Consider the following 71,691-nt stretch of genomic DNA (forward strand, 5'->3'; position numbering starts at 1 on the left):
CCCCAGTATTATGACCTGAGCCGAAGGCAGGTGCCCAACCAACTGAGCTACCCAGGTGCCGCATAAATTCTGTTTGCTAGTAGGGGAAATGGTCCCTGTATTAAAATCTAGCTCAGTCTTTGAGATTCTTCTGTAAAAGAAGACCTTAGGGAAACAATATCTTAATAATGCTAATGAACCACAACTTTATTGAACAAACATTGGTGAGTTGTATTTGAGTTGCCGATGTCTGTTTGGTAACTAGATTCTGAGCACTACTTGTATGGCAAAGAGCCAAGTGTTCTTCAGCTTTTATTCCCCATGGCACTTAGTACATGGCAGGAATTCAACAAAATAGAACAAGAAAGATGTGTATCAGAATAATAATAATACAAGGCAGAAAGTAGTGCTGAGAAAGGTATGAATGATCTGTAGGATCCTGGCGGAGAGGTGACTGTCAGCTAGGGGAACTCTAAAGGCTTCAAGGAGTGGTGTTTCTTGATGTTAGATGGACCTCAATAGATTGAAATACCAGCTGTTATCTATTGGATGTTTATTATGTGCCAGGCGCTGTGTTAAGCATTTTGCCTGCTTAATCCAACCAAATCTTGCCAGGAGCTTCATAGGAAAGGTACTTTCATCATTCCCATTTCAGGCTTGAAGAAACTTGTGGCTCATGCAGATTAACTGATTTTTATCAGTCACACAGCTGGTTGGTGACAGAGCTGAGATCCGAACCAGTCTGACATGAAGGTTATGCTCTCGAACACTGGTCTATACTGTCCTTTATTTTAAGAAGTGAATTCAGTGTTTCATTGTTTGATAAAACATAGCCTATGTTCCAAAAACATTTACTGGTTGATGTGGCTAGAGAATAAGACATGTGGAGATTAGAGAGCCGTGAGAACAAGGTTCTAGTAAGTCAGGGACAAACCTCAGAACTCGCAATGCTATCCTAGAGAATTAGGGATTTTTGAAAGGTGATGGAAGCATTAAATGCCTGTAAGTGAAGTGGCAGAACTAGCTAAGTGCTTTAGGAAGACAACTCGGGGAGGAGGAAGAGGAGAGGCATACAAACCAGTTAGGTGGCTATTGGCGGTAGTGGTGCAGGAGCAAAGGCATGTGCAGCCCTAAGAATATGTGATTTCCTTCTGCAAGCCTCACTGGAATTGTTGCATGTTAAGAAAATAAAACATTAAAAAAAAAAAGAAAAGGAAAGCAAAAAGAAAAAACATTCAGTATCGGGGCGCCTGAGTAGCTCAGCCAGTTAAGTGTCTGCTTTTGGCTCAGGTCATGATCCCAGGGTCCTGGGATTGAGCCCTGTGTAGGTCTCCCTGCTCAACTGGGGAGCCTGCTCTTTCCTCTCCCTTTGCCTCTCCTCCCCACTCATGCCCTCTCTCCCTCTCTCCCTCAAATAAATAAAATCTTCAAGAAAAAAATCTAGTTTCACAAACAACATGAATTAGAGAACATGAATTAGCTTACAATTAGCTTTTCTATTTGAAAACTTTAAAAATAGGATTTGAGGGGCGCCTGGGTGGCTCGGTGGGTTGGGCCGCTGCCTTCGGCTCAGGTCATGATCTCGGGTCCGTGGGATCGAGTCCCGCATCGGGCTCTCTGTTCGGCGGGGAGCCTGCTTCCCTCTCTCTCTCTCTCTCTGCCTGCCTCTCCATCTACTTGTGATCTCTTTCTGTCAAATAAATGGATGAAATCTTTAAAAAAAAAAATAGGATTTGATTTAGAGAATATTTTACACATAAATCTTTGGGAACCGCATAAACTAACCTCTGTGTTCATGTAACATTTTTTTTTTTTTAATTTTATTCATTTGACAGAGAGAAAGCCAGAGGGAACACAAGCAGGGGGAGTGGGAGAGGGAGAAGCAGGCTTCCCGCAGAGCAGGGAGCCTGATGCGGGGCTCGATCCCACGACCCTGGGATCATGACCTGAGCCAAAGGAAGACGTGTAACTGCTGAGCCACCCAGGTGCCCCTCATGTAACATTCTTAAAAGAGCATTTGTTGGTCAGTACAAAGGAATACAGGGAATATGTATATATCCTTTGCACCGCCCCCTTTGTTACGTGATTACTTTCTCTTCTAACCCTTGTGAATGAAACTAAATGTTATCACAGGTCCAATAAACTCCTAAAATATTTCCAAAGAAACAGAAACCAGTAGAATTAGGCATTGGAAAACTCTCATAGACTGTTGCTTCTGGTCTGGCTCTGGATCTACAAGTAATTCCCTCCCCCACAGAACCAGCTCACATTCCTGAGTTGTGTGTATAGCTGAGGCAACATGTGACACCATGACATGGACTAATTACATGGACTCCCCTCTTGTCCTAAGAAAATTGCTCATTAGGAGGCAGGCTCTCTAATTTTCCTTTTGGGGGGATTCCATCCCCTGATTCCCCACTCTGAAATGCAGAATAGACAAATAATAAATATTAGATTGATTATGAGATCTCATCACCCAATTTCTGATGTTTTATTGGCAAAGCTAGGAATATGTCCCATTTCATCATGCAGTCTGTGGCAATGGCAGTATTTCACACCTCTCAACACTGGTCAACACTTTTTATATGCTGACCAAAACGTGATCACCTGATTATTACAGAATTATTAATTTCAAGTGTGAGAGTGATTCAATTTAAAGTGAATTTTTATCTTTTAGATATACATGTTGAATATTTATACATGAAATGATATGATGCCTAGGATTTGCCTCAAACAACACTGGATGGAGGAAGTTGGTGGGAGTGCAGATAAAATGATAATGGATGGGTACAATGGGTAGGAGTTGGTGATTGTTGAAGCTGGATAATGAGTGCATGGGAGACCATTATAATACTACATGAATTAGTGAATAATTATTAGCTTTAAAAAAGCTTTTAAATTTTAAATTAAAAGCTTTAAAAAATACTTATGTATATGTTTGAAATTATACATAATTTTTAGATGACCACTTTTTAGATTTTGGGCCAAGTACTGCAATGAAAAAGAAATATTAATGAATTGTTTCTAGAAAAACATGCATGCCCAGTCATTTCTCTTCTCAGTACATAGTATACTAGTCAGTCTGTTCCCCATCTCCAAGCCTTCACTAACTCTGTAGAGCTGTGATTATTTTCCTATGCATTTGCCTGTGCTTTTTCCTCCTCTGGCTTGTATCTTCAATTTGACTAGTAATCTCTTCATGGCAGGACTTTCCACATAATCAGCTCTTCATCCACATGGTACTATGATTTCTCAAGGGTGATAAAGTGTTAAAGATAGTAGATCAAACAGTGTAAGCCAGTATTTTTCAAAAGGCATGCAAAAAGGGTGGTGATTATCTAAATATCAGTTTATGTTGTCAGGAACATCTGAATTCAATTCCATCCCAAGAGTGATTCTCCCTAAAACTAGGGGGAATACATCATACTTTTTCTTCTTGTAAATCAGAAATAATCTGGCCTCTGGGTAGGTAGAGAAGAGAAAGGAGGGAAAAAGGAAGGAAACAGATGAGAATGGCAGGCATGTTCTCCAGTGAGCTAGTGGTTATTCCAGAATTCATCCCCAAGGGGTGGATACCACATACCTGTTCTTGGCATGGCTCTACAGGACTCTAATTCTTCTAGGTAGGTGAAATTACCATCAGAAGTCTTCTGCAGTAACTGTAGCCCCTTTTCCTCTTCTGATCTAGAGTTGTGGAAAATCTTATTGCTGGAAAAGGTCAAAGCATCGCTTTATTTTTTTTTAAGATTTCATTTATTTATTTGTCAGAGAGAGAGGGAGAGAGAGTGATAGTGAGAGAGGCAGGCAGAGGGAGAAGCACTCCCCACCCAGCAAGGAGCCCAAAGTGGGACTGGATCCCAGGACCCCGGGATTGTGACCTAAGCCAAAGGCACCCAACCAAGCATCGCCTTAAAGGTTATCCAAAGGCCCTGAATGTGCATAGATTTCCTTCAAGCCATACACTTATGCAGCTGGGTCCATAGTAGTCACCAAGTCTCCGTACTATTGGCCAACTCCCCACGTTCTGGAGGTTTGTTTTGAAAATTGTAGTCTGCCAGGAATCAAGAGATGTGTTGAGTGCCCTGTTTAAGGACTGTAATCTCTAGCTTTGGCTTTCAAAAGAAGTGTAGGGAAGGTGGCTTACCTGCTGAGATGATGGAATGAACCGCTGTGGGGAAGTGGTGACATCGTCAGCCCTTTCTGGCCTCCACACTGAAACCGGACTACACTCTTGGTTAGGAAACAAAGGAGGAAGTGAAGCAGATTTGTCATTGCTTAAGCAGCCTGGTATGCCGACTTAGAATTCTTGATTCTCTAGCTGTTGGTTGAGGCAGCAGAGGGAAAGTTTCTCAGGCACATGCTGGACTCCCACTGAGAAAGGCCAGGAAACTGCCAGTCATTGGAATGGACCCACACACCTCTGTGCTCTGAGGAGCTCACTGGGAACTGCAGTGATGTCGTGTCTTCCCTGTCTGGCCTTGTTCAAATCCTCCAGGAAGTTTTCTTTAGGAGAAACCTTGTATACTGCTTCTGCATGGATAGCTGCCAAATGTAGCTTTGATACAACAAGTAAGATTTATTTGATTCTTTGAAACTTGTGGCCACTAAATGGACAATAACATTTACGATTCCCCTTCCCTTGGCCTCTAAAAAGTGGTTAGGAAAATCAATAGTGAACATATCCATTCTCTAGGGGCTCGGGAGGGCAGACATAGAAGGTTATGTGAGCTCTTGGAATCCTAGACAGGCTCCCAGGACTCCTTTTTCTTCTAGGAATAGGTTCTTGTTCAGTGGTTAGGAATAAAAAATTTCAGCTGGCTAGAGCAACTAGCAACTAGAGCAACACTTCTTCTGAAGTATTACCAGATGTATAAGGAGCCTTGGCCTTTCCCTGCCTGCAGGCAAGCATGCCTTGAGTCTAGACTATGCAGGTCTCCTGCTCTGTCTGTTCCTTGAAGCGCTATGGAATGAGATGAACTTCCCATCCTTCTGCCCATGGCCTAATCCAGCCTGAATTTTTCTCTTTCACCAAATACTTCAGGAGCCAACTCAAATCTCCTTTGCCTTAATTTGGGCTCATTTCTTCTTAATTAGTCATCTGGTGACACCATAATTTCTTGATAGTTATTAAGTAGATATTCCTTAAAATTGTTTTAAAAAGTTATTTGTTATTTATTTTTTATTAAGTAATCTTTATGCCCAGTGTGGAGCTCAAACTTTTGCCCCAAGATCAAGATTCACCTGCTCCACCAACTGAGCCAACCAGGCACCCTTCTTAAAAATTTTTTATGAGTTGAGCTTCTCAGAAGAAAGATATTTTTATTTATTTTTAAAAAGTTTTTATTTAAATTCCAGTTAGTTGACATACAGTGTTGTATTAGTTTCAGGTGTACGATATACCCTTCAGCCTTTAACAATTCCTCATATTACCTGGAGCTTATCACGACAAATGCACTGCTTAATCTTGATGGCCTGTTTCACCCATTCCCTCACCTAGAAGGAAGATACTTTTAAATTCAATAAACAAGCATGTAAATAAACAAATATGACATACCTTAGACTAGGAATCAAATAGGAGAGAGGGTGGAAAAGGTAGCCTCAGAATCCAAATTCAATCTGAGATCTTGCAGTGAGCTACAGGAGCCAATTCTGGTCTCTGTCATTTCTTTCCTCACTTCCTTCTTCCTTCCTTTCCTCCCTCCCTCCCTCTCTTCCTTCCTCCCCTCCCCTCCCTTCTTCCCCTCTCCTCTTTCCTTCTTTCCTTTCCTTTCCCTACCTTCCTTCCTTTTTCAGCATTACTGGGATATAATTGAAATAGAAAATTGTGTAAGTTTTAGGTGTACAATGTGTTATTTGATACACTTCTGTATTGTAAAATGATTACCACCATAGCTTTAGCTAATACCTACATCATAGCACATATTTACCATTTTTCTTTTTTGTGTGAGAACATTTGAAATCTACTTGTGGTCTCCATCATTCTTAATGAAAAAAAGCAGGGGCCTGGGCTGACAAAGCAGGGAGAAATGCTGACTTTTGATTCACATGGTGTAGAGGGCTCCCGAGACTCTTTAAACATCAAGCCAGTGATGTGAGTTAGTGACTCCAGGATTTCGGGATGGGGATCTAACCAAGAGACACAATGGGAACAGGTAAGCTCCAGGACCCTGATGGGCCATGTATTTCTGGTGTGAGGGATGGAAAAGGATGAAGTAATGCTGGAACCATCTGAGAAGGATAAGTCAGGTCTCCGTGATGGTGGATGCTTTGTCCTACGTGAAGCAGCCAGGCCATTTGTGAATCTCTGGATCTTTCTTGTCACATGGCAGCATCTCCAAGTGTTAACCTGTGCTCCTCTTTCTGAATGTGAAACTTATGTTTTTTTTCCTGTCATAGGCCCACTTAGTGGTCAATATTTTCCAGTCCCTGGTGTTAATGCATGCAACTGATTTGTACTTCTGTTCTTGGGCATTGTTTCAAAGCCTACCACTTGCTTATTCACAACTGCACACAATTACAGTAATGTCTGTGGTATTCAGTGTGACTCACATCCTTGCACGACTGACTGTTATCCAGGCTTCTTCTGAATACTTAAGTGTAGTTCTAAACTGACAAGCATAATCCAGAAATGTAGTGATTCCTTTCTGAAAAATTATAAATTAAGACTTCTGTCTTCTTCTAGAAGTTCTCATTTTGTTTATCCTCATTTGACAGCTGAGAAAATGTCAGCATGAAAAAAAAAACAGCTTTCTATATAACTTAGGTGTTTCATTGACCTCCACACACAGTTATTTTAAGAGGGTTTAGATATATCTCAATGGCCACTAAGAATTTCTGATGGATTTGAAATCTGACCTGTTTAAAGGAGTTGTCCCTGTCCTGTCCAGGTGACCTTGAGTAAGGACCTAAGGACCATCAATTCTTAGTTCTTTAGGCCACAGAATGTTCCCCAAGGGCCAAGAGCAGGATGGCTCAGGGCCAGATATCCACCATTTGTGGCAAAGCCAGTCAGAGCTGCTTCCTTGTGAATATAAGCCTGACCACTTTGCCTGTGTCCTGTGACAACAACATCAAGAGAGAAGATGTTTCTCTGCCATCTCCAAGACAAAATGAGGGAGTGAAGTACTTGGGCCCTTTGCCTTGGCCTCAGGCAGGTATATCTGCACTACCCTCTGTGTACTGTCAGATCGTGTCTGACTCCCTGATTCCTGTGGAGCTCGTACACTAGCCATGGTGCTCCCACAAACTGCGTCAAACCACATATAAAGTGCCCAAGGAATGCAGCCCTGCATGAGCAAATGAAGTAGACACAGATTCCATGAGGAGATTTCTGTGCTCGTTGGCACCTTTCCCTTTCGTATACCAACCAGGAGTGATGTTGCAAACAGTTGAAACCTGCTGGAAGAAACGAGGAATGCTTGTTGTTAGGGCCACCACCTATAGTTGTGCCCTGAACAAGACTCCAACTGAGGGGGTGACGTGGGGCTGAAACCCAGACTGAGCTCTAGCGTGCCAAGCCTTGCATTTTGCTCTGGGGCACTTTTCTCCAAGAGGAAGGAGGTGTCTTTTCTAATGCACTAAGAACACCTATGGGTGAGATGTTGTCTCACATGTCCCAAATTGGTCACATATGAGGCTGCTCATGGCAGCATTGTTTTGGATGGTGGAAAGTCAGAGGCCCTAGGGGTGCCCGTTACTGGAGTACTCTGCAGCAGCCAGGAAGGATGGACTGGATGTGCACAAAGCAATGTGAGAGGTCTTAAAAACAAAGTGTGGAGTGGAAACAGTAAGACACGGAGGAAGATCTGTAACACACTTCTATCGTGTAAATTAAAATACACGCAGAGCAGACAATAACACACATCCACATGAATGCATAGAAGCCAAAAAATATAAGTAAATGGATTAGAATGTTTGGGAGGAAGGATAGGAGTGAGGAGTGGGAATAGGAGAAAATACAGGCATACGTACTTAAAAGAGAGGCCCTGTATGGACTGACCAAGAGAATGTGTCCTGAACTGAAAAGTGCTGTTAATTTAACACTCCACTCCTGAGGCCTAATAAGTTTTTAAAAAGGTGCCTTGGACCTTGCCATTTGAGGCTTTCCTCAACCCCCCTGTTGACCAGCAGTATGATAAGATCAACTTGATCATAGCTTTTTAATAATCTCATCATTGGAGAGACTTCTATCTGGACTTGTGTGAGCTTCCTTGTAACATACCTGTCCTTGTCAAACTCAGGTTGATCTGGTGCTCTCCTGGTCCTCAAAATCCTTGAAAATTAGCTGGCCTTATCTACATTATTTTATTTTCCTGATAGTCATAAACAGAAATGAAAGCATTTACTTCCCTGGGGCTTTAGCCAAACTATAAAAGCTATGTTAATGAAGAATAGGGACTGCAAAGAAGAGCAGAAAGCCCTGGGTTCTGTTTGGCCTGGTTTCCTGTGCATCCTGTGTTGACTTTTTGCTTTCACTCAAGGCTTTCAGCAGATGGGTCAGATTGGGACACAGTGTCTAAGCTTCTTGCAAGATACATCTGGAACATTCTAGACCAATGTGATCAAAAAGTGCCTGATGGCTAAAAACTTGCACCATTTAACAAATATATGAATAAATCCAGCACCGTTTTTGAGATGTTTCTAAGTCAACTTGGTGCTGCTTAAACAAAACAAAACAAAACAAAACAAAACAAAACAAAAAAGACATAATATTCTTTAAAGTGGCGTGTGTTCAATAGGTATCTGAGATCTGAGAAGTGTAAGGTAGATGGAATGACCTTTTACTACCCAGGGAAACCTCCTGTCCCTGCAGTATCTTACGTGTATTAGAGTAGGCGCCTCTTCTTCCCGGTGACACAGCCCCAGAGTCAGTCACAGTTACAGCAAGTGGAGTTGGCTCTCAGCCCAGTCACCCCCTTGGTTATTAAGGGTATAATCTACCCAGCTGTAGGACGTGACCCTGCAAACAAATAAGCTCCCCCAACTTTCTCTCTTCCACAGGGGTTCCATGATTTGCAACGTTTCTCTGGTTGATGTTGGAAAGGCAGGCTTGACAGGCCATCTGTGCCCAAGTAGAGCAACAATAGCTGTCATCCTTCCAGGCTCTTTTGCAGCTTTGCCCCTTTCTTGGTACAGGTGGAGTCTGGTTCTACTCTTTTGGAGTCTTTCTGAGCTTTGGACTGGCTTGCCACCAGCAGAACACAGCAAAAGCAAGAATGTAATTCCTGAGGTTAGGTGATAAAAAATGATGATCTGGCATCCACCTGCTAGCTGGAATGCTTGGAGTTGGAGCCCTAAGGTGACTATCCTGAGACTCCCAAGCTGGGAGGAAGCCATGCCACATGGTGAGGCTGTGTGTAGGTGCTCTGGTCAGCAGTCCAAGTTTTTGAGTGCTCCAGGCTCAGACACCAGACATGTGAGTAAACAAACCGGAGATGCTTCTAGCTCCCAGTTATGAATTCATCACCAGACTTTGAATCTCCACAGCTGGGGCCCCAGGTAGTTCTGGGGCCCCAGATAGCAGAGAGAAGCTATCCCAACTGTGCATGGAGTTTCTGACACCTGGAATCCATAAGCACAATAAATTGGTGTTTATGTTACACAGCAATAGTAACTAAAAGACCCACTATCTTCAGTAACACCAAAAGAAGAGCAGTAAAAAGAAAGAGAGGAAACTGCTATAAATAAAAATTAAAAAATTAAAAACTAAAGAATTATAAGCTGTTTAATTTAAAAATTAAAAAATAGATATACAGATGAGATATATCAACAAATACAAATGACAGCATTTGACTCCTAATTAGAATAAACCATTAAAGAAAGACATTTAAGAAAACCAGGGTAATTTGACCTCTGACTGGATACTAGATGGTATTAAAGAATTACTGTTAAAGATGTGATAAAAGGTTATTGAAAAAAGAGCCCTTATTTGTTACAGATACATACAGAAGTATTTAAGTATGAAAATATCTGATTTACTTTAAATTGGATTTAAAATGGAGATGAGGGAGGATGGGGTACAGATAAAATAAGATTGCCGAAGTAATTGCTGAAGCCTGGTGATAGGTACGTGGAGGTTTATTATGTCTACTTTTGTGCGTATTTGAAGCTTCCATAAGATAAAGTTTGCCAAAACAAAGATGGAGAGAACTTACTTGTCATCTGTCCTGTTTTAGGCTGTGGTTCTGTGCTAAGCAGTGCCAATGGTTTAAACAGATTGCTCCTCCTATAAGCACAACTTCTGTGTACTCCTGAAGGTTTCTTGACACCCGGGACACTGCAGCAATGTGAGATTTCAGGCAGGGAAAAGGCCTAAGGGGGAAAGCATATTCTTAGGTAAATGTTTTAGGCACTCCTCAAATCAGTATATTTTGGGGTGGCTAGAATTCCCCTTGAAGACAGAATTCTCTCCTCTGACAATACCTAGCCCAGCCCTAGGTACACGATTGGATATCCATGAATTCCTGGCAAAATGATATAAGAAATTGTTCAGGATTTACTCATCAGCTTACCCTGAAGATTAGGGATTGTTCAATTTCGAATTTTGAAATAGATCTGTCAGCAGAAAGAAAAGCAAATAGGCTGCCTGTTGATATGCAGATGATGTACTTTAGAAGGTCCTTCTGTTTGCTTGTAGGTTCCTTCCTTTGGAGAAAGACTATTAACTCAGGCTACAGCTTGCTGCTCTCTGGTTGGTTTGGGCTATGTCACTAAGCCCAAAATAGAAAGTTCTTTTACTGCAGAGCTGGGAAAGAGGTTTAAATTTATCAATTCAAGTAACAAAGGGTAGTATTATACTGGCTTTTCTCGGGTGGGGGGTAGGGAAGAGATAATGGCTGCTTCATCAAGGAGAAGGAGTGATCTGACACTGGCAGGGGCTGGGACTAGGAGACAAGCCTCCACTGTGGTGAGTTGGGCTTGTTTCCCATCCTGGCCCCCCTCAGTCCCTCCTTCCAACCATGTCACCTCTTTTAGGACATGGGAAAGCAGCTGAGCTACTGGGGAATCAGTCCCAGAAATGTCACTGAAGTTACCAGACTGGAAACAATGCTCTGAGCCAAACCCCTTCCCTCTTGGCTTTTAGAGGAGTCAGAACCTTACCACAAAGTTACATAGAAGGGGGAGGTATCTTTTCCTTGTCAAATGGTCAAAAATTTTTAATGATCCATAGAGTTGGAAAGAGTTTGCAGAAATTGCCATTCTTATATATTGCTGGAGGGAAGTAGACTGAGCCAGCCCCTTGAACAACAGAGAATGTGGATCCAGAGGCTCTCTCGTTTATAGCTGGTGGGAGTGCAAACTGGTTCCCTCGACAAACTCTTGTACGTATACAATGGGGGACATTTACAGTATAATGTTCATAGCAGCAGTGGGAGCAAGAGCTAAATCTTAAAAACAATGTACTTGCCTATCATTGGGAGACTGGATGATATACCTTGTTTCGTCTACACATTTGGTATTTAATACAAGGCAAAATGACTACAGCGGATTACAATGATACTGATGAATTTTAGCAAAGTAAGTGGAAAAAGCAAGTCCCCAAAGATTACATACAGCTTGATGTCATTTTTATAAAGCCAAGGACAGTTCTAAAAAAATTACTCTTTAGGAAGATATACAGATCCAGCAAAATCATATATAAAGAAAAGGAAATAAACATACAATTTGGAATGGGTTCCCTTGGGTAACAAGCACAAGAAGATGGGGTGGAGAGCCTTATGCTTCAATATTGGTTATTGCTGAGGCCCTAACTTTTGTTTTGGGTTGTGGATTGACAGGTACCAAATGCATTATTAAAATTGATGAATTTACTACCTAACAACAAAATCAGGCCATCCATACCAATTTTGAGAGTGTCAGAACAAAGGATTATGGTTAATCCAATTCTATATACCTGCCATTAAAAACAAAACAAAAACAGGTTATAGAGCCTTTGGCACAGTCATCCCACTTTTAAGCATTTATCTTAAGGAATAAATAAAGATGCAGAGAAACATTCATGAACAGGACACTTATTGTGATATTTATAAATATAAAAATAGGAAATATCAAACTAAGGGATTAGTTACATAAATTGTATTACATCGATATACTTGAAAACCAAGTAGTCTTTTAAAAATATTTTCTAAGGATGCCTGAAAGGCTCAGTTGATTAAGCACCTGCCTTTGGCTCAGGTCATGATCCCAGGGGCCAGGGATCAAGCCCTGCATTGAGCCCCGCATTGAACCCCACATCACACTCCCTGCTCAGCCCAGAGTCTGCTTCTCCCTCTGACTCTCCCCCATCTCGGGCTCTCTCTCTCTCTCTCTCTCAAATAAACAAAATCTTAAAAAAAAAAAAATTTCTAAGAGTGTTTAACTAAATGGGGAAAATGTCATGATAGATCAGTTGAATAAAACAAATTACAGAACAGTGTGAACTTAGTATGTAAGTGAGAACTTATATTTATTATATATTACATTCATTATATTATATATATTGAATATATATGCATACCAAGAAAAGCTGAGAAGACTATACATCAAAATGATTATAGCCCTTATTTCTGGATGCTGTGATTGTTTCTTCCTAAGCTTGTCAGTAGTTCACAAATTTTCTGCAGTGATCATTAATTTTTTTACAACCAGAAATAATTTTATTATAAAAATAGTTAATAATAATAATAATAGCTAATGTAGGTGGAGTACTTGTTACGTGCTAACAGCATTACATGGATTCATTTATTTAAAGCTTAAAATAAACTTATGAGGATGGTACAATTATGACCCCCATCCTACAGATGAAAATACTGATGGTGAGGGGGTTCAAGAACTTTGCATGAGGACACAGAAACCATAAAAAGTGGTGCCCTGAGTCAGATTTCTAGGAGGCTCTTCAAAGGGTGTGTCCGATGGTAGTGTCTTGGCCTCTGCACCAGAATGATCTCCACTGGGAACAGAACAGCTTGATATGTAACTGAAACCAATACAGGTTGAGGCCTCCAAGGGGTGTCTGAGCCTGAGCCCACACAAGCCAGCCAAACATCAAACGGGTGTGTGTAGAGGGGCACACATGGGTGGAAGCCAGGTAGCCCACTCCTTGAGGGTTTCTGATGAGCCCCTGTGGCAGATCCCAGTAAGTGCAGCCTGGATTGTAGAACAGAGATTTTACTCATGGCTCTGACGAGCTCTGGTCCTCACCAGCCACTGTAGGATGGCCTCTAGAGCCCTCAGTGGAGAGGAGGAGAGGAGGAGGGTGCTCAAGGGATGGGACAGAGCCAGGGACTCAGCTGCAGTCTCTTCTCATCACTCATGCTTTAAATATAAGCTCTGATGTGATCAAGGCACCAGAGATAAAATGCCTTTCTCAAGCTAAGCAGGCAGGATCTGGTATCCCATTTGGACAAGACAGTGGAAAATAGACTCTGGGGGAAACAATTCCTCAGCCTCAACACGAACACACAGGAGTTGAAGAATCTGATACCTTAACATTGTAGAATAAACAAATGGAGGCATAGTTTCCTATGTTTTCTTCAAAACATCTAGAATAGATATGATTTAAGTGGGAGTGATTTTAACAGCTAGTTCTTCTCTTCTCAGCTGAAGAATTCTGGATTTTCCTTCAAGATGTAGCTCGAGCATCGGCATCTGTGGAAATACTTCCCAAGCCACCTCAAGCAACAAGGCTGTTCCTCTTCCATACATGTTTAATAAATGATTTGTTTATCTGTCATAACGTCTGTCTTCCCCTGCTGGAGCATAAGCTCAGTGAGCTGTGTTTTATGCACCTCTGGGTTTTCCCCACTTTTTCTGCACTTCTTCCCATCACCTGTCCCCCATGTGCCTCCCTAAGCCTGCTATGTGGTAAGTGCTAATTAAATGTTGTTTTTGGAACAGACAGCTGTAACATTTGGGGCATGGTGTCCTAGAATTCTTGGAGCTGGGACTCAAACCCCTTTTTGCATCTATGCTGGGTGAAAGAGTTTTATTATATTTGTGGCAGAATTCCTGGCCACAACATTCTGGCCACATCTATAAAATTCTAATTTCAGGTGAAAGGGCAATATAAGTTTAATTTTTCTGAAAATCACAAAGAAAAATGGGGATGGATACCAAAATCTTCTGGTAGCTGGGCAGGTCCAATAGGCCAGAGCATGGCAGGTTTCTCATGGGCATAGCCATTAAAATGTTCACTAAGTAAGTCTTTATCTTGGAGCTTCTGGGGCATAGAAGGCCTTGGTGCAAAGTGTATGTTATCAGATATGGCACCCTTTTCAGAGAAAAGATTCTGGCACAACAGGAACGTAAGACTGACCAACTGTATAAATTCTTGGATTTATTCCTCATTGTCTTTTTCTCTATACAACAGGTCTTCCTGAATGTTTGCATGATGTCAAGGGAAGAGAGGGGATGTTCTTTTTGTTTCACCTCTACCCTCTTTTCTTGAATCCTCCCACCTGCCCCTCCCATCCTCACTTCATCTGATGGCTTTGTGTCTATATGATTTTTTTTTAAAGATTTTATTTATTTATTTGACAGGCAGAGATCACAGAGAAGCAGGCAGAGAGAGAGGAGGAAGCAGGCTCCCTGCTGAGCAGAGAGCCCGATGCGGGGCTCGATCCCAGGACCCTGAGATCATGACCTGAGCTGAAGGCAGAGGCTTTAACCCACTGAGCCACCCAGGCGCCCCTATATGATTTTTTTAAAAGATTTTATTTATTTATTTGACACACACAGAGAGATCACAAGTAGGCAGAGAGGTAGGCAGAGAGAGAGGGGGAAGCAGGCTCCCTGCTGAGCAAAGAGCCTGACGTGGGACTCTATCCCAGGACCCTGAGATCATGACCTGAGCTGAAGGCAGAGGCTTAAGCCATTGAGCCACCCAGGCACCCTCTATATGATGTTTTTGATACAATTATGTTCTGTTTCCAAAGACCACTCTGTATTTCATGGCAGACACTGAGGTGCTCCAAGTAGCATTAGAGTATATTTAGGATCAGAGACCACTTAGAAGTAATAAGAGTAAGAATACCTAGGGGCGCTTTGGTGGCTCAGGTGGTTAAGCATCTGACTCTTGATTTCGGCTCAGGTCATGATCGCCGGGTCAGGAGGTGGAGCTCCAAGTCAGGCTCTGTGCAGTCTCCTTGGGATTCTTTCTCTCCCTCTGCTCCCTGTCCCCTCCCTCCCTCTAACAAAAAGAAGAAGAGGAAGAAGAAGAAGGGGGAGGAAGAGGAGGAAGGGGAGAAAGGGGTGGGGGAAAGGGGAGGGGGAGGCGGGGAAGGAGAAGGATGAGAAGGAGGAGGAGGAGGAAAAGAGGAGGAGGAGGAGGAAGGAAATCTAACACTTTAATACTGGACTTTTATTATATGCTGTGGTGTGTTTTACATTTATAATTTCACTTAATTCTCAGAAGAACCCTATTATTTGGCAATTACGATTATCTCCACTTTATTAATGAGAAAACTGAAACTCAGAGAAGTTAGGTAACTTGCCAAACTTCAGGCAGAACCAGAATTCAAACCAGGCCCATTTGACTCTAGAGCCATTTCTTACCTACATGGCTCTGTTTTCTGTCTCAGTAAAGCTTAAAAGTCAGGGAACTGGAAGGAACAACAACAAAATAAAACTAATGGTAAGGCCAAGAGAATTGCTGACAAAAAGATATAGCTCATTCCTTCTCTATGTTTAATGTCAATTTTTATACTTTGGCTAAGGTATTTATTATAAAGTTCTTTGCTGAAGGTCATCTTCCTTCTACCCTGCCCCCATCATCAGATGATGTTCATTTATAGCTATGTTTAAACATCATAGGCAACACTTAGACTTGCTGTATACTGAGTTTGTCATCTGAGCAAAGATTCTTTCTCAAAGCATATTTGCTTTATTCATTCTCTGGTTTTTGCCAAGAAATTGAAGGACTTTTTTGGTTTTGTTTTGTTTTTAACTTTTTGTTCCAAGTATTTCTCAGCTCTAGAATTTAAACAGTCAGGTCCAATTAGTCAAGACCAGATTAATCAAACTGGCATTTTAGATCCACAGCTAGTTTGAGTTCCACAGAGTAGGAAAATGTTCTAGAATCTTTCTGAAGGAAAAGACATTCTGATTTAGTTCTGTATTGTTTGTAATCACATATGCTTTACTTCATGGCTTGAATGCTAATAAGAGCTTCCTAGAATTCATTCCTTAAGAAGTTAAGTCATGGCATCTAATTATTTGGCAGGATGTTTTAAGTATATATAATTATATCTTCCCTCTAGTTTGTGGTGGTGAGCCAAGTAATCTGCATCAAGAGAAAATAATACCTACATTAGGGCTACCAAACAGGAGCTCACATTACTTTGGAAAAACCCACTCATTTATAATCTTAACACATAGTAGGTGCTTAATACTGTTTTTTAGGGTGGATAATACCCATTAAGTTTTTATTTTGTTCGCTTTTTTTTAACCACACAACTTCGGACAGTATGGCATTTTCTAAATTTCCTTTTGAAAGGAACTTGTTTCTCATTGGAACTATGGTTCATGGAAGCACTTTGTAAAATGCTGCTGTAGATGCTAAAAATTTTGATGTCCTCAGTACACATTTGCACCCATTCAAGGACTTCTGAAACACTGAATGAATGCAGCCCTTATGGTGCTCAATACTTTTTAATGAACCAAACTAATATCACCCCTACTTTACTAGTTAAGATAACTCAGGCAAAGGGAAATCATATTGACCCTGTTCCATATTTCAGTACTTGGAGGTCAGTTGTATGAGTGTGGCTGAGACCCTGCACTTGGGAGTATAAAGTTTCAAATCCTGATCACTACCTTGGAAGTCCCTTCTCTTTTCTGAGTGCTTGTCTGCTTCTTGCCCTATGAGACAGGACCAGTTCTCACACAGTACGGGGCAACAGTGAACAGCACAATGGGCATGGCTTTATAATCATGAGCACTGAGTGATGATTTTTTCCTCACACATTCTACATGAGCTTAACTCTTACTCCTCTATTATTTGGGGATGATAACTGCAAAACATGCTCAGAATTTGGGCTAAAATAATTTTATTTCCAAGTCCGGTAAATTATGTCACAAGCCTTTGGGGGAGTAGATCTGAGACACTTTCCTTTAGGCATGCTGCTAGGAGATAGAAAGGAAAGCAGAATTGTCATTTTCAGTCTGGGAAGGCCCAGCCCGTCAGCCTCACTAGGCAGGTTGTTTTGGATGAAGGACAATTTTCAGTCCCATCATCGGCTGATCCAGGCCTCCAGAGCTTTCTTCAGCCTTTTGGTTGGGATGATGCCGTCAGAGATGTAGAGTGAGCAGTTGGGTTCAGCAGAGTCAACTGCTATTGGGGGTAGGAAGTCTAGAAGACCAGTGACCAGGGTCAGCTCTTGCCTTGCGCTTTAAGGTTAAATGTCCTTTGGAAAGTTACATTTGCCAGGTCCTGTGGACATCATCTTTTCTATCTGTTCCTCGACTATTGGGAGAATACAAGCTTCCACCAGCGCAGGATATCTTCTTATCTGTCTGGATAACCCTTCTCTCTCCCAAGCGTGGGAATGCAGGACATAACTGGAGCTTTACGGAGCCAAACATTTCTGTGAATGCAGGGACATGGGGATGTGAAAACATTTCAGAAACCCCAAAGAGATTCATAGCCAGACCGAGATCCGATCCTAAGGTATCTGAGCTTTCTTTCTTTCTTTTTTTTTTTTTTTTTAAGAAACTCATGGATGAGTTCTTTTTTTTTTTAAGATTTATTTATTTATTTGACAGAGATCACAAGTAGGCAGAGAGGCAGGCAGAGAGAGGAAGGAAAGCAGGCTCCTGCCGAGCAGAGAGCCCGATGTGGGGCTCGATCCCAGGATCCTGCGATCATGACCTGAGCTGAAGGCAGAGGCTTTAACCCACTGAGCCACCCAGGCACCCCTCTGAGCTTTCTTTAAAGCGCGTGTTGTAGCCGCTTCTAACACCGCCGGGTCGCCGCCCCTCTATAAAGTAGGCCAGAGAGGGTAGGGGTTGAGGAGGGTGTTGTCTCCTCCTCATTCCCACAAGAAGCCCGAGGGATAGGAAGGCGCACACCTGGGTCGGGAGGCAACAACGGGCGAGGCTGCGTGGGGTTTGTGGAAGCCAGGCGCGCGGTCGGAGGCTCAGGGAAAAGCCCAAGCCTCGGCCGCAGGCATCGCGCCCCACAGTCCACCTTAGGCCCGAGGACAGGTGTGTGCGGGGGGAGGGGGGTAGTCAGGTGCACCGCGCGGCACTCCCAGAGCAGACACACCCTCCTCCGCCCACGAGTGACCTAATTACAAGGTGCCTGCCGCGCCCAGAGGCGGAGGTGGCCACCCCAGCCGGGCTACCACTAGGCGCCCGTTCCTGCCCTCAAAGATTTGGGTATCCCATGCAACTCCAGCGCACCACGGGGTCACAACTCTAGTTTCTGTGACCTGGATGCAAACGCGGGGTGAAGCGCAGAGCCGGCTCACCTTACAGAAAAAGTCTCCGGCAACTAGGTTCTCCCCCAACACCCTCCGACCCCGGAGCGGTGTCTGCGCCACGCCGAAGGCCGCGCCGCGCAGTACGCTATGCTCCGGAATTACCCCGGTTCTGCGCTGTAAGAACCGCGCTCGCCCTGCCTGGGTCTTCCCTTTCTCTCTCGATCCCGCCCTTCTGGGCGACCACGCCCTACCAGCGAAGGTGCCTCAGTTACTAGCCGTCTACGTCGCGCCTGCGCCTTGGCCCCTGGTTCCCGCCCCACCAAGCCGCTCTGGCGGCGGACCGGGGTTGGCTCTGCAGTTGCGCAGCTCTAGTCCCGGCTCTTCCACCCCGCCGCCTCCTGACGCCGGGCGTGATGTCACCACGCCGGCGGCCGCCATTACAGAGAGCCGAGCTCCGGGGCTAGATCGAGCGGAGGAGGGCAGCGGCCGGTGGCCGGGTGCTGCAGGGAGAGTCCGCGGGTTTGCGCTAGCGCCGAGCAGCCGCCAGCAGCCACACAGGTACCCCGGGAGCCGGCGGCGGCGTGTGCGTGTGGCCCGTGTGCGGGCGGCAGCGCGGGAGGAGCGCGGAGCGGCAGCCGGTTCGGGCGGGTGGCATCATGGACGAGAAGGTGTTCACCAAGGAGCTAGACCAGTGGATCGAGCAGCTGAACGAGTGCAAGCAGCTGTCCGAGTCCCAGGTCAAGAGCCTCTGCGAGAAGGTGAGTTTCTCTCCGGCTGCGGGAGGCGGCGCGGGCCGAGCCCCTCGGGAAGGAGGCGGCGGTGGGGAGGGTGCAACATGGCGGAGGCAGCCGGCCCGGGTCCCCCCCCCTCCCCCGCCGGCCTTCCCAGACCGGCGCCCGGCGCGGCTCGGCGGCGGCTCCCGGGCGACCCGGCGCCCCCTGCCTCCAGCGCAGGGATTGGTTGTCGCCGCCACCGCCGCCTAAAATGGCGCCGTTCACCCTACTCCGGGGCTTCCGAGCCTCTCCGCCTTGGTGCGGGGCGAGGTGGCTGGGGGCGCGGAGACGCTGTGTGTTCGGGTCGGGGTCGGTTTTGAGGTGCAGGTAAGAGGACGTGGGTTCTGCGGCCTGGGATGCGGGTGTAGGACTCTACTGTGAGGCGGATAAGAGGCTTTTTACTTGTGCTCAGGCCTCATTCTTGGTTCCAGTGCTGTCCAGAGGATTGCCCAAAGGCAAGCTCGTAGGCCGGACCCCAAGACTTGTCTAAAGGTCCCACACACGCATCCCAGGACCTTTAGTCCTGCTGTCCCTGGTGGTTTTGTTAAATTCACTGAGCAGTCCTTTCCAGAGACTGACTTAAAAATGTGTGTTAAAAGAATTTAAAAATACTTCTCTAACCTAGTTTCTACGAAGGTCATGGTGGTAGGTGCAGGGAGGAGTTACAACTTAGGTTTCAGAGTTGGAAGAAGTGGAGAATTTGGTGAGTCATACCACATAAGGAGCTTTGGGATTGGAAATCAAGTGTTGGTTTAATCTATGAATTCTATGCTGACTCAAACTGGGTACTGTGAAACCCTTCTGTGAGCTGAGCGTACTTGGCATTTTGCCATCTATTTTTAAAAAGGAACAACGTAAACTGCGAGCAGCAGATTTTGTACACTGGCTCTTTGGTGGGAAAGTTACTTGTTTGTATTTTTGAGGCTGTTAAGTATGGATAGTAATAATAGCTGTTGATTGAGCTTTTAATAAGTCCATTTTAAATTACCTGATTACGTTTTGTTTTTACCTAGGGGTTGGGGAAACAGGTAGCCTATTTAGTTATTGGCTATATTTTTGAAGTTTTATGACTCAGTTTTCTAATATATAGAAAATGCTTATCTCCACTACAGATAGTTTAACTTCTCTTGTCAAAAATAACTTGGTAGTATTTCATTTTAGTGCAGAATTGCGGAATACCATATTTGCATTTTGTGTCAGTGAAGAGCGTTATTAGAGAGCAATTATGCTGACTCGTTTGAGGTTTGATGGGAGAATTAGGTTCATGAGTTTGATGTATATACTCCTAATGCAGGCTTTTTCAGAAACTGTGGTGTGAATAATTGCAATTTATTTATTTTTATTTTTATTTATTTGAGAGAGAGCATGAGCGAGGAGAAGGTCAGAGAGAGAAGCAGACTCCCCGCGGAGCCGGGAGCCCTATGCGGGACTCCAGGATCATGACCTGAGCCAAAGGCAGTCGTCCAACCAACTGAGCCACCCAGGCGTCCCAATAATTGCAATTTAAATGAGTCAAATTCAGATTTATTTATCGTTAGCCTGAACAACTCCTACTAGTTGATGAGGTGCAAATTACCTATTGGAGCTGAATTTTAATGTTAGCAGTGTCTTCTGTTCCTTCTTTACCCTCATCAGATAAGGATGGTGTTCGTATGAAGGGTTTAGAAAGAGGCTTTTAAAACTTACTTAACGTATACTGTCAAGTCTTAATTTCTAGGTGCTGTAAGTGATGATTTTATGACTTTTAAGGATCAGTACTATATAGACTTTGAGTCAGCGTTTGGTGAGGTGACTAGTCATTTGTGTAGAAAACATTGGAAGCGAGGTAATGGTGTAATTGGAAAACCACTGGACTTCCAAGTTAAACCTGGGCACTAGTCCTCTTTCTGTTGCAGAACAGTTGTGACTGACCTTGGGACAATCACCTAGTCCACATTTTGCTACTGAAACTAAGAGTGAAAATAGATGTTCCGGGCTCCCTTCTAATCTGAGATTATATAATCCAGTGTAAATTAGTATGTTGTGTTTAAATATTGAACACCTGCTTACTATTCACAATTGCTTACTTTTATGAGAGAAATGAAAAGCAATGAAGTATAATCACATTCAGTCTCAAGGAGCCTGAATCTGGTTGGAAGTAGGTAAGTAGTAGATGAACAAGAGAAGCAGAGGGTTTGTGTTAGAAACTGCAGGAGTTAATAGTGGGTGCTTTAGTTTGGGTGTGTGAAGATTTATGCATGTGCTAAATGTGATTGCTTTCCCCATCTTTGTAAAACTAAGATACAGTGAGATTTACCAATGTATACTTATATCTCCATTGCTTTCTACTATGTCCAGATTTCTGTTCTTAGAGCCCAAAAGGTGGAAATAATATTTGAAGTTAGGTTCCCAAGAAATGGGTTCTTTGAGGGGAAATATTATGTAGTCTTCATACTCTTTTTAACTTGTAAGTTTTTGAAATGCGGAGTATATTAACTTCACAAACTAAGTTTTAAGGCAGCTTTTTAGGTATGTGAAATGAGTTAGGATGCATGACTCGAAATGATTTTTTGTACTAGGAAACTACAGCAAAAATTCTCTTTTCACTCTTAATTGAACAGCCAATAGCACATCTAGTGAAAACTATGTATTTTGAAAATCTTGAGGGAACTATTTTTCATTCATATAATAGATTATCCTTTTAAAGAAAAAATACTTGTTGGAGATAGGTACTTGGTAGTAGTTGATCATTTCTTTAATTTTAAGAAGGAAAAGTAACACAAAAGCCTTCCTTTTATCTACCTGAAGGTGGTAGGTGATCTGAATGAAATATTTAAATGGTAAAGATAGAAGTATACCATGAGAGGTCATGGTGACTAAAAAATTCAGAGACCATTATTATGGTCTCCCATTAGTAGTTAATAGTGGTAGGTGTTCAAAATGCAGAGAATCTAGGTCTGTGTTTATAGACAAAAGTAAATACGGTTTTTTTGCAGTTGACTAGTTAAGCATTTTTTCCCTTCACAGTGTGATTAAGATTTATATCAAAGCCAAGATGATTGTATGTGGAGTATACTTTGTCATTTTGAGGATCATAATTTTAGTTCATTGTTGAAAATTTGTGGTGAGTGCATACAGTTTCGTTTCAGGTACAGTTCTATAGTCAGTAAGATTACTACATTTGTATAATTGGAAGGTATGTTTCCACTTAGAGATTGGAAGAAGTAAATAGTATCAACTACAGTAAATGGTCTTTTATTACGTGACTTCATCAGTGGTTTAATTTAGGTAAGATTTTTGGCTTTGTCCTTTCAGGTCTTTCCAAACTTGTGGAGAATGTTGTTTGATAGCCAGTTTTTTTTTTTTTTTTTTTTTTCCCCTTTCCCCAAAGGAGTTCTTTACCTAGGTATGTTCTTTTCCATTGCTCTGCAAACACTATAAATAAAATGCAGTCACTAAGGCCTCACATTTGTTACATGAGTATGGTAAAAAGCAAACCCTCCTTCTCACTGGATGAACTACAAAATGCTTGACCAAGGTTAAATTTTTGTATTAAGTGGTTAATAAATTTTTGTGAGTCTATATGTGTGTTTAATTTAACCGATTGTTTGGAGGCACCTGGGTGGTGTAGTTGGTTAAGCTTTGGACTCTTGTTTTTGGCTCAGGTCTTGATCTCAGGGTTGTGAGATTGAGCCCCATGTTGAGCTCAACCTGGAGTCTGCTTGAGATTCTTTCTCCCTCTGGCTCTCCTGCTCATGCAGGGAGCACTCCCTTCCCCCATCCCCCTGCTCACCCTCCCTTTCTCCCTCACTGTCTCTTTCCCTCTGGAATGGATAGATAAATCTTAAAAAACAAAAAAACATTTAAAAGGTTGTTTGGCTCATTTCAGTAAAAGTAATTTGAATATTGAGAACAAAGGGAAAGCATGATGCAGAACGATGTTTGTATCATATTTTCACATACACAGTTCTCTTAAGTTTATGAGACAGTAATCGTCCTCAGTGATAGATCGAAACCAGAGGCTCAGAAAGGTAAAGTGAGGGTGCCTGGGTGGCTCAGTGGGTTCAGCCTCTGCCTTCGGCTCAGGTCATGATCTCAGGGTCCTGGGATTGAGCTCCAGACTCTCTGCTCAATGGGGAGCCTGCTTCCTCCTCCCCCCTCTGCCTGTCTCTCTGCCTGCTTGTGATCTCTCTGTCAAATAAATAAAATCTTTAAAAAAAAAAAAAAAAGGTAAAGTGACTTGACTTCAGGGGCTAAAGTGAGATGTGCAGGCTTACAGATTCTCCACCCAGTGTTCTAATGTTGCTCCACAGCTCCCCTCTTTTCTTAGGTGGTGTTAATGAAAAATGGAGGTGAATTGGAGTCAAACTGAATTGTGGAATCAACAGCTCTGTAAAATAAAGCATTTTGTTCATTGCTTGAAAGCTTCCTCTTTATGTCACACTGTGTTGTCTCACTTTGTCTTGGAGGAGGAAACAGTTAATTTTTCAATTTTGAATGTGGCTGGCTGCATTTGCCCCTCAAATAACATTAGTGAGAAGAAAATGCCAGTTCATTTTGTGTGTATCCTTAGTGTAAATCATGGTCTAGAAACAGAACTTTATACCTGGAAAGCAAATCTAACATTAATATTGTTCAGTACAGTTTGTAAAATGCCTTTTTATCATGGCTTCCACAGTCAGACCTACCTGTATGTGTCTGTGTGTGTTTCATGATCTCCTGGTCATGAAGCAGTAATGCACTTGGTTTTGGGTTGACTTAATGAGGAAGCATCGAAAGGGTGAACAGCCCTACTATTTGGAAACACAGGTCCCCCGACTCTCCTTTTCTTTTCTCTGTCAAAGTCAGGAGTTCTGCCTACAAATACTGGCAGGTGAAACTCATGCTACAGAAAGCATGAGAGGCACTGGTGGAGTTTGTGGGTAACATTTGTATCACCTGTCAGGTGTCTCTGCCCCACCCCTCTTTAATGGCCGACGATATTGCTGGTATTATAAAAGTTATTTGTCAGTTACCTGTGAAGTATTCTTTGTTTAGGTTGGAGGAGGTTGAGCTAGGAAAACCTGGAGATACTAGGTTTATGTTGAGGTAAGGGTAGGGAGGGTCTTTTTTTTTTTTAATTATTTTTATTAATATATAATACATTATTTGCCCCAGGGGTACGGGTCTATGAATCATCAGGCTTACACATTTCACAGAGGGAGGGTCTTTTTTGAAGGTGCTCGGAAGAGAGGGAAAGTTTGGTATGGCAGAGAACCCCCCCCCTTTTTTTTTTTTTTTACTTTTTTGACCCCTCTCTCATTTCCCTTTTTTTTCTCATTACCTTCCTTGTCTGAAAAAACCTTCAAGCTGTATTTTCCCACACAAGTGAGATAGGAATTGGACTAGAACTATGAAGGGAAAAGATTTTGTTTTTTTTGCTTTTTTAAATAGCGTTTCTTTCAGCTTCTGCAGAAGTGGTAGAAGCAGCTGAAATAGGGGTCTGGCTGCCAGTAAATGGCTGGGGATGGATTCTGAAAAAATTGTAAAGCGCAATCTGGGATTAACTGCTTAATTTCTTAACAGTACAGAGTTACTGTTACTTACTTAAATATCGGTAGTGTGGTTTGGGATGGATGAACAAGGCAGTGACCAGAGTTGTGTATATCTGAATCTGTGTATTTTATAAACTGTATGTGACCAGTTGGCCAGTTACTGTGGTACTCCATGCCCTCACCTCTGCTTCAGTCATTTAGTTACTACTACAGATAGGAGTATGGATGTTGAGGGGGCTGCAAGAAGATTGTAAACCTTTTTCCATACTGCTCCTGGGAGACAGAGTTCATTTACCTAGCTAGAATTATATACAAAGTGTAGTTCACAAAGACTATGGAGTGTCAGTGGTGCTATTAACTATGTGACAGTGTATATTTAGTTCTGGAATTTATTCAGTCAAAATTTATTAAGCTATTATGTGAATTACTCATTTTCACTGTTAGTTTTGTCTAAATAGCATTATTTTAGGGATTTGTTAATTTGTTGCACTAATAATAGGGTTTCACATTCATTAGTCGAGTTAAACTTGAAGTAACTCTTTAGAGGGGAAAGGTTTTAAAATATTTGTGCTAATGGTGATCAAGTGCATGTCATTAGTCTGCCACCCATTGTTTGTAAACTGGCAGTAGTGCCCACTACCTTTTTCTGTTGGGTATATATGATTTAGTGAAAAGGCTTTAGTAAAATTTCAGTGATGAAAGGAACCTTAAAGACCATAGGCCAAGTCACTTGGTATAGATGAGGGAGGAAACTGAAACATCCAGAGTGGTCAAATATCATTCATGATGGATTGTTGTGGTGAGAATTTTTAAACTACATATATACCAACATTTCTCTGTTATATATAAATTTTTTCCTCTATGCAGGAATGGGAATTTTTAATTCCTACACATGTGCATTTGACGCATGTGTAAGTGGAAGAATATGAACTTAAATATTTTAATTTTTTTTAAGTTTTTGTTTATTTGTCAGAGAGAGCGTGTGAGCGCACAAAAGCAGGGGGACCAGCAAGGAGAGGGAGAAGAATGCTCCCCACTGAGCAGGGAGCCTGATGTGGGACTCCATCCCAGGACCCTGGGATCATGACCTGAGCCAAAGGCAGATGTTTAACTGAATGAGCCACCCACTTATCTCTTAAGTATTTTCCTTTAATACAATTTTAGAATTATCCACATCCCTGACCTTTTTCTTTTGGTTTGATCCTAACCTTAAAACCAATTAGTAACTACTAGTTGGTATAACATTATATGGAGGATTATAGTACTTTTATAGTATAATCACACAGATAATATACATACAGTGTAATCATACGGAAGACCAAAATATTTCATAAAACGTTAGAGGCATCTGTTTGGTGTAATTAATAAAAAACACCTAATATGAAGAAAGGTTTGATAGTTGAAGATGATTAACTCGAGATTTATTTGCTTCCAGGGCTAGTAGTATGTCTATATTATGTATCACACCAAAGTAAAAATCTAGCTGTATACACTAGTTTGTCATGAACCTTAATTTATTTGCAGAATTAATGAAAATCAAGAAAACCTACCTGTTATTTTTCATAAAAGCATTATGAAGCAAATTCTCTTATGGTATTGAAAAAATTTATTATTGCTTGCAAATTTGCCGTTTTAAAATTTTTTATTTATTTACTTCAGAGAGAGAGAGAGAGCTCGAGAAGAAAATCTCAAGTAGACTCCCTGCTGAGCCTGATGCTGGGCCAGATCCCACCACACTTGAGATCATGACCTGAGCCAAAAGCAAGAGTGGATACTTAAATGAGTGAGCCACCCAGGGACCCCATGAATTTGCTTTTTAAAATAGTTTCCAGGGCGCCTGGGTGGCTCAGTGGGTTAAAGCCTCTGCCTTCGGCTCAGGTCATGATCCCAGAGTCCTGGGATCAAGCCCCACATCGGGCTCTCTGCTTGGGAGGGAGCCTGCTTCCTCCTCCCTGCCTCTCTGCCTACTTGTGACCTCTGTTTGTCAAATAAATAAACAAAAATTAAAAAATAAATAAATAGTTTCCAAATGTTTGTAATTGTGAAACTAAAAAATAAAATTCAATAATTAATCATTATATTTTTTAAGGTTTGCTTCCCTTACATCTTTATGGCTATATTGGCAGAAGATATGCTCAACTGTGATTAAAGTGTGAAATGTTTAGGGGCGCCTGAGTGGCTCAGTGGGTTAAAGCCTCTGCCTTCCACTCAGGTCATGGTCCCAGGGTCTTGGGATGGAGCCCCGCATCGAGCCCCGAATCGGGCTCTCTGCTTGGCAGGGAGCCTGCTTCCTCCTCTCTCTCTGCCTGCCTCTCTGCCTACTTGTGATCTCTGTCTGTCAAATAAATAAATAAAATCTTAAAAAAAAAAAAAAAACTTTTAAAAAAGTGTGAAATGTTTAATTTAGTAAAATAGAGTTCCAGTGAACATTTGAATTAATAATCAGATTTTTAATAGAAAAATATATAAAAGAGCATCAGTTAGCTCTCTGTTGATAGATACTCAAAGAATTTGTGTGGACAATCTGTGTAGGAGGAAGAATAACTGATAGTAAATAAACAGAATAGAAAATTTGAACTCCAAAATAAAAAGTACCAGTTAAATCAGAGGGCAACATTTTATATTTGAAATAGATGTGAATGAGTGCATTCTAACATTTATTATTGCGTATGTACGTTGGGAATAATTGAACTTTATGGACTATGTAATCAAAAAACGTTAGCGTTATTTTGCTCTTTATTCCCACAGTTGAAAATCTGAAAGGAAGTTAAATAAACAGTACATATATTAATCTTGGAGGATATTATGCGGCATTTTAAAATGATCGCTATAATGCTATAGGACATTGGCTTCATGTATATGAACTTTAAAGATTTTACTTATTTGAGAGAGAAAGCATGCAGTAAATGAGTGGGGGGGAGGGGCAGTGTTAGAGGAAGCAGCAGAAACAGACTCCCCTCAGAGCAGAGAGCCCAACTTGATCCCAGTTTGAGCCCAAAGCAGGCACTTAATCTATTGTGCCACCTAGGCGTCCCCATGAGTATAAACTTTAGGACAGAAATTGAGATATTTACCAATTTTAAGCAAGAGGTCTGTATGTGGGTAAAAGCTGGAAGGGAATACAAAGAAATGAGAGTAGTTTTTGTTGTGGTGGTAGATTTAAGACAGCCATAATCTGGAGCAGCTGGGTGGCTCAGTGGGTTAAAGCCTCTGCCTTCAGCTCGGGTCATGATCTCAGGGTCCTGGGATCGAGCCCTGCATGGGGCTCTCTGCTTGGAAGCAGGTTCCCTGCTTCCTCCTCTCTGCTTCTCTGCCTACTTGTGATCTCTGTCTGTCAAATAAATAAATAAAAATCTTTTTTAAAAAAGACAGCCATAATCTACCAACATTTTGGGTACCTGGGTGGCTCAGTCGATTAAGCGGCTGCCTTTGGCCCAGGTCATGATCCCAGTGTGGGATCTAGTCCCACATTGGGCTCCCTTCTAGGCAGAGAACCTGCTTTTCTCTCTCCCTCTGCCTGCTGCTCTACCTACTTGTGCTCACTCTCTGTCAAATAAATAAGATCTTAAAAAAAAAAAATCTATCAACATTTTAATGTTCTCCATTGTTTTCATACAAAGAACTTGTACATAATTGTAATCATTTTGCATTTTAAAATGCTTGGTTTAGTAATAAAAATGCATGAAGATATTGTATGACTTCAATATAAAAATGCATAAATATCTTTTTCTACGGTACACGTAAGGAGAAATTATATTGCTATCGTGTGCCCTTAGGAAGTTAATATATAAATGGTTTGTGAATCTGTTGTAGGTTCCTCACTTTTCCTCTTCTACTTGTCTTCCTTGAAACATCTTGACTTGGATGATTTTAGGAATCTAACTTAAATTTGCTTTTTTGAAATTTCATTTTATTATGGTGGTTAGGAATTGCCCATACCCAGGAAACCTGATGGTAAGTTGAAAATTTTAGGATTTCTGAATCTGAACTCAGAAGGCAGGACATTAATAATAAATTCTAAAGGTTTCTTTTCTTCAAGTGAATCTCCAAATTGTTTGAATTTTAGGACTGTAGAAAAATAACTTTTAGTTAAACTCTTATTATTGGACTAGCTTATTCCAGTTTCAACCTTGTTCTGTGAAGTTTTATATTACATCTATTAGATCTTTTTTCCTTGAATTCACTGATTTCAGTTCATGCCATTTGAATTTCAGTAGGGTTCCTACTGAAGAATCAATGAAGAAAGAAAAAAATCAATTATGGTGCTGATCACACTGTTTTTAATTATTTTTTTTCCCAAATGTTCATTAGCGGAGACTTTTTGAAACTCTCAAAAAATGTTTTAGGGGAAGCAAAAGTTTCGGATGTGTATCTTTTGCTTTTGCTTCTTTGCATAATTCAGGTGACACGAAGCTTTAAATTGGAGGAGTCAGAATACCGGAAAGTGAAAAGGTAGTTATTAAAAGTATGAACCTCTCTAAGGTTAATTAAGTTGCTTTGGTGAAAATCTCATTCTGCCATTTACCTTGAATATTAAGCTGGATAGTTGAAGTTGTATATCTACCTTAGAAACTGATAGTTGGCGAAGGCCTGCAGGTTCTAAAGGTCACTCATTAGATGGATTCTTGCCCTTTTGGCTAAGGTAAACGTAAAGATGACTCATTAGAGGTCCCATTAGGTGACCCTAGGGGGGTTTCGTTAGGTGCTTCTGAGACTTGAAAGGGGCCTGACTCCTGTGATAGCACAGCTTCTCAGACATTTCTTTTTCTGTAATTTTTCTTGACTGTAAAATAATTTTTTTAAAGATTTTATTTATTTATTTGACCGAGAGAGATCACAAGTAGGCAGAGAGGCAGGCAGAAAGAGCGGGGGGAAGCAGGCTCCCCGCCAAGCAGAGAGTCTGGTATGGGACTCGATCCCAGGACCCTGAGGTCATGACCTGAGCCAAAGGCAGAGGCTTAACTCACTGAGCCACCCAGGCGCCCCTGTGAAATAATCTTCATTGAGGACATCTGCAACCATTATTGTTCTGGAATAGTGTATTTTGGTGTAGTAATCCTCTGAAAGCTGAGTTGAGACAAAAAAAATAGTATACTTAAATTCTATGTAAACGAGCTTTTGTTGTTAAAATATACTTAGTAATTGACTTGATGGCATTTGATGCATAATACTGTTTTCTCTAGAATATTATAATTGTTCTGGTCTGAAATTTGGTAGGAAGAGAAGAAAGAGTTTGGGCTTTCCCAGACACAGAAGTTATTTTAGTTTATAAATACAGTGTCTTCCTTTTTGGAGGACAATTTTGTAATGTCAACATAAAAAGAAGCTAACTGTTAGATCTGCTAATGGGTCCTCTTCATGGTATCTTCTTTCAGGAAATGTCTGTATACCAGGGAGCAAATACTAGGATATACATTGCAGCATTTTTACCTTTTCATCCTTCCCCTCCCCTTATTATAATCTCAAGGACTACGCTACCTCCAGCACAAGAAATTAATCAGGTCTATATGTGTGCATTATGATCTCCAGTATGGACTGTTGGAGAGAAACAGGCTGCTGAATAATACAGTTCCTAGTTTAAAAGTGCAAAAGAAAACAATTATGTTCTTGTAGGCATATAATACATATGTAAAACTTGTAGTAAACAGGGTTTCAAAAGGATGTACATCAGAATAGTCTTGGTGGTTACTTTGCCCAAGAGGAATGGGATTGTGGAGAATGGTCAAAAGGGACATTTGGTTTTATCTGCTGCTAATTTTTTTTTTTTTCCAAAGGATGTGTCACTATAACTTGCACAGTTTTAAAAGTAAAATTAAAGATCAGAGTGCCTAGCTAGCTCGGTCAGTGGAGCATCTGATTTTTAATCTCAGCTCAAGTCTTGATCTCAGGATTGTACGTACAAGCCCCGTGTTGGGCTCCACACTGGGAGTGGAGCCTACTTAAGAAATAGAATAGAATAGAAGTAAAGGTACAGTGTTTGTCATTAGGATATGTCGAAATTGAAATAGAAGGAACAACTAGCATTTAGGTTTAATTGTCCTTTTATGATTTGAATAGATATTTTGAGTAGATAGTAATAAGAAACTTTGGGCAGTTGTGAATGGCAACTTTTTATCATTTATATAGAGAATAGTCTTGCAGGTAAGCAGGTGTCAAGAGATGTATTTTAGAATTTAACTTCTCATAGAATTGCAAGATTTATGTGGTTGTGACCATCTGTTTTCTTATGTCATTGCTCTTTTAAAACTTCTGAATAACATACAAATTTCTTTAAAGTGGGACCTATCATGGTATTCATGGCTATTTTCATTACTGTGTGCCAGGTGCTAAAAACACTGGACATGGTATTAATGCCAAACAGTCTTATGGAATATGCCTAGAGAAATTCTGCTTTTTTAGTAATAATAAATCATGGGAAATAGGAATTACACTAGCAAGATGGATTATATATATTTCTTAAGATAAATCACTTTTGAGGCATAGCAGAAATTTTTTCTAAACTTAGAACAAAATAATGACTAATTTTTGGATGTCAGTGATTGGTCAGGGTCTTGAAATAGGCTCCCTAAATATTTCTGAGACTTGAAAATAATGGTTGTTAGAGGGACCTGGGTGGCTCAGTCATTTGGGCGTCTGCCTTCAGCTTAGGTGGTGGTCTTGGGGTTTTGGGATGGAGCCCATAGTGGGCTCCCTGCTTAGCAGGGAGTCTTCTCCCTTACCCTCTGCAAACCCTCCCGCCCCCAGTCGTGCTTACTTGTGCTCTCTAAGATAAGTAAAATCTTAACACACACACACACACACACACACATAGTTGTTAAACTTCACTGCACCTAAGAAAGCACTGGTGTGGAATAAGGAGGGAAGACTAAAAAACATTATTGATGCTTGGATTCCACTACCAAAGATTCTGGCTTGAGAGAGGAGTAGCCTTAGCATCTATATTTATATATCTATATCTATATCTATATCTATATATATGTCTATATCTATATTTTTTTAAGAGCTTCACAGATGATTTTTAATATATGGCTAAGGTTGCATACCACTGCCTTAAAACCAGTCCTTATGGGGCGCCTGGGTGGCTCAGTAGGTTAAGCCTCTGCTTTCAGCTCAGGTCATGATCTCAGGGTCCCGGGATCCAGTCTGCATCAGGCTCTCTGCTCAGCGGGGAGCCTGCTTCCCCTTCTCTCTGCCTGCTGCTCTGCCTGCTTGTGATCTCTCTCTCTATCAAATAAATAAAGTCTTTAAAAAAAAAACAGTCCTTGTTACCTTTGGTTGTGGCCTAAAATCTAGTGAGCGTGGCTCATTAGCAACAATTTGCTGTAGCAGTTTCACCTTCATGTTCTAGTGTGTTTCCTTCCCCTGATGCAGTCTCTCACTGTACATTCTAGAACACCATTTCATAATGCTAGCTGCACGTAGAAGAAAATGCTCGATAAATGTAGAGTGTATGAAGTAAATACTTTTAAGTAATTTTCAGAACAAATTTCTTTCACCTTGTTGGCTTATCTGAAATCTTGACTCTTCCTGAGGAAGTCCTATACTTTCTCTAATAGCCCTCCTAGGTAGATGGACGCTGCCTTCCTCTAGGATAAAATTCCCTGTTTTTTGGGCTTCTTTTATCTACCTAGATATCCAGGCACCTTTCCTTATTACTGTTACCTGTTACTTCTTCATTCTCCAGAGAACTTGGTACCAGATTCCAGGCCTATACTTTGATGTTGTCCTGAGAGACATCCATGGCTTTCCCTGAAGATGATTTAACCAATACCATCATATAAATAAGTTCTAGATTCATTCAGCAAACAGATATTAAACGCCTTTTATATCTAACACATTGCCCTACTGAGGTGTTGTGTATGCGGTGGTGAATTAAAGGAACCTGGTGAACAGTTTTTTAGCTCTTAACTTGGACATTTAGGTGGAAAATAGGAGACAGGAAGAATGGAAGCAGGGAGTTCAGTATGGAGACTGGCATAGTAATACAGGTGAGGTAGTGGTGGCTTGGACCAGGGTAGTAGCAAAAAAGATAAAAACAGAATGATTTGAGATATGTTTTGGAGGGAGACTAGGCAAGATTTGTTGGTGGATTGGTCACTGAATACTAGTGGCCTTTAAGCTCTACTCTGTCTCAAATATCCACATGTATAGCCCTACCTCTGAAATCTTAAATTCACTCATCAAGTTTTCCATTAGGGGATCTTTCTTCTAATAGTGCTTTGATTAGACTTGTTCTTCAGTCCGTGTCCATGCCCTGTTCTCCTCCTCATTTCCTCCCTGGGGTGACCAGCTATCATTGGTTTATTTGAGCGCAACTGAGATATTTCTTAGGATGCCAGACTTTGAGCACTAAAACCAGGAGAGCTGGTTCACCCTGAACCTACCCCAGTAGACCCTTTTCTCTACTCTTACGTGGTATGCTTCAGCCATGTAGACCTTTTCTTCTTCCTGAGAATTTATACACATGATCACACTTTGCCTATGTTGCACCTCCTCCCATTTCCTACTGGCATTCCCTTCCTGTAATCGACTCCCACCCATTCTTTGACCTGAGGCAGTTTTCCTAGCTGTCCCAGTTTGTGATCCTGGAACACTCTGCTTACTCTAGCATGTCTTAGCACTTGACCTGATCATTTTATTGTCTGCTGCTGGTGCTGCACTGTGCTTTTATGGGCTGTCTTGTTCGTTGTGATATCTTATTTAAATGGGTTTCCACCACTTACTTAGTTCCTTTTATCACTTAACGTAGCCTGTACTTTGTTGCTTGGTTTCTTGTTTGTGGTCCCCTGTCCCCAGTGACCCATCTTGTATGCTCTGGTCCCCCAGTGGCTAGCACAAGGCCTGGAACATTGTTATCCCTCAGATGATGAGCAAGTGAAAGGTGTTCTCCAGTGTACTTTGGTTTTGGGGGTAAGGTAAATGATCAGTAAATGCATGCTGAATGACTGATAGGCTTTTGATTGAGTGAAATGTTATGCTGCCCTTAAAAAGTAATGTTTGAATTTGTGATTATATGAGGGAATGCATATGCTACCAAACAACTTTATAAAAACCATGTATATCGAGTAGTTACAGTTGTGAAACAAAAAGTTTGTATTTTTAGCATTAAAAGTATAAAAATACAGGTGAAATTTTTATGTGTTGTTCTCCCCTACCCCTCTCCCCCCGCCCCCGCAAAAAAAACAGTTAAGCAGAAATTAGAAACCTTTCTTCGTATCTTGGAATACTGGAGTGCCGGCATATTATAAGTAGAGGTTTAAAGCTAAGGAACTAGGTATCTGAATGTCTTGTACCATTTTCATTATTCTTATATGGCTGCTCATAATGAACTATTTAGCATTTAGTTAGATGGTAACTGATAGGCCTAAAAACTGATAGTGATTAGAGGAATGGAACTATACATCTTGACACATGTTTTTTCTAAGTATCAAGAGTGATATAACCAGTAGATGGAATCTGCCCATATCTTGCTCTCTTTAATGGAACTATCGATGCCTACAATTTCATCTTACACTAAGTCTGCTCTTCAATCTATGTTATGTTTAAGTAAACATCTTTTTTAATGTTGCTTAATGCCAAATGTATTGGTTTATTTTATCTCCATCTGTAGGCTAAAGAAATCCTGACAAAAGAATCCAATGTGCAGGAGGTTCGATGTCCAGTCACCGTCTGTGGAGATGTACATGGGCAATTTCATGATCTCATGGAACTGTTTAGAATTGGTGGCAAATCACCAGATACAAACTACTTGTTTATGGGAGATTATGTTGACAGAGGATATTATTCAGTTGAAACAGTTACTCTGCTTGTAGCTCTTAAGGTAATTTCAATTTTGTTTGGGGTCATTTTGTACTGGGTTTTCTTTTTTTTTTTTTTTCCCCCCTCCCAGTTTTGATGTCCCTCCCCCCCCGCCCCCCCGGGTTATTTGTGATTTTTCTCTGAATGTTACGTTTTAGAATAAAATTCCATATTTAGGAATGCAGTATTCAGGTTTGGGACTTAAAAATCATACGCCTGTCTTCATTCTGAATGAAAGTTAAAAGGTTATTCTTATTCAAGTTACTTGAGAAATGTTAGAAGGCTGGTCCAATAAAAATGTTTCTTCATTTAATCAGGGGATGGGGAGGTTGTATAATTACCTTTCTAGGTGCTTTTGAAATAAAAGATACTAAATGTCAGGATGTTTACATCTTAGGTCACAGTAATCCTATAATTAGATTTTTACTGAAGAAGAAATTCAAGAAGAAAGAAGAAAAGAGCTTTATTTGTGTGAAAATATTAATTTCAGCATTATGTTTAATACTAGAAAAAGAATTGATCTAAATATCCAACAAAAGTGAATATCTAAATTATGATTTCTTTCTGGAATAGTTGGTAGCCATTAAAACTTGACAGCCTAGAACAATAGGAATGATAATTAAAGCAAGTTGCTTTATACCAATCATAGCTGTAGGGATTGTACGAAGATCTGAAAATGAGACACAGTAGTGCTCACTAGTTTTTAGAATGGCAGGCTTCTGCGTTTCCTTGGAAAGAAAGTGATTTTACCTTTGGGGGAGATTTTATTAAAGAATGTTCACAATGATAAATGGGCTGCCAGAAACCTCTAATACTGCAGAAGTGGTAAGATGTGGTTTTGGCAAGAGCTGAATTTTAGGTAATATGTAATGTATATGTTCATGAAGCTACTAATCTGAATCGTGTAACATGCTACAAAACATTTTTGGAGGCAGTTCTAAGTTCTGCATCTGCAAACGAAGCAGTTGGATTAAATGATGGAAAGTTTCTCTAGATATTATGAAAACAACCTTGCAAGCTAATTTGTACTTAAAGTCCAGGATGAATCCCAATGATTAGCAGAAGAATGAATATGCTGCTTTAAGAATTTATATTTAAAAGTTACGGGGCTGAATTGAGCTGCATATACCTCCCCGTATTCATATGTTGAAGTCTTAACCCACAGTACCTCTAGAATGTGGCTGTATTTGGTGATAGGACCTTTAACAGGTAATTGAGGTAAAATGAAGTAATACGGGTGAGCCCTAATTCCATATGACTGGTGTCCCTATAAGAAGACATTAGGACGCAGGTACAGAGGGAAGATGATAAGAAACATGGAGAAGATGACCTGTTAGCCAAGGAGACAAGCCTTCAGAAGAAACTAACCCTGCTCACACTTTGATCTGGACTTCCAGGCTCAAGAACTGTGAGGAAATTAATTTTTGTTGTTTGAACTGCCCATTTGTTCTACTTTATCTGCGGCAGCCCTTACACACTAATAGGGGGGAGTTGGGGGAAGGAAACTTCAGTAAGTAGTGCTAGGACGGTTGGATATCTGTATACAAAAAAATGGACTTAGATACCTCATACCATACAAATGGATCAAAATCAGAGGCCTAAATGTAAAAGCTAAAGCTATGAAACTTACAGAATAAAGCATAGGAGAAAATATTTGTAACTCTGGGTTAGGCAGTGATTTCTAAGATATGATATGAAAAGCACAATCCATTAAGGAGATTGTTATATTGGACTTCATCAAAATTAAGACTTTTTGTTTCTCAAAGTATATCACTAAGAAAAAAGTACTTGTGTTCATATAATAAAAACCTATTTATAACTCAGTAAGAAGACATTAAAAATGGACAAAATACTTGAAGAGGTATTTCATCCAAGAAGATACATGAATAGTCAATAAGCACATGAAAAGATGGTCAAAATCATTAATTATCATGGAAATGAAAATTAAAGTCACCCATTAGAAAGACTATCATTAGTAAGGCTGATAATACCAAGTGTTAGTTTGTGGAGAGATTAAAACATTATACCCATATTTATACCCCGCAGTTATTGGACTAGGAATATACCCAAGGGAAGTGAAAGTGTATTGTTTGTATGTACAGAAACTTATAGGCAAGATGACCATAGCAAAATATTCATAATACTCAAAACCTGTAAGCCATTCAAATGTTCGTCCTGCTGGTGAATAAAGAAAAAAAATGTGGTATAGCCATTCAACAGGATACTGTGCAGCAATAAAAAGGAACAATAGCAAGGATCCACTGATACATATTCAGATGAGCCCCAGAAATATTCTGCTAAGTGAATAAAGCCAGACACACGAAAAACTGTATCTTGTGCTAATCCATTTATATGAAATTTTACAAAAAGATCTCAAAAGAGGAAATCACGAGGCACGCATCACACAAATATAGAGTTTCTATGATGAGTGTTTAAGGAAATATGGAAAAGACAAATAAATGGTTGCTGGGAATAGGAGTTGGGACAGCCCCCACAGGGGATAGTTTTGGGCTGATGGAAAGGTTCTAAAGTAATTATGATGGTTATTGCATACCTAGACATTTACTCAAAGTCATCTAACTGTAGAAAAAATTTCATGGAGTTCTGTGGCTGATGATTATGCTTAGTGTAAAGTTGGTAGTAGCAGGAGTTTGATTGTAGTTGAGATGGGGTTTGCCAGTTCTCCATGGACAGATGTCTGTAGATGTGGGGTTTCATGTCAGTGTTTGGGGGCATGGGATTTCCCCCACCACCACCAAAATTGGAACTCTGGCTTTTCCTGTAGGAAGTTTGCTGAATTGTCATTTAGTCTTTGAAGGAGCCACGTATTCATATTGTTTTCTATTTTGTTGTTTCAGGTTCGTTACCGTGAGCGCATCACCATTCTTCGAGGAAATCATGAGAGCAGACAGATCACACAAGTATATGGTTTCTATGATGAGTGTTTAAGGAAATACGGAAATGCAAATGTTTGGAAATATTTTACAGATCTTTTTGACTATCTTCCTCTCACTGCCTTGGTGGATGGGCAGGTATGTAGGCCTTCCTAAAACTTATATTGCTGGTTATTTTCATGAATCTGCTCTCCTAATGTTTAGGTGCCACTCATTTTTCCACCCACACTTCTCTTCTAGACTTCTAAAGTGCCGCCTTTGTATTAAGCACTGAACTGTATGTCGGGACAACAGGGATGGAAGATGTAGCCCATCCATCCTCTCAGGTTGTTTCTGGATGAGTCTTAGAGATGTAATTAGCTATTTACTAGTCCACGTAGAAGAGTGTACAGAAGACATGGCAAGAAAATTCTGTGAGAAAGATGATAGTTTATGCTGAGGTTAAGATGAGAGAAATGTCATCTGGGAGAAAGGGAGTGTATTCACTAGGTTAGAGTTGGTTGGAAGAAAGACAGCCCCTGCCGAGACAAGCCTGGTTCTGGTAGAATACAGAAACACAAGTCACACCAAGTGATGTGGGCTGCTGCTTGCAGCTCAGTCCAGAATGTTTAAAGTTTCTTCTATGTGAGGTTAACATTATAATAAACCACTCTTTCCAGATATTCTGTCTACATGGTGGCCTCTCACCATCCATAGATACACTGGATCACATCAGAGCACTTGATCGCCTACAAGAAGTTCCTCATGAGGTATTGACTTTTTTTTTTTTTTAATGAGGTATTGTCTTTTATTTGGTAATGAAATCTTTTCAGAAAACCTTTTAGAGGAAAAAATTTTATTGTAACTTTTTTTTTTTTTTAAAGATTTATTTATTCACTTGACAGAGATCACAAGTAGACAGAGAGGCAGGCAGGGGGTGGGGGGAAGCAGGCTCCCCACTGAGCAGAGAGCCCAATGCGGGGCTCAATCCCAGGACCCTGGGATCATGACCTGAGCTGAAAGCAAAGTCTTCAACCCACTGAGCCACCCAGGCGCCCCCATAACTTACTTTCTTATATGTGTTCTCTCCTTTAATGCTCAAAAATGACCCCATGTGGTATGAACACTCTTATCAACAACCTCTTTCTTTAGAAGCTGGTATTAAGAAACTTGTCAAGATCATAACACCTTTGGGACTGGGCCTAGAATCTCTGTTGTTGTCTTCAGAGCCTCTGCCTTAAGTACTTGTCTGTATTGTCTGACAATGAATTTTGCATACTATAGGACTTACTGCTCTTGGGGCTAATTGATCTAGGATATATCTTCTTTTTTTTTTTTTTTTTTTTTTAAGATTTTATTTATTTTACAGAGAGGGAGAGCAGGAGCAGAGTGAGGGGCAGAGGAAGAGATAGACTTCCCGCTGAGTTGGGAGCCCGACATGGGGCTTGATCCCAGGATCCCAGGATCATGACTTGAGCCAAAGTCAGCCACTCAACTGACTGAGCCACCCAGGCGCCCCGATATGCCTTTAAAAACATTTGGAAATAGTTTATTTATTTGACGAGATACTTGACTTTAAAGCAAACCTTAAACTTTGTTTAGCAAATACCATTCAAAGTGTGACTTCATAGGGTGCTCCCTCTGATGAAATACTCAAATCATTTTTGTAAGAGGCACTTTAAAACTTAACTTGCTTTTTAGGGTCCAATGTGTGACTTGCTGTGGTCAGATCCAGATGATCGTGGTGGTTGGGGTATATCTCCTCGAGGAGCTGGTTACACCTTTGGGCAAGACATTTCTGAAACATTTAATCATGCCAATGGCCTCACATTGGTATCCAGAGCTCACCAGCTAGTGATGGAGGTATGTTCTTATCTCTGAAATCTGATTTGCTTTTTAAGTAAATGTAATGAAGGAAGATACTAGGAAGTGTATTTCTGGTGGGGGGTGCTAATTAATGATATTAATGAGGATTAATTTATCCCTTCCAGTGAATTTCCTGTTGTAGCCTGAGCCTTTACAGTAGGTGCACATTAGAATTAAAATCTCAAGCTTTTGATCATAATGAGTTTCATAGTTGATGTGTTTTTCAGAGAATTCTTAATGACTGGGTAGTGCTTTGGATTTAAGCCTGGGAGAATAAGGTTCAGGGAACAGGGGAGAGGCATTGTAACATTTTTTATCTCAGTTTTGTTTATTTCATGTGTTTAACATGTGTATGTATGGAAGAGAGATTGAGATGAAATACCAGAATGTTTCAGTGGTCCTTTGAATGGTAGGATTATAGGTAATTTTAAAGAAGAAACTGAAAGGGAAATGAGATGTTGATCAGCATACTTGAAAAATTAGGGTCCTACGTAGATTAATACTAATAACAATTGTGATTATTATAAAAAGTATGACTTTGTTAAAGATAGGAAACAGTATTTGTGTACAGTACTTAAAAAGTAACTCGTGTATTCACATGGACTTAGAATGAGGCTGGAGATCTAGAGGCCTATTTTCTTGGTACCGAGGCAGTGATTGACTTGGGGACCTTCACCTCTGACTGAGAGAATTAATGTGGTTTTGGTCTTGAGGAGTATTTTATCTGCGTCTGCAAGGAATGCCTGTATACTCATTCTTGGATTATATTCAGGGCCACTGCAGTGGGAAGCTGATGAGATACTGCTATTCACAGAAGGCCAGATGTAGAAGAAGCACTTTATTCTTTGGTGATTGGTGTTTTTTAGTGTCTTTTCTATTTATAATAAGCTAGTTTTGTAATTCAGGAAAAATTCATGTATTTTTTTTAAGTTGTACAGAGTAGAAAATTATTAAAATATCCAGAAACAAAACATTAATAGCTTTTAAGCCTTTGGAAGGGGCTTTTTTTGTGTCACATTTAGTTGTGTAAATAAGGGAGTAAAACAGGTTTTTATCTCTTTTCTTTTCCTTGTAGGGATATAACTGGTGCCATGACCGAAATGTAGTAACGATTTTCAGTGCTCCAAACTATTGTTATCGTTGTGGTAATCAAGCTGCAATCATGGAACTTGATGATACTCTAAAATACTCTTTGTAAGTATTTACACCTAAGTAGTTGGCTGCTGTTGCAGTTGAATCACACTGTATAGCTGGAATGGGAAGTTTAAGAGTTGAAGGGCTCATGCTATATCCAGATTCCAGTTTGATTTTTATGTTTCCATGTTGTTGTTTTTAGATTTTATTAGCATGAGTGTGGGGAGGGCAGAGGAAGAGGGAGAGAATCTCAGGCAGACTCCATGCTGAGCACAGAGCCCAGTGTGGGGTTCAGTTTCATGACCCTGAGATCATGATCTAAGCTGAAACCAAGAGTCGACGCTTAACTCACTGAGCCACCCGGGTGCCCCTGTGTTTCCTTTTGAACAGACTTAGGATATGTTGAAATTCATCAATAAAAACTTGTTCTATATAGGCCCTCTGTGAATTATTAGGATTTTATCTTCTAAACACATGTTTTTATTGTGGGGTTAATAAAATATATCCTGGGGTTGAGAATACAAGTACATTAGGCTCTTTAAATTTTATTTATTTGGTAGAACGCTTCTTTCAAATAATCTTAGAAGGAGTCCTGATGTATAAAATTTCTGTCTTAAAAAATTATCTGAAGTTTGCCTTGGCTCTGAGGAGGCACGCAGCTAGAAGACTGGATGATTAGGCTACAAATAGGATTCTGTTCCATTAAAGGGAAGCTGAAATTGTATAGGCAAAATTGTAAAGTTTGAAAGAACAATGTTCTTGGTTGTCAGTACACTGATACATGGAGTATAAACAAAAAATATGTTTTGTGTTTCAGCTTGCAATTCGACCCAGCACCTCGCAGAGGCGAGCCACATGTTACTCGTCGTACCCCAGACTACTTCCTGTAATGAAATTTTAAACTTGTACAGTATTGCCATGAACCATAAATTGACCTAATGGAAATGGGAAGAGCAACAGTAACTCCAAAGTGTCAGAGAATAGTTAACATTCAAAAAAAAAACTTGTTTTCACACGGACCAAAAGATGTGCCATATAAAAATACAAAGCCTCTTGTCATCAACAGCCGTGACCACTTTAGAATGAACCAGTTCATTGCATGCTGAAGCGACATTGTTGGTCAAGAAACCAGTTTCTGGCATAGCGCTATTTGTAGTTACTTTTGCTTTCTCTGAGAGACTGCAGATAATAAGATGTAAACATTAACACCTCGTGAATACAATTTAACTTCCATTTAGCTATAGCTTTACTCAGCATGACTGTAGATAAGGATAGCAGCAAACAATCATTGGAGCTTAATGAACATTTTTAAAAATAAGTACCAAGGCCTCCCCTCTACTCGTGAGTTTTGAAATCGTTTTGTTTATTTTCAGGGATACCGTTTAATTTAATTGTATGATTTGTCTGCACTCAGTTTATTTCCCTTCTCAAATCTCAGCCTCATGTTGTTCTTTGTTATTGTCAGAACCTGGTGAGTTGTTTTGAACAGAACTGTTTTTTCCCCCTCCTATAAGACGATGTTACTGCACAAGAGCACTGCAGTGTTTTTCATAATAAACTTGTGAACTAAGAACTGAGAAAGTCAAATTTTAATTGTATTAATGGGCAAGACTGGTGCTGTTTATTTAAAAGATACATCAATTGATAAATTTTAGAATTTATAGAATTCTAGGTAAAGAAAAATAAAATCAAGGTCACTATATAATCTCTCTGGCAACTCCTTGACATTCTTCAGAAGATTTTCAAGACTTATTTGTAATCCAGATAGTACAATTTGTCAGAGAGCCAGCGTGCTCTTTGTGGGGTTCTTCCTGCATATTACCTTGTCTGCAAGAAAGGAAATCTGCAACTTCAGTAAGACTGGACTATAAAACCATAGAACTTGAGATTTAAGTGTTTTGGTTTTTCTTTTAATAAAACATCATGTTTTCAGGTAGAGCTTGAAAAACTAATGTGTCTACTTCTCAGTCAGTGCAGTTTCTGGTTATAAATACCATATTGCTATGTATGTTAGATGGACTCAAAAAAAATGATGGACAGATTTTGTATATTGCTTGTCATGTTATCTTAGAGTTAACTTTGTCTCCGATAAAAAAACTGTTAAAGTATTGTCCTGTATTAAGCTCTTTAAGTGCTACTAGTTAAACCAAATAGAAAACTATTGCTAGATCATGGTTTGGTGTAATACGCATTCACCCAAGGACAAAAATGGCATTTGAAATGAAGTGGCAGTGCTAAGCACTTACTGAGTTTCCTCCCACCCTTTTCTCTGAATAGGATTAGAAAGTTAAAACAGTTCTTCTGTGGAAACTAATATTTGGTAATCTCCAGCTATCAGGGTAAACTTCAGGGCACTTAATCATTACTTGTGTGAATGTAGTAATAAAAGATCCTTTGCTTTGTATTGTGTTGAATTTGGAACTAATAAGGAAGTTTTTTCATATCTAAGATGCTTTAGGAAAATAACTCACGTACACACACTCTTATGTTTTTTTTAAAAAAAAAAAAAAGTCTTTTTATCTCTCCTCGGACCTAATTGACAGTATTTTTGGTGGCTTGTGGAGTTGATGGTCCAAAGCAAAAAACACTTTTTCTACATGTCTCCATTCCATTTTATTTTATGCTTTCGTAAGAAGTATCTATTTGTGTTTCTGCTTTCTCATTTTATGCCCTTCTTTTTGAACAAATACATCGGTGTGAGTAGTTTTAACCCAGGGTCCAAGTGATCTAGATACCAAGCAGCTGTTTTTCAGGTCCTGTGGTAACAGAACTGATTTGAAAATGCCTTTCTTCTTCTTTTTTTTTTTTTTAATTTGACAGAGATCACAAGTAGACAGGGAGGCAGTGAGAGAGAGAGGAAGCAGGCTCCCCGCTGAGCAGAGAACCCGATTCGGGGCTTGATCCCAGGACACTGGGATCATGACCTGAGCCGAAAGCAGAGGCTTTAACCCACTGAGCCACCCAGGCGCCCCGAAAATGCCTTTCTTCTAATCAACATATGATACTATCCTTCAGGTGTACAAATTCTCTAATTCTTGTGGTTAGCAGAAAAGGGTCGTGGCCAAAATGGCTTGGGTTTAGAACCAGAATTTGAACTAAGTTTCTAATTGTACGGAATGACTGAGCTTTAGCCTTCTCAACTAGAAAGTGTTAATAACCTACCTGATAATGAAGTAAGTATAAAAAAAATGCCTTGGTAAGTATAGTAATTTCCTCCTTTTTTTTTTTTTAAAGATTTTATTTATTTGACAGATCACAAGTAGGCAGAGAGGCAGGCAGAGAGAGAGGAAGGGAAGCAGGCTCCCTGCTGAGCAGAGAGCCCAATGCGGGGCTTGATCCCAGGACCCTGAGATCATGTCCTGAGCCGAAGGCAGAGGCTTTAACCCACTGAGCCACCCAGGCACCCCGATAATTTCCCTTTAAAAGTAGATAATTGCTGTTGCTGATTTCTCAATTAGTAGCAGATTAAAAGATAATTTTTATAATTACTTTTTAAAAAGCTTTTCTTTAAAAAAAAATCAGATATCAACTGAAAATGAGGGCTTTGAGATTTCCATACTGATAACTTGGAGAAGTTGCTTTGGAACTTTGAAGGGTAAAATGAAATGGTAGATGGTGTGCTCATTTCTTAGATGGAATAGTCTTAGCAAAAGTAGGTGACTTCTTTCCTTTTCTTGGTTGCAGTAAATGTTTTAAATGCAAGCATAGTTAATATTTTTCAGAAAGACTTAGCTTTAGATTAGTAGGATAAAGCTGGTGATTTCAGTGTTTCTTAGCGTTGATGCCCACAGAGATTCTGATTTAAATTGAAGGCATATCCAGGCATAGGTGTTTTTAAGTTTCCCAAATAATTTTAATTTACATTTAGATTTAAGACTCACTGTTCAGTATACCAGCTACAAATTTAGGAATACTGACCTTTGTGGTGATTGGTGGTGGTTGTAGTTTTTGGTAAATAAAGTATACCCTGTGACTCTGTTTCAACAGGGAGTTTTATCCTGTATAATATGTAGTCCCTTAGTTTTCAAAAAGCCGTAATGTGTTCCTAGAAATAGGCCTTAAAGTTTAGTGATGGACTTGCTTGCTTTGTAGTGGATTCTGTTCCCATGAGCTGCAACTTTTTTTTTTTAAGGCTTTATCTGTTCTCACATTCTTTGATATATTTCTGGGTTTTGTAGACTCTTCTGTTTAACTTGGGTTTTTTCCCTTCACAGTTGTACGTTTGTTTTATGAAGGTTATGGGTGTATTATTTTGGGCATTCCTGATGATCTCCATTCTTGTTTCAATTTTTGTTTAAGCTTATGTCTTAGGACTATGAGTATATTATATTTCTCCTTTTTATTCTGTATATACAGATACTACCATCTAGACAAAAATGGGATGTTGCTGAAATGGCACTGTTGCAGTCCTAGTGCTGTCCTATAAATATGTTAGTGTTTCTCAGCTGGTGTATAAATTCAAGGGAAAGAAAATATGGATTATGAGTATTTATAATACAGAAATTTGTTTAAAAGTTGAACTCGCAGAGATCAGTGGTAATGAAGAGTAAGAGGACTGAGCAGAAAACCCTATATGTGTGATTCCTGTCATAGCTGGACCAGAATCTCTCTCCCAGAGGGTAAAAGAGATAGATAGTAAATGCTGGGGAAGAGGCCATGTCTTCTTTTTCTTTAAGGCAAAACACAAATTCTCATGGCTGAAGGTTTTGTTTTAATTCCAGTATAGTTAACATACAGTGTTGTATTAGTTTCAGGTGTACAATTTAGTGTTTGAGTAGTTCTGTACATTACTCAGTGCTCCTCAGAATAAGTGTACTCTCAGTCGCCTTCACCAGTTTTACCAATCCTCCTACCCAACTCCCCTCTGGTACCCATCAGTTCTCTAGATCTCATGGCTGAAGTTTACTTGTTCAAGTAGTTTGTATCCTCAACAGGTTTGGGATGAGTAGATGGGCTGTTGAGTTTTCTTTCCCTGAAAGGATACTAATAATGCAACATGGGGCTCATTTTGCTACTTAGACCCCTTGGCAGTCCCTCTGGAGATAGCCTTACCCATCCCCAGAGTATTGTCATTGGGAAAGTCCATTTAGGCTTCTATGGACAGTATCAGTTGTGTTCTTCAAAGATGATTAGCAGACATTTCCTAGTGCAATGGTAAGCTGTAGCTGCCAGCAGGTCCAGGGCCCGTTGGTGGAAGTCAAAGACCAGAATTGTGATAGAAAGGAGAGTTAAAGAGTGCTTGCTCTGGAGTCACGAAGACCTAAGTGAAAGGTTCAGTGAAAGCCATTGGGAATGCCAGACACCGCTGAGTGCCCTACCTCAAGGCTTAGCATACCTTCGGAGCTATTAGGAGACTCAGTGCTCTAATTTGGTTTACGGTTACACAGTAGATCCACGACTGCTTCAGCATGGCATAGTACTAGGGCAGGGGCAAAGGCTGGTAGGTAGGTTTTTGTCAGCCTGGTCAAGGGGGAGGCCTCCTGACTCCCAAGGTCAGCTGTGTCCAAATATGTCTCAGGGAAAAAGCCAGGTTATGGGGTACAGTGAAATATAACACCTGTAAAACGTGTAGAAAAAGGTTTTCCTGTGTTGGGTCCAGCTTTCAAGTACCTTGCCAGCAGTAGTAAGGGTCTGGGAGGTGTTTTGAATGCAGCAGGCCAGAGGAGTTGGAGAAGCTATATAAACTGATTTTGAGCATACGTTTGTTTCCCAGAATCATACAAAAGAAGGGTGATTAATCTCTTCTTTGTTACACACAAAACTACTGTTTTTATTTTAATCCTTTCAGTGATCCGTGACTAAAAGACCACAAAGACAGACAAACCCCAGCTCACCACTACCTCCCCATAGCCACACGAGTTGGTTGTAAAGGGCTGGCACATTCGAATCAAGATCTTTGGGGTGGCAGTGCAATACCTCTCATAACTTTGAAGAGGTCAAGGTGATAAGAGATCTGATTATACCCTCTTTTCCTGGTGCTGCTATAGCATATTTTGCCCTTAGCTTTGGGTTGTTGTTGTTTTTTTTTTAAAGATGTGTCAGAGGGACAAGAGAGCACAGGACGGGGGAGTGGCAGGCAGAGGGAGAAGGAGGCTCCCCAGCTGAGCAGGGAGCCTTACACGGGGTTTGGTCCCAGGACCCTGGCACTGTGACCTGAACTGAAGATGGATGCTTAACTGACTGAGTCCCCCAGGTGTCCCTGGATATCTTTAAAACAATCTTGAGGGGCTCTTGGCTGGTTCACATTCAATTTCTGATTTCAGGGCAGGAGTTAAGCCCCATGTTCGGTGGAGCACCTGGCTGGCTTAGGGGTTAGAGCATGTGACTTGATCTTGGGGTTGTAAGTTTGAGCCCAAGGTTGAATGTAGAGATTACTTTAAAAAAATCTTGATTGTGTCATAGGCCTTTTGGTGTTTCCAACTTCACGTCACGTTCTAGGAAAAATAACCCTATTCTAGAAATTAGAAGCCAGGATTTTATTTTTTAAGTTTATTTATTTAAGTAATCTTTATACCCCATGTAGGGCTCAAACTCAAAACCCCAAGAGAATGAGTCACATATTCCAACTGAACTGGCCAGGTGCCCCAGAAGCCAGATTTTGAAAATAGGGCCAGAAATGTGACTAGATGACTTATTGATCCTCACAAGAGTATTTGTTGAAGCCACCTTTTAGAAGCACTTGAACAGGGGCACCTGGGTGGCTCAGCCGGTTGAGCAGCTGCCTTTGGCTCGGGTCATGGTCCCAGGATCCTGGGATCGAGCACCACATCAGGCTCCCTGCTCAACAGAGAGCCTGCTTCCCCCTCTCCCTCTGCCTGTCGCTCTGCCTACTTGTGATCTCTCTCTCTGTGTCAAATAAATAAATAAAATCTTACTTAAAAAAAAAAAAAAAAGCACTTGAACATTTCTATCAACCTGAATGGCAGAGAGCCTACATCATTACGTATGTTAGAAGAATGTAGGGTAAGTGATGTTTGGCTTCTGAAATATATAATCTCAGTGTAAAAATCTTATAGTGACAGCTGACATTCTGAACTAGTTTAGGGTTCCGATGTTCTCAGCATCTGTGAATGAGGAGAGTGCTGGAATAACCATTACCTAACATAAAGACAGTAGTTGAATCCAGAATGACTTGGAAGAACGGTAGGTATTGGACAATCAGACTGAAATGGCAGAAATAGCTAATGATGAATCATGTCTAATATAGCATTTCCCATGTGCCAGGCATTTTACATGGATCATTTTACTGTCTCAACAGTTTAAAACGGTAGAGAAGGTAGAGCTATTCAGGCATCTGCCCCAGAATTCCACACTTAGAGAAAGCATTAGAGTTCTCTTTTTCCTTTGCTGTGAGATAAGTATTTAGCAGCCTTTGAAGGGTGGGCAAAACCCTCCACAGCTTTAGGTTCCTGAGAAAATGACTTTTTCTGTGTCTGACCCCTGCTTCTAGAAGCTGAGTGTGTGCCAGGCCCTTTGGGAAGCATGGCGAGGGAGGTTTGCACTCTGGCCCTGTTGAGGTTGGCCCAAGTCAAGTATCCTGGTCACTGCATTCCTGGAGCTAATGGAATGACTTCACTTGTGTGTCTCACGGACATTTATATAAACCACATTTTGAAGTTGCTGAGGCTGATCCAGAATATAATTTTCAACTCGGCACCTCACACTACAGCCTATTCCTGAGAGTAAAAGAATTTTCACATTTGCTTTGGATTGGCAAATGTATTAAAAACGGAAAGGAAGGGGCGCCTGGGTGGCTCAGTGGGTTAAGTGTCTGTCTTCTGCTCAGGTCATGATCCCAGGGTTCTGGAATCGAGCCCCGCGTCGGGCTCCCTGCTCAGTGGGGGCCTGCTTCTCCCGCTCTCTCTGCCTGTTGCTCCCCCTGCTCATGCTCTCTCTCTGTCAAATAAAATCTTTAAAAAAAAAAAAGGTTTATGGGTACCTCCACAGGCATATATACTAGCATACAAGCCTACCTGTTTGTAGGTGGTCATCATGCCTCATAATCGTGTAATTTAAATTGCCTCCTTTGGGGCAACTTAGGTTAGCTTTGCATGTGGGTACTCCTTACCTTTTTGAAACATGGTAGCAAACGCTCTCGCACATCTCTCAGTTTTAACATCTTGAGTAGTGTGACCACCGTTATTTTACAAGTAACTAGTAGTGAGTTGGTGCAAAGTATGCTGGGTCCCTGAAGTAATTTAATGTTAAACAGGGAGGCAAAACTAAGGTAACTCGCCAGGCTTTGTGAGTGTGGTCTTAATTGGGCCCAGTTCCAGTACAGGGTGACCACTTGTCTTGGTTTGTCTGGGACTTAAGCAGGACTTTCCGTCCTCAAACTGGGACAGTGGCCACCCCGCTATGTTCTGTGCCTTCATCTTAGAGGCACAGGAAGCCTTTCCCACCCTCACCAGCTTTGCTGGATCAGCTTTGCGGGATCCAGGCTCTGCTTTGGCTCTCCTCTGAGTTCTGGCAGGAGGAAGGGGGAGGTGGTAGCTGGATGAATGACTCACACCTGAGTCCTAAGTCCATTTGTTGTGTGGCCTGGTGTCTTGGGTCAGCAGGAGCCAGTCTTTGCATTTAAAAACCTTAGGACTCTGGGACCTGCTGACTCCTGGCCTTCCAAGCCTTGTGCTATATTGATGGCTCTTGTTTGTGAGAGAATTTCAAGGCTTTCCAAGTCTTGAGGCAAAGGGCAGAAATACTTGTTGAAGGGGGAGATGAGAGGTAGGAATAAATTGACGAAAAGAATATGAAGAAAAGGGGAAAGCAAGAGTGTGGGGGGTGGGGTATGTGATTCTAGCAAGAGGGCTTAGTTATCTGAGCCAGAGTGTAGTAAGGGGCTGCTTCCATCGGGGGGGGGGGGGGGGGGGGGGGAGCAGAGCAGTGCACCAAGAAAACATGTTGCCTGGTGTCTGAGTAATGTCCATGGGTAAGTCAGCCACTGCCAAGCACCAGCTGAACTGCATGGTTGGGGAGAGTGTGGGTAGTGGCTGGTGGTCTGTCACAGGTACCTGGAGTCAGACAAGAGACTAGATGGTCTCCAAGGGCTTAGGAGTCATTTTGACTTTCATTGCAGCAGAGGGCTGTGTCCTGTCTTCATAAACACAGAACGGTATGCGTGTAGGGAAGAGGAAGCGTAGAATGAGGCCCTGATCCCAAGTGTGTGGTCCCGGGTTTCCTCATGAGCACTTCTCCATGTTAGCCAGGAGCCTTTTCAAATATCACAACCTTTAAAAGGGCAAACAGGAGAAAACAGATTTAAAGGTGCCCAACTAATTACTTACTGAGTAGCAGTTACATGCCAGGTGTTAATAGGTACTGGCTGTATAAATACAGCCATGTCCAACGCCAAGTGTCTGCCCTTGTGGAGGTTACGTTCCTGGGAGATAAATACAAAAGTCAGATAGGAACAATGTGCTATGACGAGAAATAAAGCAGGGTACGAGGCAAGGAGGTAAAAAGATGTACCCTGTTTTTAAATTTTTCAAAATTTAGATTCTGTTAACGTATAATGTATTCTTGGTGTCTGAGGTAGAGGTCCTGATTCAACAGTCTTAGAGAACACCCAGTGCTTACTCCATCGTGTGCCCTCCTTAATGCCCATCACCTAGTTACCCCCTCCCTCCATCCCTTCCCCTGTACCCATCCCAGGCTTGTTTCCTGTGACGAAAGAGTCTCTTGTAAGAGGTGCCTTTTTACCACACCCTGATGGCATAATACATATTGATGTAGTAGCTTTTAAATGTTTCAGTTTATATAAATTTTATTTAAATTTAACAACACACTGATTGGGCTGGTAAGGAGGCTGGTGTTTTCCGAGGAAGTGACATTGAGCTGAGACCCAAAGGATGAAAAGGAGCTACCCATTTTCACCAGTGTATTAGACACTATTTATCACAAGGTCAGCCTTCTTCTAAAAGAGAAAATTAGAGTGTAGTTTGTAGAGCAACACCGACCCTCACAGGATGACATCTCCAGAGATTTCTGCTTTTACCTGCTGAGGGGAGGAGGTTTGGGGCAGCAGGAAGCTACAGGATGGGAACCTTCTGTAGCCCGGGCTAGGATTTTCTGTCCAGAGTCTGACGCCTGCACCTGAGCAGCAGGACCTGGCCAGAGAAATGGACGCAACTGTACTGGCAGGGACTCATTTATCCAAATGCCTAAGTGACCGTACTTACTGCCAGACAATCCCCTCTGCTTCCAGAGATTCCTTCTCAGGCTTCAGGAGGACTGATTCATGTAGTCTCTTCTCAAATTGCCAGCACCTCCTCTCCCGAACTCCAGAACTCCGATGACCTTGCCAATTTATACTTTCTTCCTCCTGCCACCACCTCCACCAACGTTTCTGCAGCTCAGTCTGTAATGTTGACCTCAATTGGCTTATTCCCAACAGCATACAAGCAGGGCACCAGTATCTTCAATCCTGAAAACAAACTCTGTTGACCTCACAGCCCCTGTAAGCATCTGTGCCTTCTCTATGCCTCTTTTCTTGGCAAAACTTTGAAGAACTGTTATCTGTTCTCTTGCATTGTCTTCTCGGCCCGTTGCTCCACTTAAATAGGTGCCTTTATCAAGGTTATTATTACATTGCCAAGCGGAGTAAACATTTTTCTGACCATATTAAATTCTAGTTTGGGGACATCTGGGTGGCTTAGTTGGTTAAATGTTTGCCATCAGCTCAGGTTATGATCCTGGGGTCTGGGGTAGAGCCCCGGTCGGGCTCCCTGGCTCATCAGGGAGTCTGCTTCTCCCTCTTCCTCTGACTCTCCCCCTCTTGCCACCAATCGTTCTCTCTCTCTCTCTCTCTCTGGAATAAATAAAATCTTTTTAAAAATTCCAGTTTTTAAGGACACCTGGCTGGCTCAGTTGGTAGAGTATGGGGCTCTTTTTTCTCTTTCTTTTAAAAGATTATTTATTTCAGAGAGCGAAACAGAGAGTGGGGTGGGAGGTTGGGGCAGAGAGAGACAAAGTGGGGTGGAAGGTTGGGGCAGAAAGAGAGAGAGAATGTATCCTAAACAGGTTCCATGCTGAGCACAGAGCCTGACACTGGGCTCCATCTCACAGCCCTGTGGTCATGATCTGAGCCGCAACCAGGAGCTGGATGCTTAACCACCCAGGTGCCCCACGCATGTGGCTCTTGCCGTCAAGGTCAGCAGTTCAACCCCATGGTGGGCATAAAGGCTACTCTTAAAAAAAAAAATTGTTTTTGGCATTGGAGGCAATTGACCAAAACAACTTCCTGGAAATTATTTCTTTCCTTGTCTACAATGACACTCGATGGGCTTGTTTTCCTCCTGTCTTTTTGACTGCTACTTCCCAAGTCTTTTGGTAAATGCTAGTGTCACCCAGTGCTTAGGTTTCTGTCTCTCTTCTACCTAGATGATTTCATCTCATCCCATCTATAGGCTGAAGAGTCCCAAAAGTCTATTTCTAGCCCATGTTCTCCCTTGAGCTCCAGAGTTATAACTCCGACTGTCTCCTTGACATGACTCAGATGTCTAACATGCAGCTCACGCTGAAGTCCTGATCTCCCACCCAAACTCCTGGTGTTTCCTGTCTCTGTAAATAGTACCACCACCATTAATGCAATTATCCTCCACTTGTAATCCATTAGCTATATACCTCCACATAGATCTTTCTCCAACTCCACTGGCCCGGCCCTGGGTCGAGCCTCCTGAAAGATCTTACTCCTTCCCTTCCTCCTACCAACTACATGCTCCACACAGTCACAGAACGATCTTTCTAAACCGTCGATCAGATCGGGCTGCTTGCTGCTTACCCTTCGTCCTCTGAGGCGGCTAAATACAAACAATAAAATCCAACCTTCCTGTGCCTTCCCTGACAAGTCTCATGCTTTGGTCCTTGCCTTCATTGCATTTCACTCTCCGCCCATTAAGCTCTGATGATGCTGGCCTTGATGTTCCTGGAACATACCAAGGTCATTCTTAACTCGGAGGCTTTGCACTTGATCTCCTTGAATGGCTGTCCCACTTCTTTCCATGGCTGGTGGCTTCTTTGGCAGGTTTCTGCTTACATGTAGTGCTGCCCCTGCCTTCCCCCACTTCACTTTCTATATCAGCATTTATTTTCCTCACAATACTTAATCTATTTAACATTCTCTTATTTGTGTGTGCTTATCGTATCTTACCCACTAGAAGACAGACCCCCCCCAACACCAAAGTCCTTTTTCTGTCTTGTTTACCACTTTCTCTTACCAGGTAAATATTTACGAACGGGTTGATTGACACAGAGCACACTGGCAGCTTTCTGGTCATGGGTTGGGCCGGTACTCAAGAGATTCTCCAGAGGACGTCCTTGCCATTCAGTGGCCCCTGGGCAAACAGGCCTTCCTAACTAGGCTTTCAAAATTCACAAACTAGCCCTTGGTTTGTAAGAGATATTAAAGTCATACTTGCTGGGGTGCCTGGGTGGCTCAGTTAAGCATCTGACTCTTGATTTTAGGCCAGGTCGCGATCTCAGGGCTGGGAGATTGAGCCCCACACTGGGCTCTGCCCTGCATGTGGAACCTGCTTAAAATTCTCTCTCTCCCTCTGCCCCTGCTCTCTCTTTCAAAAAATAAAAATACAAAATATAAAAAGCAAGTTATACTTGCCTTCCCCTCATTGGTATCTCCCCAAGTCTGGCTCCTGGAATGTTCAGCATCTCAGGGTCGGGCCTGGAGCTCCATGGGTAGCCAGCTGGCAGGCTGTGCTGTGGACCTCTCAGACAGATTGCCTTCTCTTGTGGTTTTTGCCCATGTGCTGGGCTTCAGATGCCACACTGGGGCTGCTGTCCTGTGGTTCCGCTAGGGAGGATATAGTGGAAGATGGTAGGACATGCCTGTCATGATGCTCTCCTCTACAAAACAGCCCTCGGCGGCCTACACCACCCTGCATTTGACTGAGCATACCTGGCCCCTGTTGACAGGACTTGTGCATGTGACCTTGATTTCACAGAGGGATGCTGTGGCCTACAGGGCTGGAAGCTAATTCCAGGGTCACACTGTGGGTATGTAGTCAAGCTGTACTGGCATTCAGCTTCTGATGGTCACACCAGGGTTCTGGAGAGTAGAGAGGGCAGCTCTGTCCTGGAATAGAGAGTAGGTTCTGTCCTGGAGAGTAAAGAGGGCAGCTTCTGGAGGCATCTCAGTGAGGGGGCTGTTTTGCATGACTCCTGGCCCTCTGGCACCATCTGCTGGCCAGAGCCAATCAGTGCTTGGGGACTGGCCAGGACCAGATCATAGGGTGACCGACCACCTCCCTGTCCTTGCCTTTGCTGGGCACTGTGAAGCCATCTTGGTACCCATGTATCCCCATGGACTTTCTCTCCCGGGGGGAGCTGGAACAGAGGTATCGCATGCTCTTCTGGGAAGCTTTGACTCATCCGTCGTTCAATCCCACCTCCCCACTCTCCTGCTGTGTGGCCTGGGACAGGTTACATACATCAGCCGTCTTAGTTTCACGGGCAAGCCCACTCTGGTTTGATAACCCTTCAGTGCAGCCTGGAACCCACAGGTCTCTGATGGTGTTGGGCACAGATATAGGTCAGGAGGTTTTCTCCTCTTCCATTTAGGTGTGGATGCCACTTTTGCCTAGAGCTTCTATAGCAGCTTCCCGAGGATGGGTCTATAGCCTGCCAGAGGAGGGCCCTGCACTAGAAGCAAGGAAGCTGAGGAGGGGGCACTCTCTGCAGCTTTGTCCAAGGCCTCAGTTGGACTCTTGGGCCCTGGGCAGGTGAGTCCACTCTGCACAGAGGAACCTTGCAACAATCTCCCACCTTCCTTCCCAACATCTTGCATTACTCCTCCAGCCTTGGCTGTGAAGGGTTGGACAACCATGTGAAAGGAGAGGCTACAGCAGCTCAAAAACTTCTTAATTCCTTGAGAAATTGACACTGGCATCATGCTGAGCATGCAACATACATTCTCACATTGTATGCCTCCCTATTGATAAAAACTTGATATATTACTAGTATGCAGTGCACAAATATGAGTACTGCTCAGTGAATTTTTATATATGGACACACTCATGGCACTATCCCTTGGATCAAGACCAGAGAATTTCTAGCATCCCAGAAGCTTCCCTCCTCTGTGGCAGGTAACTACTATGCTATCTTCTCTACATTAGTTTTTGCCTGTTTTCAATCTTCATTTCAGTGCACTCAGACGGTAAGTACTCCTGCGTCAAGCTTCTTTTGTTCAACATTACGTCTATGAGATTCATCCACGCTGTTGTTGGGGCCAGGAGTTTCTTTTTTCTTGCTGTTTACTCTTCCACTGGGTGAATGCATGAGGGTGTTTTTTAATTTACAGTTGATGGATTTGTTATTCCTGGCTTTTTCTATTAAATTTGCTGTGAACATTCTTAAACATATATTTTTTAAAGATTTTATTTATTTATTTGCAGGGAGAAAGAGTCAGAGAGACAGTGCACAGGCAGGCAGAGTGGCAGGCAGAGGCAGAAGGAGAAGCAGGCTCCCTGTCAAGCAAGGAACCCGATGTGGCACTTGATCCCAGTACACTGGAATCATGACCAGAGCTGAAGGCAGCCGCTTAACCAACTGAACCACCCAGGCATCCCTTAAATATATTTTTTGGTGCACGTTAGAATGTATCCCTGTTGGGTGTTTGTCTGTAATTGAAATGACTGAGCCACTGGGTATATGTATAGTTTAGCTTCCGTAGACACTGGCAGTCTTCTGGTCTACCAGCCCGCACTCCCACCAGCTACCTGGGAGACTTGCAATTGTTCCCCATCCTTACTAAGTACTTGGTGTGGCCAAGCTATTAAGTTCAGCTCTCCTAGTGACTCAAATAATTAATTTGCACAAAAATCCCGTGAAGCAGGTACTGCGATAAGCCCCATCCTATAGATAAAAAGTCTGAGGCTACAAAGAGGAAACCACTTGCCCTTCCCGATGACACAAGATGTGGGCAGCAAGCGGGAAGCACTGGGTCTGCAGGATCCTTGTGCACCTGTGACCACACATTATTTTATTTTATAGGTTTTTAAAAAATTTTTATTTGACAGAGAGAGAGAGAGACAGTGAGAGAGGGAACACAAGCAGGGGGAGTGAGAGGGAGAAGCAGGCTCCCCACCGAGCAAGGAGCCCGATGCAGGGGTCAATCCCAGGACCCTGGGATCATGACCCGAGCCAAAGGCAGTTGCTTAATGACTGAGCCACCCAGGTGCCCCCATACGTAATTTTAAAGTCAGAAAATATGGGTATGCAAAAATGATAGGTCTTTTATTTTTTTACTTTCTGTTTGTCTGTTATATTGGATGGCAGAAATGCAGTGTGCTTAATTAACTTCCTGGCACAGTCAGTCAAGTGAGTGTCTGATCAGACATTGCAGGGGTACACTCAATCACATCGAGGGTTCTTGTCCCTCTTCTCTCTAGTCAGAGCTCCATCCTGCAGAGCTAATGCAGTCATGGCATGGAGTGGGAGGTGAGAGTTGGAAGTTGTCCCATCTTCAGTCATCATCCATCCTCCTGTACTGGCCCCGGGACGCAGGCACACCTCATCCTGGCCCCTTGTGAGCTGTCATCCTTGGTTTCTGCGGTGCCCACAGACAGCTGCATTTGTGTGTGGCTTCTGGCTTGGATGGTGTAGGTTCATCTAGGTCCACCAAGTTCCCTTGATTACATCGCACTAGCCCCTTCTTTGCCATCTATTCCCTCTTTGAGCAACTGCTATGATGTTTTAGGGCTTTAGGACGCATTTAGAGGGACTCTGAGATCTCTACATATTAGGTATGAGCCTGAGACACTTTCAGGCCACCTGCCTAGGCACACCCAGCTGTCTTTTCTATTTAACTGATCCCGTATTTTCTCATAATGGAAGACTTTAGACTTTTCTCACAGACTAAGGCATAGATTCTCTCTACTCTCAGAGCCTACAAACCTTTCTGGGGTTCCTAAGCTCTCCCTATCCCTGCACAGAAAGGATGGGGAGAGGGGGTGGGAGAGAGGCCTTTCTCAGAGACTGCCCCCCCACCAAGAGTTAACTGCAATGCTCTCTTTGCTGCAATTTTTTCCCCACCCCTATCCTTTTGGAAAATTGGTTCTGGTATCATCATACCTTCTTTGTCCTAACTCTGCTGTTGCTGGTATACAATTTAAGATTTGAGTCCTTCAGCCTCCTGGGATTTCAGTAGTCCAAAAAATCTTCTTGCTCTAAAAAGTCCATCTATTTTAAGAGTTCATTTTGCAAATCAAGATCCAAGAATTTGACTTTTTTCTTTGCATTCAGCCCTCTCTTTTCTGGAGTATTAAGGTAGTCTGATTTTTAGATGGAAGGCTTAGATTTGGAAAAAGGAAGAAGGAAGGTCAGAGATCTCATGGGGACTGGATTACTTCTTAGCTTATGCAGTCCTATGGGCTGGAACACACCTCCAGAGTTCAGTCTGTCCCATGGGTAGGTGCCTGACAAAGGGAGTGTGAAATGAATTCTGGGTAGCAAAGTCCCATTTCAGACGCTTTGAGAGAGCTGGTCCTCATAAGAATTCTCCTGTGAACAACTGACAGCAACCAAACTCAATTTACAAAGGGAGATAATCTCTGGAAATGAATTTGCCACAAAAAGCAGATTTTCCCACCTGGACTTGAATGTGAGCACTTTAGCTTCCTTGCAAGTAGTATGCTGGAAACAGTAGTAAATCAGAAAATATTCCTGGCATTTGAGGGCTGTAGCTAAAATTCAGTATGTGGGTTGTTGTCCAGCAGCATAATGGGGCTGAAGCTTGTTCCACAGTGGCTGTGTGACAGTGGTGATGTCCTTTCTCTTTGATTTTATTTCCTCCCTCTGTAGAATAAAGAGCTTTGAGCACATGGTGTGTGGAGTGACAGAAGTTAGGACAAGACCTCAACCTTCGTGGGGCCAGCTTTGAAGCCAGAGGAACCCCCCCCTTTCCTTGCACTCTTACTCACCTAGAGGACCTTGTGGTGGGCTGGTCCTTCCTGATCTGGGCTGGTGATTATGAATAAATGAGGGATAACTGGTCACCAGCCTGCACCCGACAGTCCTGTAACAGCCTTGTCCATCCTGAGAGGAGAGTATGAAGGATGGAGAGGGTTGATTCATAAAGTGTGGGGCTAAATGAGTCACCTTTGACAGACACTGGTGGCCCTTTCTTAGCAGTAATTCATCACTGAGACCCTACCTACTTAAACAGGTTTCTCAACTTACCCTGGGCTTAAGAATCTCTTAGAGAATTTGTTTATTTTTTTTTTTTTAAAGATTTTATTTATTTGACGGAGATCACAAGTAGGCAGAGAGGCAGGCAGAGAGAGAGAGGAAGGGAAGCAGGCTCCCCGCTGAGCAGAGAGCCGGATGCGGGGCTCGATCCCAAGACCCTGAGATCATGACCTGAGCCGAAGGCAGAGGCTTTAACCCACTGAGCCACCCAGGCCCCCGAGAATTTGTTTAAAAGGCAGAAAAACCTACCACCAGGGAATCAGATTCATTAGCTCAAGTGCAGACCCAGGAGTCTGCATTTTTCTTGACTTGATGCCAATTTATTTTTTGAGACTTTTTTTTCAGAAGATTTATTCATTTAACAGAGATAGAGAGCACAAGCAGGGGGAGCAGCAGAGGGAGAGGAGGAAGCAGGCTCCCCACGGAGCAGGGAGCCCGATGCAGGGCTTAATGCAAGGACCCTGGGATCATGACCTGAGCCGAAGGCAGACACTTAACCAACTGAGCCACCCAGGTGTCCCAAAGTAAAACATTCTTTGAATATGTAATATATTCATATGGATTGAAATCCAAAAAGTAGAAAGGGATATAAAATGAACAAATCACCCCAACCCCTGTACCCTAGTCCCCTTCCCCATGAGGCAAACAATATCTTATGTGTCTTTCCTGAGATAATCTATGAATATAAGAGCATACATGAATAAATGAAATCTGCATTTTAAAAAGAAGCATCTCTTGGTGATTCTAATATTGGGGGTCCCCAGACATAGTTGGAAAAATATACCTACTTCATGCTGGGTCCTCAGGCTGGGTGTGTGACCTGGCATTGCTCAGTCCTTCCTGCTCAGGATGTTTAACAAGACTTTGCAAGGTGCCACCTTGAATGCCATGGGCGCCGGAGCAAAGGGGCCGCAGTGGGCCTTGCCTAGGGTACCTGAATCCTGAGCTGCAGAGGGCAGGGCTGTGTTGTGGAAAAAAAGTATGAGAGCTTTAGGTCCTTTCATCTCCCTGCCATCAGCGGTGGCACCTGGCAGACACTGGATACCACAGCAGGTAGACAAAGACCTGGTAACCCAAGAAGCTGCTTGGCCTCCCTGCCCAGTCCCATCCCAGAAGAGCTGTAGGCCTCTGATTTCTTTAGGAGGCCCTGTGTGGAAGTGTCTTTTGTCTCCCTGGCGTCAGGAATCCCATCACATGCCTGGTGGTTAGGTGAGACAGGCGCCTCAGTCTCCTAGGGAGGGGTGGCAATGTTCACCCAGCAGCAATGGGGTGGAGTCTCTCAGAAACCCTGACTGGATGGCATGAGGCGGGGTGGGGGGGGGAGGCGGGCAGTGTTTTGCCACGAACTCTAACCCCTTTCCTTTAGCGTTGGTTTCATCCTATGGACCCAGGGGACTTCAGGGAGCATCCCATACAAGAGTTCTGTGCACGCTGCACCCTGGCTGCCTGGTTCCCCCCCCGAATCATACAGGACTGCCTCACACACGTTTTCGCTCAGTACCTGACTGCTGAGTGAATGGAATTTCGCCGCTAGGGAGGCCTCCTTTCCAGACTTGGGGTTTCGCTGCAGCAAAGGTTCTTGTGGCCTGGAGGCCTGTTTAGAAAACAACGGTAGGCAACAAGGCTGAAGAGCACTACACTGTGCTGTTCTGGATCTGTTCTAAGGCATAAAGCTAGGAAAGGGGGGCGCCTGGGTGGCTCAGTGGATTAAAGCCTCTGCTTTCGGCTCAGGTCATGATCCCAGAGTCCTGGGATCAAGCCCACACCCCCCGCCCCCGCCCCCCGCTCTCTGCTCAGCGGGGAGCCTGCTGGCCTGCCTTTCTGCCTACTTGTGCGCCCTCTCTCTGTCAAATAAATAAGTAAAATCTTTTTTTTTTTTTTTTTAAGATTTTATTTATTTATTTGAGAGAGAGACAGTGAGAGAGAGCATGAGCGAGGAGAAGGTCAGAGGGAGAAGCAGACTCCCCATGGAGCCGGGAGCCCGATGTGGGACTCGATCCCAGGACCCCGGGATCATGACCTGAGCCGAAGGCAGTCGTCCAACCAACTGAGCCACCCAGGCGTCCCAATAAGTAAAATCTTTTTATAAAAAAAAGGCTGGGAAAGGGCAACACACTGCCCCTCATGGGTCATTGTGGAGAGTGAGCTATAACGCATGCCAGATCCAGGGGATATCACTGAGACCCTAAGAGGAATCCCAGAGCGGTGACTGCCATCGCCCATCTGCCATTTTTCCTCCGGGTTCCCACACCCCATCACGAAAGGGGAGTCACCCTCCTCAACACGAAGCCCTCCGCGCCACACACCCACTCGCAGTTTCTAGGCTTTTCAGGACTGGGGTCTTTAATTCGGCTTAGGCCAGCCCCTGCCTGAAGGACCCTTGCAGGCTGCAGAGTGCCCCAGTCAGCCCCGCGTTCCTGCTTTCAGGAGCGAGCCGCGCTTGCGGGAGTGCCGTGGGGTGGGGTGGGGCGGGGGTGCGGGGGGCCGTGTGAGAACGAAGCCCCGCCCCCGCGCCGTCGCGCCCGCCGCCTGCCCGCCCCGCCGTCCTCTGCCTGCGTCAGGCGATCTCGGCGGCCAGCCCCACCACTCTGTGACGCCACGGGCGCCGGGGTCCTCCGCTCCTGCGCCCGCTCTTATAAAGGCCGACGCCGCGCCGCGCCGCCGTAGTGGCCTTGTTCTCCTCCTCTTTTCTCCTCACGTTCCCGAGGTCGCTGTGTTTTTATCAGCCTCCGACCCGCAGTCGGCCTGAGACCGAGCACCGTGAGTGGCCGCCGACCGAGCGGGAAGGGGCGGGGGCGCCGTAGATTGGCGAGCTGGGTGGCCGCACGGTGAGGCTTGGGCCTGCCGGAGGCGGGAAGCACTGGGCCTGGCCTCTCTAAGGCCCAGTGGAACCCGTCGCCCACCCTGTTCTCGGGAGGTGGCGGCAAGCCCCTCTCCTAGCCGCGCGTCCTCATAGCGCCTCGTGGGCGTAGGGGCTGGTGGGCGAGCGGGAGAAGGTGCGAGACGGGCCCGGGATTGGTCCTTCCTCGCACGGGGCGAGTGTCCGCCTGCGGGGAGCTCGGCTTCAAGGCCCAGGCGGCGGCCGGGAGCCTCCTTTGGCCGTGAGCCTGCCGGCCTCCGGGACCCAGGGTGGGGGTGGCGGCGGGGCTTTGAGTGGAGGCCCCTAGGCTGGCGTGGGCGTGCGTTTGTTGTTTTGGTGTCTGGAAGGAGCGTGGCGGTGGGAGTCTGGGAGCGCTGGATTTTCCGCTCGCGTCCTTTCTCTTCCTTTTATCTGGCGTTACTAGTCACCGGTGCTTGGGCTGCACGTTTGCCCAGCAGACTGCTTGCTCCTTCAGAATATTTTTCTCCATTATTTTGCCATAGCCTGGAGTTGGTGAAACAACTGTTGAAATAGCAGATGTTCTCATCATAGTGGTGTGACTTTTAGACGGCCCAATTCTTTCAAAGCCAGACACTTTAAGTTTTACAAGAATTGGAGGTTGACTTGGACAAGGGTCTCAGGTTTGGGTTTTGGGTTCGGGTTTGGGTTTTTCATCAGAGCCTCACAATAGAGTGTATCTGTGTCACAGAGCAGTGCATATTTGTCCATTCAGCTTTCAAAAGGTGTCAGAATTCGGGTCACTGAAAACACAGGTGTTTTCTTTACGTTGTTGATAGAATCTACCTCATGCCATTCACGGAGGGTGATTGATTTTCCAGATAAGGAACTTTAGGAATTGTCTTGCAAGCATGTCAATTCAAGATCTCGTCTGTTATCAATACAGTTTTGAGTTGAATTCTAGCTCTATGACATTAAAAAAAGTTTCTCTTTGAGTGTTAAGTTGGGGATCACAAAATACATTCGATTACAGATTAATCCATTGCTGCCTGCTTATTTAATAAGATCTCAGCTCCCTTAAGAGTAACCTAATACAGAAATTTGACTATGACTAAGCAGATCTGGTTATTTACCAAGAGTTATTTGAAATAAATATGAAATGGTCATCGTGCTTAAAATTTTATCAACTGTATTGCCAGACTTGTCTTTCTTCAGTGTTCATTCCAGTACTATGGAATATAAAAAGAGTATAGAATGTTTTGTAATTAAAAATTGGGTTCACGTTAAAATATTTCTTTGGGGGGTATCTTTTGTTATTGCCTTGTCACAGGGAAGGTCCTATGCTCTGGGCCCTTCTCTATTGAATAGGACAACTGCATTATTGGCAAGCACTAAGCAACATGGAGGAACAGACATATTTGTGAACTGAAAAGTGAAATCTGATTCTCTTCAACCATGGATGAGTGAGAGCAGGATATATCAGTGGCTGATTTTAAAACATAGTTTTACCTTTTTGCTTCCTTTCTCTAACAGCTTATTTGGGAGATGGAAATAATTGTCTAAGAAAAGCCAAATGAATATTTTAACTGATTTAATGGAGGCTTTGATCCTAAAATAGGTGTAGGGAATGTTTTAAATGCCAAATTCTACAGTCTTAATAGTGACATTGCAGGATTATGAATACCTGAGAAGCACGGTCCTTTTAAAATCTGTATTTGATATTTGAAGGGATTATGAAGTAAGTATCAGGTATTGCTGCCCTTCTTTCTTCCCTCAAGAATCTGAAAATAGATTGCTTAGAACTTTAAATTGTAAAGAATAGGTTTTTGTTTTGTTTTGTTTTAGTTTTTGCTAGAACTTAAGTCCTTTGTAGTTAATTGCTTAGCTAATTTTTATCTAAGAGGTATCTTTTTCCCAATGATTCACAATTAATCTGAGTTAATAAATACATTTTTGAAGCAAGTAACAGGTAATTTCTATGAGGATTTTAGCAGAAAAACTTGGACACCTGGACAGTCAGTAATGAAAGATAAAAAGGCCTGTTAAATTTAAGTACCTTATTTGGTTTAGCAGATTAGATTTATTCTTAAAGATATTATTATTTTGTATATTTTACATTGATGCAAACATAAAACAAGAATCTCATACTCTCTTTGGATCACAACTCATTTTTCAATGGTAAGTCTCACTATTGGAAAGTTTGTATTTTATTTGGTAACTTTGTTTATTTTGGACTGACCACCCTCTGGTTTGCAGGTTGATTGTGGCAGCTAACTATAAAGATGAGAATAGTCCGTATTCAGTGACAACAGAAAGACAGGCAAAGGGGTCCCTGGGTGATGCAGTCGGTTAAGTCTCCAGGTTTTGTTTTTGGCTCCAGTCATGATCTCAGGGTGATGGGATTGAGCCCCATGTGGGGTTCCATGCTCAGCACAGAGTCTGCTTAAGATTCTTGCTCCCTCTGTCCCTCCCTCATGTGGGTATGTGCACACATGCATTGTTCCTCTCCTGCTCTCTTTAAAATAAATAAAATTTTTTTTAAAGATTTTATTTATTTATTTGACAGAGAGAGATCACAAGTAGACAGAGAGGCAGGCAGAGAGAGAGAGGGAAGCAGGCTCCCTGCTGAACAGAGAGCCCCACGTGGGGCTCGATCCCATGACCCTGAGATCATGACCCAGGCCGAAGGCAGCGGCTTAACCCACTGAGCCACCCAGGTGCCCCGAAAATAAATAAATTTTTTAAAAAATGCAGGCACAGACTAAATAAGTTTATTTTAAATATATTTTGCATTAAAAATATAGAATGTAAAAAAAATGTAGAATGTAACTCTTAAATTTGTATCAGTAGTAAGTTCAGTAGGGCAAGCCTTAAAAACTTGTGTTCCTAGGAGCTATACTTGGAAAAAATTGATAGCAACACTTCTGTGCTGGCCTGTGAATAACCACTTGCAGTGTTTTACAGGGTTATATAGATAACTACATGGCCTTAGGATTTTATACATAATTTCTTTTCTTTATTTTTTTTTAAAGATTTTAATTATTTATTTGACAGAGATCACAAGTAGGCAGAAAGGCAGGCAGAGAGAAAGGGGGAAGCAGGCTCCCTGCTGAGCAGAGAGCCCAACTCGGGGCTCGATCCCAGGACCCTGGGATCATGACCTGAGTCGAAGGCAGAGGCTTTAACCCACTGAGCCACCCAGGCGCCCCTTATACATAATTTCTAAAAACAGACTAGTTGATGAAATGTATGAAACAAATCTCTCTTAAATTTCAAATTCAATATAATACTTTTTTTTAGATGCCTTCAATTAAGTTGCAGAGTTCCGATGGAGAGATATTTGAAGTTGATGTTGAAATCGCCAAACAGTCTGTGACTATCAAGACCATGTTGGAAGGTAAGTTTATTAGAAGATTTGGCCAGGGAAAGAGGAAGTAATATTTAGTTGGAGATAACCTGTGAACATTGAATTTATACATGGCTCAATTTGTCATTAAATCCTCAAAAGTATGAAGGAGTCAAGTTTACATTTTTTAAATTAAAGAATTAACTGCATCTTTCTGATACAGGACATCCTTTCTGCATTGTCTGAAATAATGGATTTTTTTCATCTAGGGAAGACCATAAGCTAATATTGAAGTGATTTCCAAGCATCAGACAATGGCCCAATTCTGTTTCAAGTGAATTTGGATTCACAGTTTCTAATGAGAAAAAAGTCTCTGAAAAAGAGATACCTTCCTGTATGGTATCTAAATACAGTACTTTGTTTCAACAGAGAAGTAAGCTGAGTAGATGGTAAACTGAGATGTCTTTTTTTTTTTTTTTAACCAAGTTTTCCATTTTGTCCATTTTGTCATTCCTCTGAAACTGCTACAAAGCATATACACAGCACATTGAAGAGGTAAAGATAGAAAACAGGTCCTGAAACATTTTGAAACTTTAGTTAAAGTTAATATTAACCAGTGGAATGGTAGACATTAATAGTATATGGAGACATTACAATTTGATTTCTAGCATTGGTGGAAAAAAAACTAATAAGACTTCTCTTTAGTATTCAGATATCAAAGGTTTTCATGTAGCTTATGCTTAAGAGAAAAGTTACCTGTGAAGCACTAGCTATGGGGGTCAAAGGAAGGTAAGTGTGAAATAGTCTTTGTTCTTGAAGAATTTTTAAACTAGAAAGGGAGAAAGACACCAAACAAGGCAGGCTGTCACATGTAATTAGTGTAATTAGTGTATTAGTGTAGTGTGCCAAGGGGTGCTGGATTCCATCTTGGCTGATGTTATTTTTCAAGCTTATGGAGAAACTACAGTGGATAGTACTAGTGAGATGGTACTTTCAAATCTAGTAAAATTAGAATGTTTTGGGAGATTATTTTGAAGTAAAGTGGACAAGCTGTGTTAGCGAAAAGGAGAGTTGAGGTTTTTAGTTGGGGTTTATTGGTGTGGAATGAGATTGTGATTCTGTAGTTGGTAAAACTCAAGAATGGTTTTGAGAGAAATGGAAAGTGACTTTGAGGTGACCATGTCAGGTATGTTCCGTCCGCCCTCCCACTTCCCAGAAGATTTTTGTATCAGTCTACTAGGCAGTTGAGTAGTATGTGGATCTTGGCCTCTGAGCTGTGGACTTCTGGAGATACATAGACTGTGTGGTGGATTATAGGAGTATTTATGGGAGTAAATGAGGTTGGCGGTCAGCTATATTGGGACGGGAGGCAGGTGTTAAGCAAGTAGAATTCAGAAGTGGAGAATCAGTGGAGTAAGATTTATGGAAGCCAAGGGTAGAGGGAGGCATTTTGAGGTGATCAGAATGATTATCACATTCATATACTGCACTCGGGTCATTTGGAATTTCATAATAGGATTTCTTAACTGGCATTTATTAGGTGTGGTGGAGGCAGAAGCTAGATTGCAGAGTGTGTGTCTTCTATTTTCTAAGCTGGTGACTTATGTTTGCTGATAAAAGCCGAAGGTGTAACTCTTTTGGTAATTAGTACCAATCTTGTGGTGCTTAGAGTTCTGTATCCTGGTAACTTAAATAAATAGATGACTTCTATTTTGTTGTAAATGCTTTGGTATATCCTTCAGTCACTGTTCATCAAGTACCTGTTGAGTGAAGAACTATGGCATGGTCACTAATAAAGAGTGTGAAAGCAATCCAGATGTCCCTAAAGGCAGGTGAATAAGGCTTTATCTAGAAGATGTAGAAACTAATACCAGAATTGCTGCCTGAATACTTGCTTTGGCAGTGAAAGTGCTCTTTATTTCATCTCGTTGGTGTCTGGCACACTGATCTCTCCTGTGCTGCTTCAAAGAGGCATTTGCCTAGTGTAAGAACATAGGGCTCCTTGAAGATTTTCCATGCCCCCTTTGATCACTGAAGCAAGTGGAGTGATAGACAGCAACAGTTAAATGATTCTTTTCTTCCATAGCCTTTGGGCATCAAAGGTGATTGGCTTTAAGTACTAGTGGCTTATATAGAATTCTAGCCTGTTCAGGATTGGAGTCAGTTGAATTTGGCATCTGCAGTATCTCTGATTATGAGTTTTTTGTGCCTTAGAAAACAGGAATAAAACCTAATCACAGGATAATCAGAAGTGAAAATCTTGGCATGGGTACATGTGGATTGACTGATTTGTTCAGGTCCAGGATGTGGTATCAAGATAAAGTTGTCTTTCAGAAGTCCTTGAAACTAAATAGCTTAAAGGCATGACTGTTGATACTTGTGCATTCAGTCTAAAAGTAGAAAAGACCTTGTGCATCCTTAGTTTAAATGCTAGAGAAGTGATCCTAAGGCCCTTATTTTTAATATGACTTATAAGCCTTCTTCCAAATAATGTTTGGATCTAAACCAGTTGGTCTTCTGTATTATATTTCCTGTACTATCTTGATTCCCCAAACACAAGTATTTTATATAGTGTAACTTCTTATTCTTTCCTGATTAAGAATAGTTCATACTAGTACAGGAAAAGCAAAAGTGGGCTTAGTCCAAATTAACACAGTCATTTTTATAGTTTTACTCTAGGTTGAGATGGGATCAGGGAATAACATTGGTAGAAAGGAGGAGACTAAATGAGTGATCCATCTCTGCAACAAAATAAGATAAATTTTGAATCTGCTCTGCTCTTTACCACTCCAGTGAAACTGCTTGCTAAGCTCAGTGGCCTCCATGTTCTCAAGTGCATCATTTTCTGTTTGATTTCTCATCTAGACCAGTTGACCCCATTTGATCATCCCCTTCTACATTCCACTTCCAGGATACTTTACTGAGCTTTTTGTCTTCTCATCTTTATTGCTTGTAGTTCCCGAGGACTGGCTTAATTATTGGACCTTTTCATTATATTTATTCTCCTTCGTTTCCTTGGTTATCTCACTTAGACTGATAGTGTTATAAGCTATCTGTATATCAGTTCCCCAAACTATCCTCTTTTGATTTTTAGACTTGGCGTATGTATGTATGTATGTATGTATGTATTTATTTATTTTTTAAGATTTTATTTTTTTATTTGTCAGGGACAGAGGGAGAGAGAGCGAGCGAGCACAGGCAGACAGAGAGGCGGGCAGAGGCAGAGGGAGAAGCAGACTCTCTGCTGAGCAAGCAGCCCTATGTGGGACTCGATCCCAGGACCCTGGGATCATGACCCGAGCCGAAGGCAGCCACCCAACCAACTGAGCCACCCAGGCGTCCCTAGACTTGGCATATTTAACTGCTTGGTCTATTTGTATGTCTTTATAGGTACCTCAGACTTAGGAAACTAAGTTCTTAATTCCCAGCCCTTCAAAATAACAGTTCTCTGGTAGCCTTCCCCATATCAGTTAATGGCAACTCCAGTGGCAGTTTCATCCATTGAGTTCCTCATGTCATAAACCTTAGTCTTCCCTTACTCACATTGTACTTGCCATCTGTTGGCAAATCTTTTTGCCTCTACCATCAAAATGCATAGAGAATTGGATCATTTCTTCTTCCATAGCTGTAAACCTGTATAGGCCACCATCTTGTGCTAGGATTATTGCCAGCCCCATAGTTGATTTCCTTCTTTTCTCTGCTCCTCACTGCCATCTCTTCCCAATACAGTCGCCAAAATGTTCGAGACCCTGTTATCGTCAGGTCTCCTGTCACTGGTCTCATCTAGTTCTTTCACCCTTGCTAACCATGCTCTAGCAACACTAGATTGCTTTAGTGTTAATAGAACATGCCAGAATGTCCTCTCAGAAGGCCTTTGTGTTTATGACTTCTACTGCTTAGGTGTTCTCTCTCCTTTAGGATTTTACTACACAGTATCATCTTGTCAGTGAGACATCTTGAGCAGTTCTATCTAAAATTGTAACAGTTCTTTTCTATCCTTCCATATTCATTGCTGACTCCCCACTGCCTAGGACACCTGTTACCTATCAAAAATTTAAATGGTTTGACTGAACACTGGCCATGTCAGCATAACTGATACTCAGCTATAAGCAGTATAGAGCTGAAGTAACTTTTGGCCTCTAATATTGGTACTTGCTAACTACTAATTAACTGTGGGCAGCTCTTTTTTAAGTCATGTAGAAACTGGAGGACAGACACATTTGGCGTGAAAAAATACTCTTATTTAGAATCTTTATATAATAGGGATTTTAATTTTAAGTTTTTTCTTTGAACTTAACCAATCACTTTGAGAATTTGAAAGTTAGGCTTTTTATCAGAACAACCTGTAGATTCAAAATTATAGATAATATGTATATGATGAATAATGGGTATACATTGAAATTGAATCCCTCAACCCACATTGTTGTTAACTTCCCTACACATAATATTAATAATTTGTTATGTATACTTCTGGAGATATTTTAAATCTAAATATATAAGCGTAGGGGCACCTGGGTGGCTTAGTCAGTTAAATGTCCGCCTTTGCCTCAGGTCATGTTCCCAGGGTCCTGGGATCAAGCCCCATGTACCAGCTCCCTGCTCATCGGGGAGTCTGCTTCCCCCTCTCCTGCTCCCCCTGCTTGTGCATGTGCTCTCTCTGTCAAATAAATGAGATCTTTTAAAAATATATATATTTTTTTAAATAAATAAATATATACGTCTATACCCATTTTTATTCAGATAACATTTTCTTATACCTGGCTTTTAACAGCTTTAATCCTGAAATCATACCAAGTATGTATGGAGCTGCCTGCCTTATTTTTGTCAGTGGCTGCATGATTTGTTGTGTATGTATATATACATATTTGGGCTTCGGGTTTTAATAGATTGAGATTCCGTTACTTGAAATGCTTTTTATTCTGTTTTTCTAAATGCTGCCCATCTAGAGATTTTGGTATAAAAAGTAAGGATAATGGTCTGGATTTGATGCCTCCAGCCCACATGGCTTTCTAGTCATCTCAGTCCCTTTGTTACTTTTCTTCCTAATTAAGGATTCTATTTATGTAATATCCTGTGTTTGTCTACTCAAACAACTTTATATAGTTTTGTGTGGTTTATGGACCTCTTATCAGGAACTGCTAGTTTTTAAGTGCTCATAAGAAAACTATTTTAAGTAGAATACTTTTCATGTTTGTTACTTGTTTGAGATATCTGGTTGGTGTAAATATTAGAATTGGGAAATACTGACAAGTCTCTTGGTTTTCTTAGATTTGGGAATGGACGATGAAGGAGATGATGATCCAGTTCCTCTACCAAATGTTAATGCAGCAATATTAAAAAAGGTAAAGCAACAAACTGTGTACTTGAATATGCACATTTCTTTTGTCATTGAACATCTGGGCGGTCTTCCTATACTGCGGATTAGGACTCTAAATGTCTGTTGTAATTATTTAATCAGGCCCTGTGAATATTTGATTTGTGTAGTTTTTGTTTTTTGTTTTTTGTTTTTTGTTTTTTGTTTTTTTTTTTTGAGTAGGTTCCATCCCCAGTGCAGAGCCCAATGTGGGGCTTGAACTTAGCACCCTGACATTAAGACCTGAGCTGAGATCAAGAGTCGGACACTTAAACTGACTGTGCCACCCAGTCACCCTGAGTTCTGTAGTCTTTTGTTGTTTTTTGATTAACATATAATGTATTACTTGTTTCAGGGGTAGTTCTGTAGTCTTTTTGATTAACATTTAAATTACTGAAGTATGACTGTATGTGCTTAGCAAAAAGGAAAAATTTTTTTGTTTGTCCACTGGATAGCTCTAGCCTCAAAGAAGCTTGAGAACAAAGGTATCCCCACCCTTGATCACCTTACCTTGTGTTTTAAGCATAAAAGGCTCTTGACATTGAATAGAATCTTAGTGTTCCAGGGCACATGGCTCCATAACAGAACCAGGTATTTAATGGGATACTCATTTGGAGAAACAGCACCCAGTTTTTACAAGGCAGAGGAAATTAACTAGGCTTAGAAATGGGAATGGTTGGTTCCATTTGGCCCTTTTCTCAGAGATTTTCAAAAGTCATTAGCCATACGCAATTTCATCTTCTACTTTCTCTTGACTCTGGTGTGAGATGCAGCTGTGCTGCATATTTTTCCATATCTTACCATAATTGACTTATCAGTTCTTTTAATTGCCCTGAACTGGGTTAAAAAGTGATTCTCTAAGCCTGAACATTTTTTACGCATGTTACTGACCATTTATATTTTCTTCTTTGTTTTCCCTTGCATGTCTTTTTTACGGGCTTTTAAAAAATTGTTATAAATACATAACATAAAAATTACCATTTTTAACTTCCTTACGTGGACAGTTCAGTGGCATTAAATACATTTGCACTGCTGTGCAATCACCATGACTCACTGTCTCCAGAAAATTTTCATCATTGCAAACTGAAACTGTACCCTTTAAACAACTCCTCAATACTCCCTGCCTCCAGCCCCTTGTAACCACTATTCTGTTCTCTGTCTCTATGAATTGGACTGTTGAGGTTACCTTCTAACGTGGGATTATACAATATTTGTCTTTTTGTTTCTGGTTTATTTTACTTTGCATAATGTTTTCAAGGTTCATCCATTTTGTAGTCTAGTGGGCTTTTTTTTTAAGATTTTAAATTAAAAAAAAATTTTTTTTTAAGATTTTATTTATTTGTCACACACATCACAAGTAGGCAGAGAGGCAGGCAGAGAGAGAGGGGGAAGCAGGCTCCCTGCTGAGCAGAAAGCCCTATGCGGGACTCTATCCCAGGACCCTGAGATCATGACCTGAGTTGAAGGCAGAGGCTTAACCCACTGAGCCACCCAGGTGCCCCTTTAGTGGGCTTTTTATAGGAGTCATTTATATAGCATTTCTCATTTCTATCACTTTGTGTTCTCTTATGTCATTTTACAGTATTTTATGGTTTAGAAGCTTTATATTTTATGTAGTTAGAGCTTCTGGGTTTTGTCTTGCAATTAACATTATATTTTATACTAATGTAAAGTGCATCTAGAAGGACTTATGTTTGCAGTCATTCAGTTGCTGGTATTTTTTAGGTGCTGGAGGTATAGCAGTGAACCAGAGACAATCTTTGCCCTTAGGGAATTAACATTCTAAAACTGGGGGAAATGTATAATGTAAGAAATATGTCAGATGGGAAAGCTATGGATTATAAGTGGGTTGATTGGTGGAGAGTTAGCAATTTTTAAAATAAACTGGTCAGGAAATGCCTTACTGAGAAGTTGATCTTTTTTTTTTCTCCCGAAGATTTTATTTATTTGATAGAGATCACAAGTAGGCAGAGAGAAAGAGGAAGAAGTAGGCTCCCTGCTGAGCAGAGAGCCTAATGCATGATGCAGGGCTAGATCCCAGGAGCCTGAGATCATGACCTGAGCCGAAGGCAGAGGCTTAACCTGATGAGCCACCCAGGCGCCCCGAGAAGTTGATCTTTGAATAAAGAGATGAATATGTGGAGGAAGAGAATTGTGGGCATTGGGAACAAGTGCAGTGACCCCAAGACAAGAGCATGCTCTACCTTTTGAGGAAAGGTGGGGAGGCACGTGTGCTGACTGGAGCATAATGAATAAGCAAGGAGTTAGTACGGAAGGTCAGTTGATGGGCTGGGTGATATAGAGCCTCTTCTGAGAGTAAGTTTTTTTAATCTGTTTGCATTGTTAAGTCTTAGGCATATTTAAGCTTATGCATTGAATAATTAAATGATCTAAAAACTGTAAAAGTACACAGTAAAATCTCCCATCCTTGTCTCTATCGGACCTGAAACCCCCTCAAGTAAGAATAATCAACATTAATTTCTTAATACTCTTTTAAGAGTTATTTTTAATGCCTATGTAAACTAATACTAATTGCTGTTTTTTTTTTTACACAACTGGAATACTTCTTAAAAAGATACTGTTTATTTCATAAAGACTCGTATTTTGGTTTTTTCTTCCAGAAATAGTTCTTTCCTTTTTT

General features: G+C 41.8%; 2 protein-coding genes across 5 annotated transcripts in view; both read left to right on the forward strand.

The window, feature by feature from the left end:
• Positions 1 to 18,750: 18,750 nt before the first annotated feature.
• On the forward strand, positions 18,751 to 42,738 carry LOC111141024 (protein phosphatase 2 catalytic subunit alpha). Its single transcript, XM_022493349.1, has 7 exons — positions 18,751 to 19,135; positions 34,274 to 34,483; positions 37,320 to 37,493; positions 38,015 to 38,104; positions 39,036 to 39,197; positions 40,276 to 40,394; positions 41,152 to 42,738. The coding sequence occupies exons 1-7, from the start codon at positions 19,034 to 19,036 to the stop codon at positions 41,222 to 41,224; spliced, it is 930 nt and encodes a 309-aa protein (XP_022349057.1). The 5' UTR covers positions 18,751 to 19,033; the 3' UTR covers positions 41,225 to 42,738.
• Positions 42,739 to 60,159: 17,421 nt separating this feature from the next.
• LOC111141245 (S-phase kinase associated protein 1) overlaps positions 60,160 to 71,691 on the forward strand; it is a 17,281-nt gene continuing 5,749 nt past the window's right edge. The window contains exons 1-3 of one of the 4 annotated variants that reach the window (XM_022493675.1): positions 60,160 to 60,293; positions 63,652 to 63,748; positions 68,966 to 69,039. In XM_022493675.1, coding sequence (XP_022349383.1) covers positions 63,652 to 63,748; positions 68,966 to 69,039 — 171 coding nt within the window. In that variant the 5' untranslated portion in view covers positions 60,160 to 60,293. Of the gene's footprint in view, positions 60,294 to 60,895; positions 61,035 to 63,651; positions 63,749 to 68,965; positions 69,040 to 71,691 lie in introns of those variants that run through there. The other 3 variants (XM_022493678.1, XM_022493674.1, XM_022493676.1) reach the window with 3 other exon arrangements.

The sequence above is a fragment of the Enhydra lutris genome, unplaced genomic scaffold, assembly GCF_002288905.1.
Source record: "Enhydra lutris kenyoni isolate GAN:26980312 unplaced genomic scaffold, ASM228890v2 scaffoldscaffold5, whole genome shotgun sequence".
NCBI lineage: Eukaryota > Metazoa > Chordata > Mammalia > Carnivora > Mustelidae > Enhydra > Enhydra lutris.

What these genes read in the sequence shown, in the direction of transcription:
- LOC111141024 (XM_022493349.1), top strand. Translation starts at nt 19,034, where the DNA reads ATGGACGAGAAGGTGTTCACCAAGGAGCTAGACCAGTGGATCGAGCAG. An exon ending in CTCACCAGCTAGTGATGGAG is followed by an intron (nt 39,198 to 40,275) that starts GTATGTTCTTAT and finishes TTTTCCTTGTAG; the next exon opens with GGATATAACTGGTGCCATGA. An exon ending in GATACTCTAAAATACTCTTT is followed by an intron (nt 40,395 to 41,151) that starts GTAAGTATTTAC and finishes TTTGTGTTTCAG; the next exon opens with CTTGCAATTCGACCCAGCAC.